At 43.2% G+C, this 72,089-nt stretch overlaps 1 protein-coding gene across 1 annotated transcript; it reads left to right on the plus strand.

The window, feature by feature from the left end:
• The first annotated feature begins 11,175 nt into the window (after positions 1–11,175).
• HAS2 (hyaluronan synthase 2) lies at positions 11,176–32,714 on the plus strand. Its single transcript, XM_080379485.1, has 4 exons — positions 11,176–12,132; positions 22,375–23,001; positions 27,566–27,667; positions 29,728–32,714. Exons 2-4 carry the CDS (start codon positions 22,375–22,377, stop codon positions 30,655–30,657), a joined length of 1,659 nt encoding a protein of 552 aa, XP_080235611.1. The 5' UTR covers positions 11,176–12,132; the 3' UTR covers positions 30,658–32,714.
• The last annotated feature ends 39,375 nt before the right edge of the window (positions 32,715–72,089 follow it).

Raw genomic sequence — 72,089 nt, forward strand, 5'->3', positions numbered from 1 at the left:
TCGCAGGGGTGTTGGACTAGATGATCTCTGAAGGTCCCTTCCAACCCAAACCATTCTATGATTCTGTGATTTCTTCAATGAAAGAAACAACTAACATCCCTGTTTTTTCCACTGTTACAAGGAATTGTAACTAAAGGATGGAGAGAAATTCCGTCTGTCCCAGGTCTCAAGAGAGGGAAAGCCTCAGTACCTCCAGGAGCTGGGGACATCAGAGGGTGAATCCAGGGAAAAGCCACTGTCTGTTGTTTCAGAGCACAGGGAGGAGGCAGGCTACAGGATCAAAGACCCTGCAGATGTGTCTGGAAGGGAAATGGGGAAAGAAATGTCTGTTAGCTGCGGAAAGCTAAGGGAGCTTGCATCAGGACACAAAGGGAATCGACAAACTTTTTCCTGTTCTCTTGAGAACAAAGATGTATGAGAAACTGTCCCCTAATTTAGTTCTACTTTTCCCATGATTTCCCTGCCTTCACTTGGGGTGGGTCTCCTTCCACCAAGGAGTACAACTTACACAGATTAAGAGAACCCCCGATCTTCAAAGGGCTGCAGCACATTGCCATAATGCCGTCATAGCATGGCTTAGCCCCATCTATATAGGCAAGATCAAACAGTATCCTGCAGAGTCAGGATGCTATTGCATTACAACATGATTCTTCCCCGTGACAGATTTGGCCAAAAGCCAGACAACAAAATGGGTCTGCTCAGAGTGAATGGACTTGGAGTCATAGACAACAGTTAGAGATTTATGCTGCTGCAGTTGCCTCAATCTCCAATGTACTCGCGTCAGAAATCAAATCAAGATGCTGTCCCCCAGTATTTCAGGCTTACTCAGCCATCTGCAAACCAATGGTATGAACTTTGTGCCTTCTATGTCATCACTGTAGCTAAACATCTTGCATTTTTCCTTCAAAAATGTGTTAATCAAGTAAATTACTCATTAATAATAATTAATATCCGTTAATACTATTCTGCAGAAAAATTGAGGGGGGAAATGCTTTGGGAATACCCCTATGTGAGCATATCAAGAAATCCTGTTGTGCTCTCACTTTCTAATGTAGCTGCCTATTCAATAGCCTGATAGAGAGTGACATAGATCTTTTTGGTGGGACTTTGCTGCCAAGATGTTTTACTGAAAGAGAATCAGCAGGAAGGAGCAACCTGAAGTACCAAGCAATGCCACAAAATGCAGACATTTTGCAAAGAGATTTTACCTGTCCTTCTTCATATATCTGTACCATTGATCTTGGCTCTGAGGTTATGAATGTATTTATTATTCCTTGCAATATGCAGGATGGATCCATCAGTACTGTGGATTGGAGAGGGAAAGGTGAGAGAAGTGAGCCTGTTAAGGCTTGGTGAATCTAGCAGGACTAGCAGAGGGACTGAGGCCCTTAATGTAGAGACATTAAAAGACCTTGTATCTGCTATAACCTGGAATTTGCCAAATGTATGCTGCATGCATGTAGGGTTGAATAAAACTGAGCTTATGCTGCGTATAAACCAGCCACCAGATCTGAGATGAGTCACAGCATGCGCTAAGCTCAAACCCAATGCAGAAAGGAAAAAAAAAAAAAGAAAAGAAAAGTGAAGGAATTTATACAAAGATATAGATTAGCATGGCCTGAATGAGTGCATTTTATTGGGTCAAATGATGGGTTGCAAAATCTTAAGCTGCTGCAATTTAAGTCCCAGCAATCATACGCCTAATATATTATGAAGTCTGTGTCTATCCTAGTAAATGAAATTAATTAGAGTCTGTCCACTGGTCCTGAAGGGTCTTGTTATGGCTTTTGTTCTCATGACCAGGCTGCAGCCTGCAACTCGTTCTGCCTGGTTTGGTATAGCAGACGCACCTGACATGCTGTCAGATGAGCATATTCAAAAGAAAAAAAACCAAAAACCCAAAAAACAAAACACCCCAAACAACGCTTTCTTGACCTCAGAAAGCTGAGATGTCCACAGGTGACATTAAATGTCATGGGAGGACAGAGCTGTCTCCAGTAAGTACTTGCAGACCAGAGACTTGTTAAGTGTCATGTCCAGCAGGAACCTGAGCTCCAGCTGGATGGCAGATGGAGGGTGGCACTTCTTACCACTAGTCACAGAACATGAGTGTTTGCAGAATCACTGTTTAAAGAACAGTATCAGAGTATTACGCTAAATTGTGTGTCTGCCTGCACAGACCAATGTGTGAGATGCCGAGGGTTACTCCAAAAGGTTAATAAAATCCATAGGGCAAGGTATATTTAACCTCCAGAAACACGCACGTGCCAGGAGCACTGGAGATATTTTAATAGCCAGATCACTGTTGTATCCTCCAGCCACCACGGGGAAAAGCTACTCACTAAAACACTGGAAGATGGGATGGGGGGGGGGGGGGGATGTCTCTTTAGGCGTGATGCTCCCTTAAAAGTCAGTTCACAACATAACACGACAGTTCTGAACCACCCTCTGTAGGAAGCTGCTGTCCTCCACTGGCTATGGAAGGACCTTGGAAAAACCATCCAGGCTTTGCACATACTCCCCCCCTGCCCTGACACGCTGTTACCAGCTCAGGGGGTGAGGGTCAGAGACACAGTGGCTGCCTGCAGCCTGCAGCAGGGACAGCGGGTGGCCAGGCTCACAGCTCTCCCTGCCAGATGCATGTGGAAGTTCATGCTTTTCGTGGCATTGTTCCCACATCGGTGTCTACTTGCAGGATTTCTTCTTTCCATGCCTGGCAATGGAAAGACTTTCCCCCATCATAGGCCAGACAGTCCCTATCACTTCAGACCGCAGTGGGCAGCAGCAGGAGAAGCTGAGCTCTGCGCTGGGACATGGTGACGCTGCCAAAGCTCTGTCGGTTCGCTGGGAGCTCTGAGGCGTCACCTACTCCTGTGGCTGTGGTCAGGAAAAAGACCCCCTCTTCGTCAAGGCTTCAGTCTGACAACAGGCATGAAAAAGCAGTGTTTTTGAAATCTGCCCTCATAACCAGAACTGGGAAAAAAAAAAAAAAATCAGTAAAAGATTAGGAGAGCCAGTTGAATCAGCAGGCTCTGCAGCCTGTCATTACTCACAGGTTTGCTTTGTTATCAGCACGTACGTTCAAACGCATGTTTGCAAAAGGCTTGTGGTACAGTTGCCCGGTTCAAATCATGGAGGAAAGCGAGAAAATTATTTGGCTTGTGTTTGCCTGTGATGAGGTCTTGCCTTCTTTGTGTGCAAGCTGCTGGGGATCATTAGTACTCTCTGATATTCATTATTTGTAAGCAGGCCTGCTCTCTTCAGGTTCATTTCCTGCTCCTCAATGCAACACTACTAGACATTTTCACACACTCCAGATGCATTGCGTAACATGGGGCAAAAATCTTCAGCAACTAAGTGACCCCCTGACCATCCAGTAACCCAAACAGCTCAGCTGTCGTACTCTGCAACCCAGCGCCCTACGCAGCCCACATGCCGAGAAAATCCATGAAGGCCAGAGAGCTCCACAAAGTAGGACTTGCACCCTTCCCACAGCCTAACAGTACATCCCAGGCAAGAAAAAATACGGGTGAACCCAGGCTCCTGGGGAAGCAATTCCATGTTAGTGTTATCACACAAGATGTTGCCATGGACCAGTGTGTTGGGTCCCATCTTGAGATGCACCCTTCCTTGGTAAGGTCTGCATGTCACAGACACATCACACAGCCGTGCTGCTCAGCAGCCAGCTGGGAGGTGCACAGCACCCTGCAAGTGTTCACTCCTGGTTTTTAGCTGCCTTTGATGGGAAATGTGTCACTAACTCGGAGCTACTGCTCTGATGTGGGACTTGCAGAGAAAAAAATAAGACATATGTGTGCCCTTCGATTTCTGGCAAATTTTCATACACCACGAGCAGAAAATGGACCTCCAAGTTGTATGAGTGCAGCTGCATCCCTTGGGGTCTCCTGGGGAAGCTGTACTCAGCTGTCTGCAGGATGTGACCCATCGCTCACTGAGCTGGTGATGGTAGGGAGGAGCTGTCAATGCAATAGTATTCACCTTCCTACCCCTGATCTGCCACATGAATCATGCTCTTGGGAGTGGACAAGAGACCGTGCAATTATTTTGGTCAGCTGGGGAAACTGGTTGGTAGGTACCAGCAACAGACAGAAGAACACCCTGAAAATTAATAAAAGGGGTGTCCTGAGCCCCCACCTAAATCTCATGCACTCTAGGAAAGTCTCACTCATTTTTTTATTTCAGTTAATGAAAATTTCATTTCAGTGAAAATGGAAATTCAATGAAAACTGAAATTTCATTTCAATACTTTTTTAAAAATTATAAATAAGCATGTTAGAGGGTTCAGATCCCTGTTTTTTTGTTTCCACATGGCAGCTGAGGGTGACTGCACTGCCTCAGCTAGCAGCACTATAGGGGGGACAACCACAGACAGCAGGCTGGCAGAGCCCAGGGCAATGCTGCAAGCAGGCTGTGACCAGCTGCACCACTTCAGCGCCCTGCCTAGGCAGCAGGACAATTAATGAAGGCAACTACTTCCAACCGGTTGTGGAGGCTTCTAAAAACCACTATGCTGGTGGGTGTAAAAACCATTGTTCTGTCCAGTTCCTCCATCTGAAGGCATCTGGGAACGTACGGGAGTATGTGCCCATCCTGTGAGCAGCCCATTGGAGGTGAGAGCCCCAGCATCCTCCCAGGTGGGGAACTGGTCCTCTTCAAGGATGGTCAGGCTCTCCAGACTGATCAGGATCAGCCCTGTCAGGAGCTTGGCAACAGTAAAATAGCGTGGCTGAACATGTGCCAACCTTGAACTGCCTGGCTCTGGTCAGTTTAGTTTACTAGCACAGTCATTATTTGTAGATCTGTCTTTCACTTGCGCGTGCTCTTTGTTTTGTGTGGTGTTACCTATGGATCCTACACAGAATATAATGATGCTGTTTAAAAATAACATCGAGTCATTCTAAACTGGGCCCTCACTACTGTCACATTAAACTATAGGCATGCGATTAAGTCATTTCTCTTAAATTAGACTTCACAAAAGAAACCTCTAACTGACCCGCTTTTACTTCTGCTCCATGCTGGTTACACATTAAAACTCATTACTTCAAACCGTCCTAAAGAGCATTTTTGCTGACAGTCACAGTCCATTCTGGCCAAGAGTTCTGGACACATCCAAATGTGCATGACTTGTTTCTAGTCTGAACCTGTGTGCTATTAACTTCTAACTGTTGCTTCGAGTTATGGCTTTCTCTGCTATATGAAAGAGAAATTGTTGGAAAGTTTCAATTTTGCAAGAGTGATTTCATTTTAAAGACCAGCGGTTTTCTCCAGATCCTGTAAAGCTTCACTTATAAATAACCTTGGATTTAAATGCCCAGAACACTGGCAGCCTCTAAAATGGTTCTGTATATAGTGAAAACAACCACAGAGCTTTAGGTCTGTCTGCACTCAGTCTTCATGAGCCTCAAACTGCCCACGACATTTATATTAAAATTTGCAAGTGGATTCTCAGATGCCATGAAACGGTAATTTAGGGCATGATTCCGCTCTCACTTACACCCATATCAGTTTCTGTAACTCTCCTGCTTCCACTGGAATCTGCTACATGTGGAAATAGGTGTGGAACACACCTGACATGTCAGTCCAGTTCTTAGTAGTTTCATGGAGTCTAGGGATGGAAGAAACTGCTAGATCACTTAGTCTGACATTCTCATTACGAAAACCCATTCAGTTATTCTTGTACTGGGTCCAATAAAATGCACTGAACTAAACTGTAGCTTCCAAAAAAGCATCCAGAGGATTTCAAAACATAGGAATCCACCACGCCCCTTCACCGTTCACACAACTGTTAAAGAAAGCTCGCTATCAAATGTGCCTCCTGGCTAGCTTGAATATGTCTACCTTCACTTTCAGCTTTTCACTGTTACGTGAAAAAGATCCTTATTATCTCTAGTTTTCTTACTGTGAAGACAGTGGTGCATTGCACACAGGTTACTTTTTGCTTTTCGTTTTGATAAGCTCTGTGCAGTAGCTGATCTGCAATAAAAGACCATGTGTAAATCCTTGCCTTGGAGAAGATGCGAGATGAGATAAAAGCCCTTCGGTATGGATGGGCTCAGCCACCTCAGCCGATCCGAGGGAGGGACTCGGTTCATACTTTCCTGACAGCAATGCTGCTGAGGGCACTGTTTAGGGTAGTCCTGCTGCCAGCTACCACTGGCTGCTCATTTCCAGCCGAGAGCATCCCTGTTCCCCTCACCTTGGACAGCCAGTTCATACACGTACATAGGAAATGGCTTTCATGCTTTACGGCTGTCTTCAGCACAGATCAACTTGCTGAAGGCACCAGTTAAGCACGGCAAACTCTGCTGGTCCAAGCGGTGGAGGCTGAAGTGTGTATGTGCATGGGTGGTATATATTCGGGGGGGGTGGGGGGGTGGGGCGGGGGGTGAGAAGATTGACACATTTAAGGGCAATGGGAGAGAAGAGGCTGGGAAAATGCACATGTAGCCATCCCCTCAGGAAAAAAAGCAAGTACTGGGTAGTTGTTGGAGAGTGGCTAACATACCATCAATTAACCCCTTGTTTGCTCTACAGTAACCAGTTTTTTTAACCATAGCCTATGTCAAACTTCCCCCAAAATATGTTCTGTCTGACCACTGACAAACAAACCCATTGCCTCATTAAAAAATGAGGTCAGGTTAGTTCATTAACATTATTCTCCTGCTGCTGGTGATCATCTGTGCCTGTGGACAGTGACAGCCAAGAAGTCCCTTTTCCCCATTACTTGTGATTATAAATCCCAATTATAAAACAGGATTGTTTGATAATGGTAACCATGTAGACATAACATAACATATAAACGTAGATGTGATATACTTCCCATGAAACACATCTACATCTGTTTTCTATAGCACTGCGTGGATTGGCATTAATCATATTCTCCTACTTTTAATTCCTTCCTGGTAGGCTTCAGCCTAGCTTCAGCAACCGACGTTATCCTGCTTGCCCTGACAGCATGATCACACAACATGAGCTACGGCTGTGAAGGAAGTAGCTGGGACATGAAAGACTCACCACTCCCATTATGTCATTTTCTAAAACAAAGTTTCAGTGTGATTTAAATGCTGCTATTGCTGCCCCTGTAATACAAGCAGGACACAAAGATTTGTGCCTCACCAGACTCCGTCTCTTGATCCCTGTTCAAACCTAAAGAGCATGGGATTAAGCCAAGGGGACACTGTGTATTTCCAGAGTAATATGCAGTTGTCAGTAGAGGAGCCGGCACAGCCTCCAAATTTAAACTGTTAAAAGGTGGGATTAAAAATAAAAAGAAAGAAAATAAAGTAAAAAGAAATACTAGTTAATTTGTAACATGCTAATTTGAAAAAGTTTATTTCTAACATTTGGTTACTAAAAGAAGGAAAAACCCAACCACCAACACCACCCGGAACCTCATTTCAGAAATTATCCTAGATACGAAGTCCCTTGTGCAGGGACATCTGTGTCCCTGAATCAAGACAAGGCAAACAAGTGCCCAGGGAGCCTGAGAGAGGCTGAGAGCAATGTCTCCCCAAGGCACAGCTTTGGGGGTAGCTGTATTCAAGGATGAACTTGGGACATCTGGGTTACATCTTAATCCCCTCTTGCCTCTGGCAGCACCAGGGAAGGTCTGATGTCAGGAAATGCTTTAGGACTCACACAGACACTGAGGATGTGGTTACAGGCACGATGGTAGCAGAGCTTGGTGATAGTTCCTTGCCTGGCTAAGTGACATGCATCCTGATATAAGCCTGGCTTACACTAGACATTTGGGTGGTAGGAAGGCTGGTGAGGGCAGGAGACTCAGTAACCATTTTGACACCCATCTGTCCTCTGTTTAGAGCAGACACTGCAGCTTGCCCCTTGCCTTATGAGAGAGACGTGCTGGGCCCCATAACAAGAGGTGGTGTAACACAGATTATTTGGACATGGTTGGAATATGGGAACAGTGCTGCCTAGGGAGGAAGGTCTGAAATGAAGGGATGCCTGAAAACCTTGATAGTCTTCATGCTTGCTAAGCCACGCTGTACTTTCAAGGACCATCATAAACCAGATTGCTGCCACAAGCAGTTGTCCTGTCTTCTCCCTGCCCAAATTAATTGTTCTTCCTTTTTTGTTGCTCCCTCTCCCCAAACAGCTATTTTCTAACCTAGGTTAGTTCTCCTGCCATGGGGAGAGGGACAGTGAGGAGACAGCAATCAGGAGCCGAAAGCAGGTGGAGGGTGAGAAAGCTGCTTTCCCTGCTACTGTGCGGTAAAAACAGCCACAAAACTCTGGCTTAAACTAGAGGCAGACTTGTTGTTTGAGGCAGATCAAGATGCTCGTCTCCATGGCACATCTTAAAGCCATTTTTTCCCTTGGCAGCGACTCAGCACACCTGAAAATCTGACCACTTCCCCAAGTGTCCTGGTTTCAGCTGGGATAGAGGTGGTTTTCTTCTCAGTAGCTGGTGCAGGGCTGTGTTTTGGATTTGGTGTGAGAACAGTGTTGATAACATGCTGATGTTTTTCATTGTTGCCGGGTAATGTTTATACCAAGTCAAAGACTTTTTGGTTTCTTGGGCCCTGCCAGCGAGATGGCTGTAGGGGTACTGGAAACTGGGAGGGGACACGGCCAGGACAGGTGACCCGAACTAGCCAAAGGGATATTCCATATCATATGACGTCATGCTGAGTATGTAAACTGGGGGAAGAAGAAGGAAGGGGGGGACATTTGGCACTATGGCATTTGTCTTCCCAAGTAACTGTTATGCGTGATGGAGCCCGGCTGTCCTGGCAATGGCTGAACACCTGCCTGCCCATGGGAAGCGGTGAATGAATTCCTTGCTTTGCCTTGTTTGTGTGCACAGTTTTGCTTTACCTATTAAATTGTTCTTATCTCAACCCTTGAGGTTTACATTCCTTCCTGATTCTCCCCATCCCTCCGGGTGAGGAGGAGTGAGCGAATGGCTGGTGGTGCTTGGTTGCTGCCTGGGGTTAAACTACGACAGTCCTTTTTGACGCCCAGTGTGGGTCTCGGGGCTCGAAGGGTTCGAGATAACAACAGATAATAACTGTTATTGCTGTTTAGCTATTAAAGGACAGGTTTCTGCGCTTACCATGGGGCTTGCTTGCCTCACTGTATATTGGAGTGTAGTGTTCATTAGTGGTTGCTTCTTGCTTTTGCTGCTTGCTGTACTGCTTATCATCTCACTGTGCTATGCCCAGGAACATTTTGATAAGAGTGATGGCGATGCGCCTGGGCTGGCAGATGGCCAGGGCATCGCTGCTGTTTCTGTGCTGCTGTACTGGACAGGCTGGAACTCCAGTGTGAACTCAAGTCAAAGTGACTGTGACCTGTGGATGAGTCCACATGGGAGCAGGACACCTCAAAGCCCCTGTGGCTGCGAACAAACCCATGCCCAAGCAAGTATATCTCAGAGCATCTGTGGCCATGGTCATGTCTGTGTCGCAGCAGGTATGACTCTGAAGGAATTGCGGCCCAAGGGCAAGTCAATGCTGGAGAAGGTACACCTTGAAGCACCGGTGGCTGTGCATGAGGTCATGCTGGGGTACCTCAAAGTGTGTGGTCATGGATAAGCCCACAACAGAGCAGGTACACACCTGGGGGGAATGCGGCCAGAGATAAGGCCATGCTGGAGCTGATTTACTTCTGAAGGGACTGTGGCTGTGGGTAAGGCCATGCTGGAGCAGGTCTATGGTCATGGCCCATGGATAAAGCCATGCTGGAACAGGTGCACTTTGAAATGACTGTAGCTGTGGGTGACTGTATGCCACAGCAGGTATACCCCTGGAGAGACTGTGGCTTGTAGCTGAGGCTCCACTTGGAGCAGGTACATCCCTAAGGGACTGCAGTCTGTGGATAAGTCCAAGCCAGAGCAGGGGCAAGAGGAGGAGTTAATCGTAATGTTAAAACCTACGGGCTGGTCTGAAGGGACAAGAGGTGGAGATTGTAATGGAAATACCTTTAAACGGTTGTAACCCATGATCTGAGTTTCATGTTATAGGAATGATATAGCAGCAACCACCTGAACCAGTGGACAGGCCTTACAAGAAGCAGCGCAAGTGCAGCAGTGACCTGACCTGAGCTGGCTTTGGTGCCCAGTAACTCCACACAACACACCTCTCCTCTCCTGAGTGACCACTATAAGAGATCGTGTTCATGGACTATATGAACTCAACAGACATTTTGTGAATATTTTATAGACATTTTTACAGGGGTGGTGCATAGACTAGGGGAACGATATCTGTGTATTACATCAAAGGATGGGAAGGGTGATGGTGGTTAATGAGGTACCCAAAGATACCGAGGTACCCAGTTCTAGGTAACCACCAACTTTAAACCATTTATTGCTCATGAGGAGCCCCCAGAGCGCTGCAGATTTTTCCTCCACCGGAAGGTAACGGCGAGGAGTCACCGCCGCGTTTCCCAACGGCGTCTGGACACGTCCCCTTTGTGGGCTCCACGCCTCCGAGCGGCGACCTTTGTGGTGCTTGAGAAAACAGCACGGAGGAATGAGAAGCTGATATCCCACCCCCTTCTCCCTTTGCATCCTCCCGCGGAGGGTCCCTGCCAGGGCACGGCGAGACCCCGCAGCGCCCAGCCCGGCTCCGCGCACCCGCCCGCGCATCCCGGCCCGGGGTGTTCCCGGGCTCTGCGCTGCTCCTCTCGCCTCAACAGTGCCACCTAGTGCCCTTTCTAGATCACTGCCAGTGGGAACGGGGGCTCGGGAGCGGGGAAATCCGCCTCGGAGGGCAGAGAGGAGTTACAAAGGGAAGGAGCCCGTCCTTGCCGCTGGCGAGCGGCAGGCGGTGAGGGTGTGCTGGTAACTGCTGGTGCCCCTACCTAGCTGTAAACCATCAATGGAGGGCAGGGTGAGCATTTGTTTGGGGTTTTTGTTTGTTGTGGTTTTTTTTTTTTGGTTTTTTTTTTTTGTTTTTTTTAACAACAGAACAAACGAACAAAAAACTAAAAAAAAAAAAAAACAAACCACAATTTCCCGGTTCTTCAATTGTCCGGTGTGTTTCGTGGCTCATTTTAACGCAAGTGGCATGGGCATTAATGCCAGTGGGAGCTTCCCCAGGTACTTACTACAGCAAACGTTTCCGAGAGTGAATGGGTAAAGCAGGATTGGAAACTGCAAAATTCATCCTCCATTCATAGAGGCAATTCCCTTATTAATAAAAACCAGCAGCAGCAAAAAGTGTCCCAGCCGAATAGTGGCTGTGGGAGGGATGAGTCCCACACCCCAAGCCTAGAGATTCAGGGAGTGGGGAAAGTGGGGGGTTCCCCCTAACTGCGGGGCACGAAGAGGAAATCAGGTGGTGGCAACATGTGCGTGTTGCATTTCTCTGCAAAACTTGCAACTTAGCTAATTGAATTCCTGCCTCTGAAATGGTCCTTGGCTGAGATCATTTCAATGGGCAGGGTTGGTTTCTTTTTTTTTTTTTTCTTCCCTCCTTACAGGAGTTCCCTCCCCTCCTTCTTGCCATCCTCCGCCTATTAAAACAACTCAAGTCTCACTTGTTAAAAGACCCCATAACGTGGAGGAGGCAGAAAAGCAGCAGCAGGAAAGAAAAAGACGTCTGGAAAATATTACCCGTTTGCTGCTGCTGCTGCTGCTGAGAAACCTCATTGAAACAGTTACTCGGCCAGCAAGGCATCACCAAAGAGACTTTATCTGATGCTGTACATCTCTCAAACTTTCAGACGCTGCCTTGCAACTTCACCAGGCTCCTGGCTAGCCAGGTTTGAAACAAGATCTTCAGCTTCGACAACAAGAAACTAATTCCTAATTTATTAATTCTAACTTTTTTTATTATTAATATTATTATCTGGAAGAAAAAAAAATCCCACATCTTTGAGCTAGAAACTGAAGCAGAGAAAGACAAATACACGATAATTGTGCAAACACGTGGGAGAAAATGAGTAGGACTGAATAGCCTTAAACAATTTTTTTTATTATTTTCATTTTTAATTATTTTTTATTTCTGAGCGTCTCAACAAGTCCCTGAAAAGTGCGATTTGATCTTTTACCTCAAACTTGGAAACTGTTCAGCGGGAGCAACGGTACGTGAGACCACACAGCTGGCTGGAGCCCCTTTATGACCAAAGGACAGAAGAACAAACAAGGTAGGTGATTTACGATTCCGCTTCTGTCACCTCCAGAGCAGAAGACCCTCTCCTCCCATGGCCATTGCTCGAGGGAGGAAAGCTGGGAGCGATTCCCCAGATACGAGCGGGGCTGGGGGAGGATCTTACCGGCTCTATGCTACACCTATTTCGGCAATGAATAGGACCTTCGTGAGGATGAATGAGGTTTTCAGCTTCAACCCCTCCTCCGTGTAATCCGTTTAAGATATCGCTGAGCTTTAAGATTTGGAAGGAAAAAAAAAAAGACAACCAAATAACAAAACCAAAAAAAAAAAAACCCAAACAAACCCACCACAACCAAAACCAACAGCAAACCTAACCTAAAATCACACTAAAACCGAGCAACAGGTTAGGCAGCCGCTCCGCTGAGACCTGCTCCCAGCGCGGGCTGGCTGCACCCCGGCCGCCCTCTGCATCCAGGGCCGGGAGCGGGGACGTGACAGGCGCGGAGGGCGGGACGGGGCTGCGGGGAGGCCGGCGAGGAGGCGGCGGGCGGGAGGAGGAGGAGGACGGGGTGGAGGAGGAGGAGAAGGGCTGGAGTCCCGCCTCGGCGGGGACAAACCAAACGCGCCCGAGCCGCCCTGCTGCCGCGCTGAGCGGGGCGGGCGGTTTCCCGGGGGAGGGGCGGGCGCGGCGGGGCGGGCTGCCCGCCAGCCCTCAGCGATTGCCCGCCCGAGCCCGAGCGCGGCCCCTCCCCGGCGGGCAGCCCCGGCGGGACCCGCGAGGTCCGGCCGAAGGAGGGTCACGCCGAGGGGGCGAGGGCAGCGCCGCGCAGCCGAGCCCCGCCGAGCCCCGCGCACAGTGGCCGCCTGGCGGAGCGCGCCCCGCCCTCCCGTGACGTGGCAGCGCGGGGGATCCCCCGGCGCCCCGCCCAGCCGCTGTGACGTCACAGGCACCGCCCCCATTGGCCGCGGCGCCGGGCCGGGGTTCCCCAGGAGGAGCAGCCCCGGCGGGCGGAGCGCGGAGCGGCGCGGAGCGGGGCCAGGGCTAGGGCGCAGCGCCGTGCCGTGCCGTGCCGTGCCGTGCCGCTCTGCCGGGCGCCGCCCGGGGGTCTCCCCCCAAGCTGCACCCCTCCGTGGGTGGGGGGCGGGTGCCGCAGGCCCTGCCGCTGCATCTGCTCGGGACTCAGCTCCGCCTGGGGCGCGGCCCAGACCCCAGACCCAGCTCCAGGAGCCCTGCCTGGGTCCGTAGCGGTGCCGGCGCGGAGGGGCGGCGAGGACCCTAACGGGGGGGGGATTTCCCCCGAGAGCCGCTCCCAGCGCACGGTGGGCGCTGCCTGCCCCCGCCTCGGGGCCCCGTCACTCCGCGCCCCGAGGCAGCCGCTCTCCCCTTCCCCACGGGCGCTGCCCCCGCCCCGCCCCACCCCAAAGAGCGCTCTCCCCCCCCCCCCCTTCCCCGCGGGTACTCCCCCCCCCGCCTCCCCGGGTGCTCCCCCCCGCCACGGGCGCTCCCCCGCGGGCACACGCACGGTTTCACTCCCGCACACGCTGCGGGGGGCGGGGGGGTCCCGGGGGCTCCCTTGGGGCCGGGCAGGTCATTTCATTCCAGGGTGATGAGACGTGGTCGCTTCCCTTGAAAACTGCTCAAAATCCAGCCCCCACCCGGGTGAGAGCAGTTTTGTCACTGGTCTCAATAAAGCCAGGATTTTATTTTATTTCATGCTCTTAAAATCTTTCTTACCCTACATGTAAGCACAAAAAAGCCTGGGAAAAGGTTTTCCCAGTAGGAAGAGCAGCTCTGCTGGTTTCAGTGGAGTTTCCCATGCTAGCAATGGACTTGGCCGTTCATATTTATGCTGGGGAAGCAAATTTGCTTCATTTTGTGAATATTGAGGTTTAGTGCATAAAGCAGCAAATTACTTCTCCATCCAGTGTAGTGGGACCTGGCTAAGTCAGACAAGATACGGTCTGTGCTTTATAAACAAATTACAAGATAATAAGCTATGAACACCAAATAAATATTTATTTGCTGGATTACGGCATGGGGTAGTCAGTTTTGTGCCAAAAGCGTCCATGGACTTCATAACTAGCAACTAGGAAACATTTCTAAACCAGATTTTTTTTTAACCGCAATGCAAAATATCTGAGTGCAAATATGGTTTACTTCGTGATTTTCTGATTTATTTCTTAAAGCTTTTATCTGGGGCTTTTGGGTTTGGTTGTTTGATTTGGTTCGGTTTGTTGATGGGTTGTTTTTTTTTTTCTTTCTTTCTTTCAATGAATTTAACAACTAGTGTATCACTGTCTACGTTAAGGACAAATCCAACCACCAGCTGTAGAATTCATTCCACGTTGGTTACTCAAACCTGTAAGAGACCTAATTTGGGCAGTTTAGTGGGAAACATACATTGAGCAGACGGGATATTCTTGATTTGCTGATCAAAGCCTGTGCATGCAGATACAGTTTGCCATCATTACTAATCCTGTTCTTTATTTTCAATCTAACCCCAAAGTTAATTTTAGTCTTATGTGAGCCCTTTCCAGAAGATCAATGGCATGACAAAATCTGGAAGTGATAAATAACCAAAAGCACCAGATATGGTAACTCTGCTGTAGTAAAGATGTACAGATGTAACATAACTTTCCAGTTTCCTCTCTGCAGGCTGTAAAATAGAAGAGGGAGTCTGGACAGCTATTTTATGCTTGTAATTAACGTGTACCTGGAATCATTTGTACTTCAAAGATGAATGATTTATTTTCCCAACAAAATAAGGCTAATAATGAATCTAAATATTGGCTGAAAAATTGTAACCCTTATTTACTGTTTGTGTATATGTACAGAGTGCTTGTGTATAAGGCCACATACGGTATGTGTCAGCCCATGTGCACGCACACTCACGCATGCACTCAAACACGCTCATGGCATTGAAGCAGCTGCTCTGTTGAAGCCAATGCTATTATTCTCACAAGTAAGGAGTGGGATTTTTAAGGCTTGTAAAAGATGGTACTCTGCCTTTGGTTGTACACAAAACAGCCCTGGGTAGCTGCATGCGCTTATGCCCACGTGTGTCAACTTTTATGTTGCCAGCCTCACTGATCTCAGGCATCCTGCTGAGTGAGAGTTGCACGTTCATTACAGACAAACCCCTACTGACTGTACCTTCAGATAAATGTAGGCAAGGAAAATAGGAGGTGGTGTGTTGGGTTTTGTTCGGGTATTTTTTTCAGGAAAAATAGTTATATGGGACCCACCGGTTCTCTAGTTCCATACTACACCAGAAAGAGTAACATTACAAGCAGGGGTAACCGCAGCCTTAGGAAGGATTTTGTAGACCTCCAAGAACCTCTTGCTTGGTTATGATTCCCATTTTACAGGTGAGGAAGCTGAGACAGAGAGAGGTGAATTCACTTACCTAAGGTCACCCAGCAGGTGTATGGCAACACTAGGAAGAAAAATCCAAATTGTCTGGGTCCTGGGCCACTCTTAGATTCCCTAATGTAAGAAATGCAGTGGTTAGGTAATGACCCATCTGACAATCTTCATAAAGGAGATTCATCTCTATAATAAATCTGTCAGATGTATGTGTACATTTTTATCATGAGTACCCCAGAAACAGCAGCTTTGCAAGGGAAGATTTTTTTTTACACATGCACTACAGAACTGCAAGATAAATTATCCAATTACTTCCCTTTTCAGCAAAATACTTAAGAGCACTCTTATCTTTAATGACATACTTACATGCTTTGCTGAATCTGAGGCCTCAGCACTAAGGTTCGGAGGACCATGACTAGTAGACATTCAAGAATTCAGCTTCTCTACAGGCATGTAAAAATGAGTCATTTTGAAAGGTTTTCAGTGCTCAGCACTTCTGGTTGCGACAGAGATTTGCAGACAAGTCTGATGTGCAGATCTCGTATGTGAGGTTGGTTTGTATTACCAATTTATTTTGAGTCAGGAGTGTGCCCTCGAAACCAATGCTACAAACACTTCCCTTCCAACGAAATTGTTTGGCTTTGTATCACAAAGTGATCGCTGGGCACACAAGCTGGATTCCTCTTGAATTAAACTAGTCACAAGGCGTACCCCTGGAACACACTTTTCGGATCCTAATGGGTTGTCAACCCATGGCATCTGACTAAACCTAGTTCAGAGTAAAATATGTATGGAGGGTGGAGTTGGGCCCTCAGCACCAGGTGTTCCTCTTTGCAGATCTGTTCCTGTAGTATTAGACTACTTGCTGATGTGGCGATAGCCCTCAATGTTCGGGGAGAGGCACAGCTCTTTTGAACCTTTAAAGGTGAAGGGGACTGTGGTGGGTTGACCTTGGCTGGATGCCCGGTGCCCACCAAGCCGGTCTATCACTCCCCTCCTTGAACCTTTAAAGGTGAAGGGGACTGTGGTGGGTTGACCTTGGCTGGATGCCTGGTGCCCTCCAAGCCAGTCTATCACTCCCCTCCTTAGGAGGACAGGAGGGAGAAAATAAGATGGGAAAAAAACTCGTAAGTCAAGATAAAGGCAGTTTAATAAAACAAAAGCAAAGGTCGTGTGCAGAAGCAAAGAAAAACAGAAGTTTTATTCTCTACTTCCCATCAGCAGGTGATGTCCAGCCACTGCCTGGGAAGCAGGGCTTCGGTATGTGTTGCAGTTGCTCCGGAAGACACACATTGTAATAACAAATGCCTCCTGCCCCCTCACCTTTCTCTTAGCTTTTATTGCTGAGCACATGCCATACGCCATAGGGTATGGACTATCCCTTTGGTCACTCTGGGTCAGCTCTCCTGGCTGTGTCCCCTCCCAAGCTCTTGTCCACCCCCAGCCTGCTGGTGAGGGGGGGATGTTGAAGGGACAGCCTTGATACTGTGAGAGCACTGCTCAGCAGTAGCCCAAACAGCGGTGTGTTCTCAGCACCTTCCTAGCTACAAATACAAAGCAAATAGCACTAGGAGGGCTGCTATGGGGAAAATTAACTCCATCTCCGCCAGAACCAATACAAGGATAAAATAAGCACACTTCTGACCAAACCCTTTCTGTTGTCTCCTGGAAAAATACTGACTTTTGCAGTGTAAGGTTTTTTAAAAATGTTTTCAGATGTTTGGAATTAATAAGTGCTAATTCTTTCAAACAACCTTCCAAATCATTAAGCTTTATGTATGAACTTCCTGTGTCTCCCCCTCTTGCTTTTTCATCTTCTGGGGAAAAGCTAACCAGAAGAACTACGTGGCAATATGTTTTGAGTGTCGTACATGAGAGATGACTTCTGAAACAGATGATGCAGTGAGCTGCATCCCATGTGTGACAAGCAAACCTAACTTGAGTTTGACCTCCTGTCAGTTACTGGTTCCATGTTCTGTATCAGCAAATGCTGGGGACCACCTGATTGCTTCCTTAGTCCTCATAGCACCTACACATGCAGTGGCTGGTGCAGAATAAGTGAACAGACTGCAGACAACATTGATGTGTTCAGACACCAATGCACATAGGTTTTCTGGTTACGTATTTACCCCTATTCTGTTTACTACTCTCTTGATGTATTAGTAACAAATTCAGCTTTTTTTCTCTTTGCCTCCTGACTTTGCAAAGGGATAAACTATCTCCAGATCTTTTTATTCTCAGGGATGCATGAAAGCTGATTAGTAAGCATATGGATGGACTGTGCTGTATGGATTTGAAGGAAGGAAAAGGCTGTACTTTACCATGGAAGTCAGCAGTGTTCTTTGCTAGGTAAAAACCCAGTCAAAAGCAGGACAGAAGAACCTGCTGAATTTCGGTCAAGTGTCTAGATCTTCTAAAAGTTAGATCTATGTACCTACATATTTTTCAGAATAGAAAGAACTCAAACATATTTTGCTATTATTCAGTCTGAGAAAGGAGTGTGATCTCTAGTGTTAAGAGTTAATACCCCAGTCATTATATGTACAGTGTAGGTATCAGTCAACTCTTTGTTAACCTGAATTTTTTAAGGAAAATAATGTTAGAAGACTACAACTTATAGTTATGACAACAGTTAATAGCAGTGTAAAGTAAGTTCTTCATCATAGGTGTGACCAAAAAAACCCAATAACAATCCTCTTTTTGTGGCTTTATCAGGATGACAAAAGAGACATAATGCCAGAGTTCAGTAGGTGAACTCTGATGTCAAGAACATGGAAGGGTTCATTTCCCAGCCATGTTTTTCCATAGGAGCCTCCAAAGAGAGGCACACATTGCCTCCTCCTGCACACTCGCTACAAGACACATGACTGCTTGGTGAGTCAAAATGTGTCACTGAATCAGCAACAGCCTACATAGCGTTAGGATTTAGCATATGGTTTTCCTATTTCATTTCTACTAGGTGGGCTGGTTAGCCCTGACCAGCTTCATCCATGGAAATAAACAGCTGGAAATTGCTCAGCAGCAGACTTTGGAGCCTCTCTACATACACTCATTTGGGGCTTACAGACCTTTTGCTGGAGGCTGTGTAAAGCTTGTGCTGGGTGCAGCGTTGTAGGGTTAGGTGAAGGTGCCCACAAAGGATTTAGTTTGCCCAAGCTGCAGAGTAGAATTAACAGTCCTGTCTGAGGCTTCCTGGGCAGTACATGGGGGACGGAGGCACCTCCAAAAGAGTCTGACATGGCCAGTGCAATCTTATTGCTCCTGGAAATGTCCTTCAGGGCTGATGCAAAGCAATGGACCATCTGACTTCTTTCAGTGTTAAAGAGCACTCACTCTTAAAACAAAAGAAAACAAAAAACAAAAGAAAACAAAACAAAACATTGTAGGTACTATCCTCCTCCTGCTGCTTTACAGAACTGGTTAAGAACCTTCCCAGAATGTGTAAGATTCAGATTTGACTCCAGACACAGTGAGGTAACCCACAGACTCAGCTTCTCACCAGGTGAGGAGCTGTGTTTTTCTCCTCACTTCCACACCTATTCCCATGTAGCAGCAGTTCCATTTGTACCTGCAACTACCTTTGTTGATCCAGGAATATGTACTGGCTGCATGTCTTCCACGTGTTGAGCACCTCGTCCCTAGCCTAGGTAGTGTTTTTTTCTTTTTTAAGTGCTGCAGTGCCTATTCCTCAGGAGAAACTTACTGGGTTAAATCGCTCAAGGAACTGAAGATCCATTAGGCTGAGACCTAAAGAAACTAAGCTATGCTGGTCATACAATGTGTGTATGGTACCCTCCACCCATTAGTCACCTGTTGAATAGGGTTGTAGTGATGACAACTTTGAATATAAGCAATTACATTTTGCTGAAAGAATATTGCTAGTGCTTAGATTACCAATGAAATGACTGAAAAATAGTCGTGGCTTTGAAAGTCAGGGTGGCTGTTTGTCCTTCACTGAGCAATTGATACCTCTTGGCTCAGCATGGCATTATTTTAGGCTTGCAACTGTTAAAACACAGTACTGTATGCTGGTTCTCCGATAATACTTGATTTTAGCTTTGTGTGAGAAGTTCAGGAATCTTCAGGAATAGATTTCAACTGATGCCTTATGAAGGATGTCCTTTTACATTTCACTCTGTTAGGCCAGGCTAGATACTCATACCAGCGCTGTCTGACCTTACCATCTCCTATGCAGCTATTCCCTACCCTTGGTGCTGGTATTTGACTCAGCAGTTCATTTTTTCGCCCCAGACTTGTACAAACATAATTTCCTTTTAACTTCTTGGCTTAATTATTGGAGAAGGGTGGAGAGTTTTTGGCTTCTTTGCCATTTTTTGGGCACGTTCAAGTCGATAAAGATCAGTTCTGCTGGGCAAGTTATCAATAGCTCACATGCTAAAGCTTGAGAATATTGAGCAACATTTTCCAGACTTTCCCTGAGATTCAGTCAGTTAAAAGACTATACATAAAAACCTCAATTGCACATACAAAGGAGAAAGTTTCTTTGATGAAAGCCAGGAATTTAGATCAAAACACAGTTTATTTTCCCAAGGTTGACAGTGAAAGGATAGGGAAAAAAATGCTGTTTTATTAAGACCAGAAATCCATTTCTTGATCTTAAAAGACTGGGTTGGTTTTTGTTGGTTTTTTTTTTGTTTTGTTTTGTTTTGTTTTGTTTTTTGGTTTTTTTTTTTGCGAGGGAGGGAAGCGGTGCTGTAATGACAAGATCAGAGAATTAATTTCTTTTTTTTTTCCTTTTTGTGCAAAAAACACTTCTTAGGAAAAGCAATAGCAAATTAGTATAAAAGCAGCCTGGTGTAGTACATAGTCAGTCAAGTGTAAATGCTCCAGATCTTAATCTAAATCCTGTGAGCTCTACTCATACAAGTGATCCGTTTATGTCAGCCATATAATTCTTAATGTAAGCAGACTTTAGCCCCTAGTCACTAATAGGAATTTTCTATTTCTGGCAAGAGAAGAGAAGTAGCGGACCCCAAATGGGAAAGCAGAGTACAACTGCACCATTAATCAAACATTTACCTTGATGATTGTGACCTTCAGCGTCCTTAAAGGATTAATAAACACACAGGCTATTTGACTTCAAGGTAATCTAGAGGGGATCCATTACTTAATCTGTTTTCTAAAGCGAGTCTATTTTGGGCACTGAGTTTTAATTCGCCTATAGCAGTGGTAAGCATAAGGTATCTTTTATTCGGCTCCTTTATGACTTCCATTGTGAGAGGCTTTCAGACAGGCCAGAGAGGGGACAGTCCCTTTTGCTGGGGGTGATTAGAGCACCTGTCGGAGCCCAGCCGTAAGTATTCAAGGACGTCCTAGAGATAGGGTCCGATTTCTTTAACAGTGTCTCCAAATACACATTCAAGAGGCTTCCTCCTGTCTTGAAATTTAAGACACTAAATAGCCAGTGGAAAAAAGCATAGTCTTTGTAACCTCAGACTTTATGCTCGCCTGGTTTATTTTTATTTTGTAAGTGATTCTGTGTTGACTTTTTTTTTTTTTTTTTTCCGAGTCTGTAACTTTTCGGACAGAAATATAATTGATGACAGCTATGCTGCTGCAACTTGGTAGTATTTTTTCAAGAAAGAGTTAAAGATATATATGATGTAAGAAAGTGCTGTTCCAACTTCAGCTTTGGCCAACAGATGGTGAAATAAACATCAGCAGCAGATGAGCAAGATGATAGCAGCAGGAAAAATATGAATAATAGTTAGAAAACACAAATATTGAGTCCATTACCCTAAGAGGCCCTAATTCAGCAAAACATCCAAGCAGGAGTTTCAGATTCATTGACTTGCAACACACTTGGTGGGTTAGCCTTAAACAGACATTACCTGGTTTATGTCTTTAACGTCAAATGCATCTGTTGGCATAAAACATTGCCATTAACTTTCCTGTAATTCTGAGAAAGCTGATGCATCAAACGGTTGATGTGACTGTCAACAAAAAGCAGTTAGGTAGCAATATATTCTGCCTGTCTGCCTGCTTAGATCATTTGTCTGAAGAATACCAGAGCAACCTCCATGCCAGCCAGCTCCTGCATACCCAGAGCTTAGGTTGGACGATTTTACGGCCAGGTAACCTAAATATGCAGGAATGCTCAGAATCAGCTGATGTTCTAATGAATTTCTGAGTCCAGGGTGGAGTCTTGGCTCTGTTAAATTAATACGTACTTTTGCCACAGACTTAATCTCAGTCAGGCTTTAGCCCTATACACACATGCTCACACGTCCATATATATCTGTGTACACAAATGTATGAATAATACATTTTTGCAATGGTATTGAGAAGACCTTTTAAAGCAGATGTCTGACTATATAAATATAAATTATAAATATAGTCAGACATCTGTTTAAAACATTATAAATACATTCAGACATCTGCTTTAAGAATGTCTTTCTAATATTTTTGCAAACATAATTTAAGCGACAGAAGTGATTCAGGGTGGGATGCAGTCATGACATGGATGGGGGATGAGGAGAGGCTGCCCAGACATTCAGCTGTTTCACTCACCCATCACCATATGAAGCGAGTGGTGGCCCGAAAGCCCCTTCCCCAACCCCCGCAGGGTAATATGACAGAGCGTCTCATTCAGCAAGCCCAGGATGCCAAAATCTGATCCTGACATAGACAGCACCTTCTGTGAGGATATTACAAATAGTAGAAAACACCCCGGGTACATTAAGTGTGTTTGAATCTTACTCTACATGGAGAAAGCACTGCAAAGAGATCTTAGGTTGAGCAAGGTGGTGCAGTAAGCCCATGATACAGCCAGAAGCACAGGGTGTAATCTGTTCGTGCTGAGCTCTGTGTTGTAGCCATGTGCACCCCTTACGAGTTCTTACATCAGCAAGTGGTGGCTCTGCTAATGGTTTCCATACTTCTTTGCAGATGTATTGTGAAAGGTTTATATGTATCCTGAGAATACTTGGAACCACACTCTTTGGGGTGTCCCTCCTGCTGGGAATCACCGCTGCTTACATTGTGGGCTACCAGTTCATCCAAACAGACAACTACTACTTCTCCTTTGGACTCTATGGTGCTATCCTGGCATCACATCTCATCATCCAAAGCCTGTTTGCCTTTCTAGAGCACAGGAAAATGAAGCGGTCACTAGAGACTCCAATCAAGCTGAACAAAACAGTTGCCCTTTGTATTGCTGCCTATCAAGAGGATCCTGACTACTTAAGAAAATGTTTACTTTCTGTGAAACGATTGACCTACCCTGGAATTAAAGTTGTTATGGTCATTGATGGGAACTCGGAAGATGACGTTTACATGATGGACATTTTTACTGAAATCATGGGTAGGGACAAATCTGCCACTTATATCTGGAATAATAACTTCCACGACAAAGGTCCGGGTGAGACGGAGGAGTCCCACAGAGAGAGCATGCAACATGTATCTCAGCTGGTCCTGTCCAACAAAAGTGTTTGCATCATGCAGAAATGGGGTGGAAAAAGAGAAGTAATGTACACAGCATTCAAAGCACTGGGGAGAAGCGTGGATTATGTACAGGTAGGTATTAGAGCGCTAGGTCAGTGCCAATTCAAACACACTTTGAAAGAAAGCAGCTTTTGTATATTTTGTGCAGCATGTTAGAGGCCATCCTAGTCCCTGATGAACACAGTGCTCCTTTCAGTCTGTTTGGAAACAGCTTGACCGTTAAAAGTGTATTTTGCTACCTTTTAAAATGGTCAGTCTATCTGTGAATATGTTAAATCTGTGCACCAGCTACTGGAGAAAACTGAAATCCTTCCCCAGACTTCAGTACTGCCCCTTCATCCAAATGGTTTTGCTCCAGACAAAGCCAGTGGCCTCCTGAAGACCCCATCTCTGCTCCTGTAGGTCAAGGTCTCAGGTAAGGTTTGATTTTGTGAGGTTGTTAGCAGCCCCGTATGCAAGCAGACAGACAGGTATTTGCTGGCACTAGGGAATATCTCGGAGCAGTGGTGGAGTCTGTAAAAAAGACAGGGATATTTTAAAGCCTTCAAAGGCCACGTGGAGTATCCAATAAAAGGGTCAATGTGCAGCCTTGAAAGAGAGGTTTCTTCAGCTAAAGCCTGAAGGAGCTTTTCCTTCATCACTTACAGCTGCATTACCTCACTCACCGCGACTTGGCCTTTAAAGCCCTTATGACACTATTCACTTAAGAATGAATTAGGCTGGGTCCTCTTTCCCTGTTTCCAAAGCAGCAGAGACACATTTCTTTCCAGCTGTCTTGGAGCCTGTGAAAGATTTCCTATGTTTTTGCCGTACACATGGAAGTACTCCTCTCTCCTGCAAACAGCCCTGCCGACGATGGGAAGGGGAAGAGGTTGTGCATGGAGGATGGTGGGTGGGACCAGAGTCTCTGGCTGGACACTGAGGATCCTTCCTTGTCGATCAAGGCCAGCAAGGCTTGACTGATACCACTGAACACGAGATGACCTTCCTAATTAAGCACTCTCTGCCCTTCCCACCTTCCCTCTCAGAGCGTCCAATGGTCTCCTCCGGTGGAGCAGCAGCTCCCCGTGAGATGCTGTCTGCTCTCAGGGCAGCTGCATGGCTGAGCCATATGTGTTTCTGAGGTCCGTGCCCAGCCTTTGTGCGTCTGTGTGCATGCATGCTCCTCACAGCCCAGCATCCATGGGCACAGAGTCCAAGGGACACGGAGAGGCTGCCAGTAGCTGGGCTGAGAGCTGCGAGTCTTCCACATATGGGAGTGGCAGAAACTGAGGAGTGCCAGGAACCACTCTGTTACTGGAGCTGGGAGAGTAAGTCAGAGATTTAAACCCCATCCCCTACCACTTCCAAAACTGAAACTGATTTATTATCTGAAAACAATGGGCTTAAGCTCTTCATTGTCTGCACTTTGATTCTGTGCTGTGAGGGACTACGATGGGATAAAAATGCTGGTTTTCTTTATTAGCATGGTTTTATAATCACTTCACACAGAAGGATCAGATTGCAGAGAAAGAAGGCAGAGAGGAAACAGATTCATTGCAAGTTTCCTCCCTCAGTCCAGCTCTTGCATTTGTTCAGGGAACCTGAAAAAAGTGTTTCTATTTCAACAGTCATAGCATAAACTGAGAAAATGGAAGAGAGGTTTCTGGTCTTTCAGTCAATTAACACTCCTGACCTGGCTCAGAAGTCCTAAGGGATGTGTCAGGGGCTGTAATGCTGCTGCAAGCAGCCACCAAAGGCTGCAGTAATGATTGATGCCAGAGTCACATCTCTGGTCACATCTATATTAGAAATGCAGCACCTTGGTGACCCCGGCTACTACAAAGTTGTGATGCAATGCAGCTAAAATGCAGCTCTGTTTTACAAATGATTGAAGGTTGAGATACCTGAAACGGTTCTTTGGGGCTACCCAGAGTAAATTACTTTAAACAGGCCTGATATTTTACGGGCTGAACAACATACATAGATGATCAAGCACTTTAAAAAGTGGACCAGTCAGCAACATTGCCCACCAGTCAGCACCATTGCCCACCCTTGAAACTGTAGGCCTTATGTTTTTTAAAGACACCTCGGGGTTGTGGACAGGCGATCATAAGCATTCAGACCGAAGCAGATATCAGGCTGTTGTTCATTGATGGCATCTCATTAAACACTTGAAACTGCTGTGAGGGCTTATATCCATCCTGGAAGAGGTTTGGAGGGTGTAAGCAATCTGGTTAAACTGGCAGGTATCGTATGTGCAGAGATGGTCAGGGCGGCCAGGGTGCAATTCAACTTGGCTTGGTGGAGGTACCTGTGTGGACAGTCCAGTGCAGCCTGAACTTCTCAGAGCAGCTTGGATAAACTGCCACTGGTTATAATGAGTAGCTGAACAGCTCGCTTAAGGTTGCATCCCTTTCATGCAACCCTGTGAACCAAGACAGTAATTTCTAGGTCATTCAGCCCTTCTGTTGAAAGCAAATTGACTTTTGGGCTGTGCTAGGCCACCCCAGCTGGGCAGACCTCAGTGTGTTTTATTTGGGTCCCTAAGTGACTGCCTTTCTCTGGCCATGTCCTCTTTTCACCTGCAAAAACCTCATCCAGATGGAAAATGCTGGCTTGTTTGCCTCAGAAACCCAGACATGTCCACTGTGCTGGCATGCCCAGGACACGTGCTGGTAATTTGTAAATAAATCCAGTGTTTTCAGGATTCCTCATGTCACAATAGTGATTGTTGCTTATGGGCCGTTCTTTCTGCTATAGATAAATGCATCTGATGGGGTGGGGGCCACTCAGCCACAGAAGTGACAGGCACTGGAGGGAAAGCAGAGGGGCTGGGGAAGGAACTGATCCCAACCCACCACTCATGATCACAAGAAACAGGATGAGTATCACTGCCTGAGCCCTGGGTACTCAGCAAACTATAGATTCCCTTTGCAAAACACTCAGCAACAGGTCTGTCCAGGAAGCCCCAGATAAAAACATACGCATCCTGTCCCCTTGTCAGCAGAATTGTTTTGCTCCCTTTCTATCACCGAATGCTGTTGCTGGTGATAGACACTTAAGCTGGAGGTCCACCTTGGCCAGGTTCCAAGGATGCTCCTTGGGATAAGTCCTTTGAGGAAAGGAGCTGGATGCATTAAGTTAGTGGGTACTGGAGATGCTTGTAGCTTTTCTTCTGACAGAAATATAAGAGCTTTCATCACCTTTCTCCTCTCGCCCCCCTCTGAATGAGCATGGGAGGGAACATATTGGCAGACTCTCAGCTGCATCCCAAGCTATGCAGCCCAGCTATCCTGGGTAACCTCCCTGCTCGAGTCTGGTCTGCAGCAGAGCCCTGAAATGCTCTCCTCCCCTTTCACAGACCAGACATGAAGGTTTCCACTCCCCTGGAGTGAGGGAGCTTTGGCTGAATTGAAAGGATGGATGGAAGGACACCAAAATTAGGATATGCAATATGAAGTCTCACCAGAATCTGACTTAATATGTTGTTCATGCAGAGCTACTGACTTTTGCCCCTACCTTCCCCATCTGAAATCAGAGGAATGCAACATGGGAATGAACTGGAAGCAGTATGAGACTTTGTAGGGCAGGATTCAGTCAACCAGAAGGGTGTTTCTAGGACAGCCTCCTCTGCTCTAGCTTCTGGGCATTTGCAAAATGAGTTTATACACAATGGGGACAGCACTTTCAGCAGCAGCAGCTGCAACAAGGAGACACCCGCTTGTTTTAAACAGGCTGCAGCCCACGTCATTCTCCTCCCAGCAAACGAAAGCAAAGCCAGCTGTCTCAGACTGGACAGCCTGTCTAATCCCTCCTCCTACTCTCCAGGGGAAAGCCAATTCCTAATGTACACAGCGTTTAGTTGACTAGGAGTGTCTGTGTGGCTGAAACGCCTTGTGTGTGTCATCTATTTCTGCCCCAGTCTCGTGGAGTGCTGCACTTCAGGACTCACTCCTTCTGGCCTTACATATTTTATCTAAGGATGCCAGAGGAAAATAGCAAATAATTTCTATATATCAAATGTCAAATCCCTGCACTACTAATAACACACCATGCATCTAAAAGTAAAAATGTGTTTGTTCTGGAATCCAAAATACATATCTCACATGAATTGCTAAAGCCTTCTGTGAGTGAAATAACTATTAGGTTTCTTCCCAGACTCTTAGCTGACTTTTCCTGTTTTATAATCAGTATCTGGAATTTAACTCCTCGCTCCTTCCCTCATATGGCAGTGGGAAACATTTGACCAGGGTGCTCCAACCATGCAGCCGACACAGGGGAACCCTATGTCAGGGCTCAGCAGGAATCTGCCACGCACCCACAAACATTGTCCTGCTCTCTAGTGCCCCAGCTCTGAGAGCATATCTTACTTGAAGAAGCCAGCCCAGTGTGCCAGTAAAACTAATAGCACTGACACAGAAGAGAGGTTTGTTTGTGTGCACAGCTCTGAAAAGCACAGTTTCATTCAGCACCACTGCTTGCTGCCTGACACAAATGGCCTTTAACAGAAGTATCAATGCAGACTCCAAAGTGAGGTTTAATCGCATTTAGGAGAACATGCGTTTAGAATCACCACAGTCACTTGCATGATCTTTATTTTCTCCTCTAGTGTACTCCTTAATCCATTTTTGTTCTTCTTTTGTCTTACTTGTAGGTCTGTGATTCAGATACAATGCTTGATCCAGCCTCATCAGTGGAGATGGTAAAGGTTTTAGAAGAAGATCCGATGGTTGGAGGAGTTGGAGGTGATGTGCAGGTGAGTGCGACTATTTTCAGATTAACAGAGGGTTTTTGCACTGCACCAGATTTCCCTGCCTGGAACAGTGTTGCATATACTGTGATACCACAATAGAGGCATTTGTGATACCTTAACCTTCCTGTGTGTTGAACAGAAACTTATTCTTGGATGTGAACACTGTATGATTTTAACACCTATAGAAAGCAAGCAAATATTATTTTTCCCCATATACCTGAAAAGTGGCATTGTCAGGACTGTTGTGGCATCTTTGAGGCTCTGGGTATAACTGCTTGTCAGGGTACCAAAGAAAAGCTATAGGGAAGAAGGGAATTGAGAACAGGTCTCTCAAAGTCAAGTCTAGCACCCCAAGCACTTTAATTTTGTTCCTACTGGCAGACGAGATTTTTAGGAATAAAAACCTTTTTGAAATGCAGCACACTATGCACTCTGTGTATTGTTGGGTTTCCTCTGCTTCTCTGTCAGGCATAACAACAGAAAGCCCCCAAGTCAGCCCAGGTCCTCTTCTGTCAGGATTTCCAGCATCGCCAAGTTTGGCTGACAACTACAGTGGAAGCCTGTGCGTTCCTTTTGACACAAGTGCTTCTGCTACAATTTATAAAGAAAAAATGCATATGAAAATTTCAGTTCACCTTAGGATTGGTCCTCTGTACTCACTTGATCTTTTATGTGAGACAGAGGCAAAAGGGCCATCTATATGGACAACCACTTACTGATGAACACCCCAGTAGTCAGAAGTATTTCAGGCATGTGGCTCTTAACTGCAGAAATTAAGATTCCCACAGAAGCCTGAATGTCTCTGTGGCTGTGAACTGACCACGAACCAGGTGTCACACTCACCCTACACATGTGAGATGCCGAGCATGTGTGAGTACAACTGGAGGGGGACAGTATGGGTTCAGCTATGGCAGTGAAGGTTCATAAGCATCTGCAGAGAGATGTGGGAAGGACATGTGTCCTCTGGGAGGAATGAAAGCTCTGGGACTTTTTTTCCCCCCGATTCACTTTCCAGCATACCTAAACACATTTGAGCCAGGCTTAAGCTTATCCCTGAGCCCTGCTGCTTCTGAAATGTTTTGGAATTAAACTGAAGCAGAAACCGAGTTGGCCCTTGGCCTTCAAACCTGACAGGAATTAGGGCCATCAGAGCAAAAGACTGTTTTTTTCTAGTTGCAGGAAAATGCTTTCTAATTGTAAAGGCCACAGATTGCCCTGGCAATCCTCACACTGAGAAGATGCAGGTGCAGACCTGGCACAGCCACCCTGCTACACATTTCCTTGCCACATTCCCCAGCACAAGGTGTGTGCTTAGAACCTGGATGTGATGGCATGGACTCGGGCATCTGCACATGCTCATACCTCCACTGAGTGTGCAGACTCCTAGACTATGTCTATGTTGTATTTTAAGTGTAGGACTGAGCTTCAGGTGAGCTTTTGGGCATAGAGAAGGGAGAGACTGAGACGTTTATGCAGGCCAAGGCAAGACTCTACTGGAGTATCACAACATTCCTTGGGGCAACATAACAGGGCTGGTACTGCAGAGACAGATCAGAACAGGTTGTTCCTCAGAGGGTCTAACGTCAGATGTGGGGACATAGTCCAGGGCCAAAAATCTATGGCCAGCCTTATGATACCAAAAGTATAGGCCAAAGACCATGTACTCAGCCTTTCTCATGCTCCAACATAGCTTTAGCGGGACTGGAAGAAGTCATGTGAGCCCTGGAGGTGTGTGTGTGGGGGGGGGGGGGGCAGAGCAGGTCCTTAACTGGGGGTGAAGGGAAGAATGATCCAGAAAAGAAGTTTCTTGGTGGATAATAGGAGGTTGCAGGGAAGAAGAGAACATTTTGCTGGAACAGGCTTTTGAAGGCTTCATCTCGCCCCTCCTGTCAATGTCCTGGACTGTACAGGTAACTCCTGGATTTGCCATGAGTTGGACACAGGAGTGAGGTTCCCCCTGTGTTTCAGCTAATGGTACTCTAGTCTCTGCAAATTATTGATGCAATGTGCATATTTTCTGTCTCAAGAGCTCATCTAAAATGGAAACTTTTTTAATTTTGCAGATTTTGAACAAATACGATTCCTGGATCTCCTTTCTGAGCAGCGTGAGATACTGGATGGCATTTAACATAGAAAGAGCCTGTCAGTCTTATTTCGGCTGTGTACAGTGCATCAGCGGACCTCTGGGAATGTACAGAAACTCTTTACTCCATGAATTTGTGGAAGATTGGTACAACCAAGAATTTATGGGCTCCCAGTGCAGCTTTGGAGATGACAGGCATCTAACTAACAGAGTGCTAAGTCTGGGCTATGCAACAAAATACACAGCTCGATCCAAGTGCCTTACCGAAACACCGGTAGAGTATCTCAGGTGGCTGAATCAGCAGACCCGCTGGAGTAAATCGTACTTTAGAGAGTGGCTTTATAATGCAATGTGGTTCCACAAGCACCATTTGTGGATGACCTATGAAGCTGTAATCACTGGATTCTTTCCTTTCTTCCTTATCGCCACAGTCATTCAGCTCTTCTACAGGGGAAAAATCTGGAACATCCTCCTCTTCTTGTTGACAGTTCAGTTAGTGGGCCTGATAAAGTCTTCCTTTGCCAGCTTCCTTAGGGGCAACATTGTCATGGTTTTCATGTCGCTCTACTCGGTGTTGTACATGTCAAGTTTACTGCCAGCAAAGATGTTTGCAATTGCCACGATAAACAAAGCAGGGTGGGGCACGTCAGGAAGAAAAACCATTGTAGTTAATTTTATAGGACTCATTCCAGTCTCCATTTGGTTTACAATCCTCCTAGGTGGTGTGATTTTCACTATCTACAAGGAATCAAAAAAGCCATTTTCTGAGTCAAAACAGACAGTTCTCATCATCGGCACAATACTCTATGCATGTTACTGGGTAATGCTTTTGACTTTGTACTTGGTTCTTATCACCAAATGTGGCAGGCGGAAGAAAGAGCCACACTATGACATGGTGCTAGACGTATGATGTTTCCATGGGAAGTTACCCAGAGAGTTTGTAAAGCAACCCAACGACCTTGTAGTATCTGTGGCATCAGACGAATGTTGCCAAGGGAAATGGATCATTGCTGCTGGGAATAGGACATTGATATTCCTCTGGGTTCATTTTCATCCTGCCAAAGTAAGAAAAAAAAAAACAATAACAAATTTATTTTTTTTTCCAAGGGGGGGAAGACCAAACCACACAGTTTCGACCTGTTCGCAAGAAAATGGGAGAAATTCTATGTTTATGCACTTTTTTATTGTGCATACGCCTGACAGTGTTACATTCTATATACCTCACTGGTCATGCTTATGTGTGTGGACAGGAAGGAAAGGAGTCTGGAGACTCAAGAAAAGGATCTTACAACCCCTTGCAACCTAATTTATGAACTTCTCTTTTTTTATAGTTCTGTTTATAGGAAGGGTCTTTTGTGTTAGGCTGCCAAATGTAATGCCAAAGGTAAATTTTAAGAGGCCATTGGCTGAGCTGTATTTTTATATTATTGTATTATTTGTGTGTGTGTATTTTTAAGCCAACTTTTTTTTTTTAAATTACATATTTCATATTTTACTATCTGCCAAAAAAAGCTGCCTCCCCAACATTTTGTTCTTTAGCCTTTTTTAATACATTTGGGGGAAAAAAATCATACTTTCTCCTCCCAAATTTGTGCTGAATTCATATTGTTCACAACAGAAAGAATTAAAAGTCTTTCTGCATTTTTGCAATTGATGAATGGTTATTTCTGTGAAAAAGCATTTAAATGTGCTCTTTGAAGACATTTATTAGGAAAGGCCCAACATTGTCAGTTTTTGAATACAAGCATATTTGTGCGTAAACAAGGCCAAAGGGGTAGATAATGTGCAATTTGGGGTTTTGTTTTGGATAACATTGTAAAAGGGAAATTTTCTTCTCTGCTGAGAGCATAATATCTCTGGCATGCACAATAGCCACAAGGCAAGACAGGCCTCCCTGCCATTGGAATAGACATTGCCATAGGAAAACTCCCACTGGTTTTATATGGGACCTGAGGAGTCAAAAATGTCTGATCTGGAGAAATATTGGACACCAAAAACTACTATTGACTTCACTGATGGTCATAGTTGTTCATAATCTGCTAGTACCGAGAAGATAGTTCAGATTGCTGAGTTTAAAAAAGAAAAATAGATGGAAGGAAAACTTGTCAACACTTCAAAATGTAGGGTGTCTTACTGCAAAGCTTCTGCAGTGCCCTTCATACAGTTTACAGAAAATACAGATATCAGCTTCTCTGACATCCAGTGTAATACAGACCCCAGTACTGAGCCCAGTAATTTGTGTTTGACTAAAGCATATCTACCAGAAAAGAAGCCAATTTTTTATCAGAAAACATCAAGCCTTAGCAAATCAGTCACTTCTTTGGTGCCTAACAATCAGTCTTGGACATTTACTTTGGACCATGGTTTTGAGAAATAATATTCAGGACTAAATTCTGCAGTCCTTCACCAGCCAAAGGAATGTGGCATTGAGCCCTAATATACTTTATAAAGAGCAACAGAAAGCCAGCTGCATACAGATACATGCCCTTTTTAGATTCTGGTATTAAAAGCACTGTGGTAAAGCAGAAATCAGCATATGATGCTTAAAGAACTTAGAAGCATTTTCAGCTTCTCTTTTTTATGCAGACATTAATAGACTCTGCTGTAGAATGAACTGCACACACACTACCTTATTTGTCTGATTATCTTGAGGTACATGATTGCTTGAAAGTTATACTAATATTATGTTAATGATTGGAGAGTTGATTCATGTTGATTACAAAATAGAACAGTATTAAAAACAGCAAAAGAAACAGTAAAAATGAAAAAAAAACTTGACTATGCCTTTTAACTATTTATGATGTAAGTTAAAGCTTGGGTTAACATTCAAATGTCAAATAAATCCTCTCATTCTATAAAAAGATTGAATTAATTGCCTGTATTTATTCTAGCAATTATTCAATGTACTTCCAATATAGGTTGTATAGTATAATTGTTACTTTCATAAATAAAATATTTTTGATAAGATTATGACTAATTCATGGTATTTCTGATGAGCACTTCTGCTTTGAAGCCATCAGTCTGCATGGTTTGAAGGTCATTTTTATCATGTCACCAACCTGATTTCCAAGTAGGAATGTGCCATGGTGCAGCGGAGCACCTGGAGAGCGCATGCCTGGAGGACCCAGGGACTGGTCCCTGGGTTGAAAATGGCAGCACGATATATGGATGACACTCAGAGTCTCTGCCTGCCTCTGCCAACAGCTGCTAGATGATTTCAGTCCAAACACTTCCTTTTTTCCTCAGCTTCCTGGTTTGTAAAAGAGGAATAGCAATCCAACATCCTTCTGGGAAGCACTTTGAAGTTTATGGCCAAAGTACTTTAGATGAGAGCTGATAGTTTCCAGCCCTCCCATCCAGTGGAAGTTACTACCCTCCATAGCTGAGGAAGCAGAGGAGAACATGTGCGTGGCCTTCTGCTGCTCCTTGATCATGTTATTTTTCAAGCCCACTTTGCCCTGACACAGCTGAAGTGCGTGTATTTGTATTCTGTCGCTGAAGGTTACGGGCAGCAGCCACTGGCACAGGGATGGCATGAGCAGGGGTGCAAAGCGAAGTCTCACGTCTCTCAGACCATGACAGGCTTGTCACAGGACAATCACTTAGGAGACTGCTTCTCAGCACTCAGTACTTGTTAGCCTATGTCTGGATACTGTGCCCTGTTTTGAGTTCCCCAGTACAAGGCAGTCATTGCTAAACTGGGCAAGTTCAGCACAGGGCCAGTGTGATGGTTTGGGCTGGAGCAGAAGGGCTGAGAGAGCTGGGGATGGTTAGGCTGGAGAAGGGATGGCTTTGGCTGGAGGACACCTAAGGTCACCTCCAATACCTACAGGGAGGCCATCATGGAGATGGAGGCAGAGTCTTTACAGTGCTGCTTGGTGGGAAGATGAAAGACTCCAAGTTTAAGTTAAAAGGGGAAAGGTTTTGCCTGGGTGTAAATAGGGACTTCTTCCCCACGAGGAGAGTCAGGCATTGAAGCAGGTTGTCAGGAGAGACAGTGCAGCTTCCATCCTGGGAGGGGTTCAAGACTAGACTAGATAAAATCCTGAGATGCTTGGTCTGACCTCAGAGATGCCCTGCTTGTAAGGAGGAGGTTGGGCTAGAGACATCCAAGACCCCTTCCAACACGAGTTCTCCTATCATCCTTTCTAAAGCAGGTGCTGACAGTCCGCTTCCTAATGACAGCTCCCACCCACACGGAAGCTCATTCCCATCTCTGTTCCCCACACATCCGTCCTGACCCCAGGCACAAATAGCTCATCAGCAGCTGGTGCTGAGTACTCCAAAATCACAGCCCTTCCTGTGACTCTGTCATTGTCCTCACCATTTTTACGGCAGTGTAAAAGATGGTTTCAGAAGAAAACTAGACTACAAAACGGTTCTTAATGAAAGTGTTCTTAGACAAATTCTTCAATAACATTTCCTGGTTTTCATTATTAGCAAATCTAATAGTGAGATCTCTGTCAAAAGAAGAAAACATGTTAAAAGAAAAAGCCATGCTTTGTTTTGAGCTTTTAAAAACCAGATTCAGCTACCTCTGATAGACAGATGGTGCTGAACACTGTAAGAAACTCCCACAAACTAAAAATTCTGCATAAAAGTTAAAAACCAGTCTTTAAAAAAAAAAAATTCAATGGATTGGAAGTATCTCAGGTTAGAACACATTTCTAGAGTAGGGTAACTTGGGCTCGAGAGCATCTGTTTGCAGACATCAGTTGTAAAGCAAAGCCTGCAGGAATCAGAGGTGCAGCAGGGAGGAAGGAGCCCTCCTGTTCCCTCTGCTAACAAGCTTCGGTTTGGCCAAGAGTCAGGTTTCTTTCAATGGGAAATGCATGAATATTTAGCAGAACTTTTCTAGGAGGTGGAAAAAAACCTGTCAGACGCATACTGCCAAACATGTCCCGATGCATAAGCTGTTGTGAATCTGTCTGTTAACAATTTTGGTCTGAATTTTATTCTCAGCAAGAGATGAAGAGATGGTGAAGAGGAGGCAGAATATACTGAAAGTTGTTGATGTTTGATACTACCGAGGCTTTGTTGGAAATGCTGCTTTTCTCCTGAGTTAACACAATTAACTTAAATATAATGCAATTTTTTTTCCCAGCTTTCACTTGGCCTAAGTTTGCTGCTTCAGTTTTGTATTTGATGGGTAGATGGCTGGATGAGGGCCCCAAATTGTTACTGCTTCTTCCAGCTATGGTATTTCACATAATAAAGTATTCTGTCTCTCCCAAAGAAATCCAACTTGAATCCTAGAATAACCCTAAAATGTCTATAAGTTGCCATGACTGCCTAGAGGAAAATGGCCTTGTAGCTACGTTTGCAACAAATAAATGAGAGACCCAGGCCACGTGCCTGAGTTTTGGTACATAATAATATTCTGTAATATTAAAGTGTAAGCATGGTCTGTGGCATGTTTTTTCTGTAGGCCAGATACTGCTGCTCCAGGCAACATTGGACACAGGTAGGAGAGATGCATGGAGCGGGAACCAGCCTGCTTTGGGAGACTGGAGAGCTCAAGTGTGATATCTGTTATCAGTTGGTCTCAGGAGAGAACAGTCCCTGCCTTTTTATTTTTTTTTTTCTTTTTAACTAGATTAAATATAAGCTATCAGTACCCCACTGAGGATAAAAATGCAGGTCAGTTCACCCCTTACTGGACATCATGCATGTGGGATCTTATGTTCAAGACATCAATAGTTCTGCAGCTGTTGAAAACACCTTTCTTTCTTTTTCTTCCTTTCTTTCTTTCTTTCTTTCTTTCTTTCTTTCTTTCTTTCCTTCTTTCTTTCTTTCCTTCTTTCTTTCTTTCTTTCTTTCCTTCTTTTTTTTTTCCTTTCAATTAAGTATCTCCACATGTTTTCTAATTCCTTTGGTTATGTCCGAGAAGCAAAAGCCAACACTGTCCACAAATAAAAAACTACTGTAGTCACAGCACTTAGGGTCTAGGACCCATGGCATTCATACTCCCATTGCTTCTTTCACAGCATCCCTGCTGGGCTGCCTTTCTCCTGGCAGCAATCTACTTTGATTTGCACCAGGCTTGACACACACACCCTGTTTTGACACACACAAGGTTTAGTGAGATCAGAAAGCATGAAGGGCTTGCTCATGATCAGTGCTGCTTTATACTATCCAAGAGAGTGATGTCTGGAATTTAACATTATCAGTCACATTATTAAAGGTCAGAGAACCCACAGAAAATCATGCACAAGAGTGACAGCTAGCAAGTGAATCACAGGAAACTAGATTTTTTAAGTTTCGCTGTCCATATAATTATTTATTTTACAGTTTTTAGGATGGTAGCCATCGCTTTTAACTATGCCTTAACCCTATGGCACTTTGGGGACACATAAAACACTGTAGCCATGAAGAACTGAGCTGAATGTGGCTAAAAATAAATTAAATGGGCAACTTTGTGGCCTATATCTGCTCCTCAAAAACACTGTTACATTTTCGATACTGATTCTCTTTAATGAATGTAGCTTATAGGCTGAACCTACCCAGTAAGTTGATGCTGCGGATGACCAGTGATTTCTGTCTGCCCTCATTCTTCATTGCCTTCCACCAAAATTGCACAGCATCTTGCCAGCATGAGCTGGTGCTGGCCTGGTTTCTGCCAGCATCTATGCTACCTGGATAACCATGACAGCACTGTCAGACGTAGAAGATATTAGAAGATATCTATTTGAAGATACCTCAGCATCAAAAGAGAAAGTCTGTGAAGACCGTAGAGAGAGCTTCTCCAAGGAAGAAGAGCCACTTGACAACAGAGGTAAAAAAGCAGCATTTCATAGTATGCAAAATAGCTATTTGGGGAGCTAAAGCTACGTCCATCCCTAAAGCAACAGACTTCCTTCCCTACAAGTGCCTGTTTCTCTTTGTTGACAATGCAGGGAGGCTCAGGTCATCAACCCACAGTGTAATTCAGGTTGGATGGACCTCAGGAGATCATCAAGGCCACCCCCCTGCTCAAAACAGGGACAGCTATGAAATGAAAACAACCTGAGAGAAGCCAGAGTCACGGTATAAGCACAGCCTTTCCTAAACATTGACTTTTGTAGATGCTCACACTTGGTCAGGCAAGTCCTACCCCAGCTGTTTCCAGGCAAGGAACAGCCAGCTTGCTTCAGAGGGTGAGCCCAGCACCCCGTGTATAAACCCTACACTTTGGCAGTGGTGGACCAACAACCTGGTGTTGGAGCAAGGGTCCTCGCAAGAGTCTTAGCTGCTGCTGTGCCATTTCTCCCAGTCATCAACTCAACATCCTTCACATAAAACTTCTTTCCTCAGTTCCACACCATACATGGGTTCATATATACATATCAATATCTATATCTATATTCCTTCCTAGGTCTTAGGACTGTAATAGTCCCTTTCTCATAGCAAGACAAAATCCTGGCAGATAGGACAATTTCACATGTATTGAATCTGCGTGCTGCGGCAATGCTGCAGACAGACGTTCTCTTTCCTTGTTATTTTTATAAACAGCTCTGTGTATACTTGATCTTGTCTTTTTTAAAACGACCACCAAGGAGACTTGCTGGCAACTTTTCCTGGAGATAGGGGGAGGAAGGGAAGTGGGTGGTTAATGCTCTGACCTGCCATCTGGCTGAGCACGTCATGTAAGGATATTAAATGTTCGGGTGCAAAATTTGTGATGCTTCATTCCAGCCAAGAGAAAGTTCAAATAAAACCACCTAAAAGGGGTATCCATGTAGCTCATACCATGGATATGTCCCAGAAGTTTAATGTAAACCAGGCATCAGATTGGAATTGAATCATAGTTGTTTTTTAAAAATGATCCATTTGACTCACTGTGGAGTTCTCTATGGACACTTTTATCCATTAAACCTCTCTCAAAGATAAAAGCTAAACAGATACAAGCCAGGTTTACATTAATGTAAAAACATGCACTGTGAAAGCCTTGTCTCCACAAGAAAGTTCGTCTGATGTAACCAAAATCTTTGTGATTTTACTTATTGTAGTATAAGTGTTATTTGATTCATTTTGATTTATGTTTCTTAGGAAATTATGCCCATAATTGTAAAATTGGAACTCCTGTTTACTAGCTTGAACAAAGAAGAAAGCTGCACTTAAATTGTGATAATAAATTGTTTTAATCAAACTGGCAGAGAAACATGACACTTTTATGTCGATCTATGCCAGATACATTTTAGTTCAGTCTTGCATGATTTACCTTAAGATAAGCCACGATGTGAATTTACAGCACTTCAAGCAGTCCATAAGGGCTGCCCTGGGCGAATCCTTGCTCTGCAGTAAGTGTGAGGTAGCTTAGCCTGCAGCATCAGAGTCATTAGTTGCATTGCATTTGCCACAGGCTGAGAGTGGACACATGGACAGATAATGTGTGATGACTAAGGCAATGTGAATTCATGCCCTAGGCTGCTCAAAGAAGCTTTTAAATGTATCTGTACCTTAAACTGGTCAGGACTGCCTTGTAGGTAAACCAGGGGCATGTGCACACAAAGACAACCCGGACAGTTGAAATGAATTACCAAAGATTTCAGGCTGGTTATTTAAACTGTGGGAAGCCTCCATTAAGAATGTGTTTTCAGAACAAAACCAACTCTGCTTTGATTTAGTAATCCCCCCTGGTTTTTGAGGTAGGACTGCAATACAGTTTACCTCTCGCACACTAAAAGTCTGGATGTGCTCACAAGATCGCAAGCATACTGTAAGAAGAAGCTGCCCTCCTGCAGGCACTGGAAGAAGATGCTGAGCACATACCATCTGCTGCAGAGCAAATTAAATGAGGATAGTTGTAGCTGTGCCTCTAGACACGCACCATCTTTGCCTCACACAGGACTTTGCACAAGCCAGAGCCAAGATACCTGCCTCAGGCTACCAGCACCCATTCTGCTTGGGATGTTCTTACTGAACAAGAAGCAGGCTGCTGGCTGAATGACTACGTATGCCCCTGTGAAGCAACTCCAGTGCCTGACAGAAGCATAGGTTGCATATATGATGTACCCAAGCAGTAAAACAGAACACGTTGTATGTGCAGCAAACCCGTATTTGCCAGGAAGCACAGGATTCAGGTGTGCAAGTGAGACATCTGGTCTTGGCAGCAGTGGAGGGAGAAAAAGAGGTTTCATCACTAAAAGAAGCATAAGTAAGCTGTAAATGTGCTGCCTCACTGTGAGGCACATCCTTTTGTGGTCAGATGAGCTTTGCTCTGGCTGCTTTGCCTGGAGGCATTGGCACATCAGCCTGTCACCCCAGGGGAAAATGTATATGAACCTGTAGTGCATTACCCTGGGTGCAACTGCCACAGTGCATGCTCTTGCCTCTTGGCCCACTGGAAACGGTTTACTCCTCTTTTGCTGCTTTACACATGCTGCAACATGAAAGCATGCTCACAAGCAGCTGCCAGATCCATTAATTACAATTTTGTATAATTATTACTCTTTAATTCTAGCAATTAATTAATTGATGGTCATTTGGCCAAACTCAGTTCTAGGGCTAAAACACATGATGCAATCGGCAGGATAGCAGTGTTCCTTGCAAGTGTGAATAAAATACTTCCATGGGGAATTAATCACCTGCATACCCCGGGCAGAGCGCGCTCCCCAGGCAGCATGAAAGATCTCACACATGTATGTATACCTGTTGGGTAGCCTGTGTTGGCCACAGCTGCCAGCTTTGCACCTCTCTTACTTTGTCACTGATCTGATTGCTCCTTATGTTCTTAATTAAATTAAAGGAGTGTGAGGTTCTGGCCAAATTAATCATGGCTGGAAATCAACATTCATATTTCCCTTGCAGCTTTGAAGTCTGTCTAATCTGTCCTGTTATCACTATAATATCTGAGATTTGATGAGGGCTTTGTAAGTACATAGATTAGACAGATTGCAAAGTTAATGGGGACATATGGGTGTTGTTTCTCAGCCATTATTCTTTCTGTAATTGTGGTGGAAAGAATCTGTCAGCAGAAATGCACTCTTCAGTAATACATGGCTGCGGCCTGTTGGTAAACGTTGGGGAGAGTGCCGGTCTGCGAGAGCACATTCTGCACACATAATCGATCACTCCATACCTTTTGTTTATTATATTTTTTAAACACCGAACCAGTGATGGAGTCATTTGGAAATATATCTGGCATTGACTTCAGCTTCCCAAGCAAGGTATGCAGTTTTCTGATTAACCTGGTGTTGAAACAAAACAAAAGGCTTATTATCTGTATAGGTTTCTGCTTGTGACTTTTGGATGATCCACTATGTGCTAATAAGCAAAGCTCAGGGAAACTCGGCATCACCACACGGGACACCTGCATTCTTTTGTTTTCCAGCTACTTCCTCAAATCTAATTTGTTGCTTCTCTGTTTAAATTAGCACAGCCAGGCAGGTATAAAACTAAAGTCTTAACCACCCATAGCAATTACATGATATGTTTCATAAGATTAGGCAGGAAGCACTCCATAAATTCCAGTAGTTAACACTTGCTTTAATTGAATTGCCCCCAAAGTTTGAATGGAGCCGGTATTCCTCTGCACTGAATAGTTGTGCTTCCCAAAACATGGCTGCATAACAACAAACAGATGTTTTCCAAGGCAGATAAGGCCACATTTCTAGTAATGGTAAAGTGATGCCTCTGTTTTATACATTTGTCAAGTACTTCTTGCATCTAAAATAACTGGAAAAATCTTCCAAATTGGCTCAGCTACATCGAATCCATTGGCATAAGCAGAAATCTGAAAAGATCTAGCAGTTATCTGGAGCTTAATGCATTAAATCATTATTAAATTATTTTATCATTTTTAAATTATTAAATCATTTGATCTTGATTTGTCCTCTTGTCCACAGGAAGGAATGGATCATTCCTTAGATCCATTTAGGCTGCAAAACATACGTTGCTATAGGACTGTATCATAGCAGAGCTGCACTTACTTGTTTGAATGAGGTAAAGTACTAAAATAACTTGCCTAGGATAATACTGGGTTGTAGAAGACTAGCATCTAGACTGTCTTCACATGCCAGATACTTCAGATTGATTTAGCAGTTGATGAGGTATGCAAGATGCTCCCACTGTTATATCTGCTATGCAGCTATAGGAGATTTTATGCTTTGCATCCTCACCTGCTTCAGCACCAGATCAGCCAGATTAATGCAAATCATGTTCATCAATGGTAACTTCAGATAAAATACTTGAGTAGTGATTTTCAGGCAAATCACACTCTCAGTCCCTTGTATGACACCAGTTGCGGAGGTAACAACAGCAGCCAACAGCCAGGAATATTTACTTCTTCGAGAGTTACAGCTACATCAGCAAGACACTGTCTGTCTTTGCCCTGATACATGTAGATTGTAATCCATCTGGCATCGTCCTTTCCTGCTGCTGCCAAACTTCTGAAAGGGAGGGGCTGCATATTTTAAAGCCTTGTCTGCACATGTCAGTTTATTTAGTATATGCTAAGTCATTTATTTTAATCAATTAGATCAATGAAACTCCTGGGAGTTTACTCAGGCACACCTGTTTTGGTTTTTTCTTTTAAACCTATGTTATTTGGAATCAAAGCCAAAAAAATCCATTCTTCTGCCACAGTAAGTCTATCCAAGAGTAGAAAAGCCCTCCCCCATGGATTATCCTATAATATTATTGTTGTTGACAAAAAGTATAAAAAATTCAGACAAGCCACAACTCATTACAAACAGGAACATACAAACTCAAATGCTAGAAGGAGCAGTCTTACATTACTTACATAGGAGCAGAATACTCTAGAAAAGCAGTTTGTAACCCACGACTCTGAGAGCCCTCAAAAACTAGTTGTAGTCAGAGGAAATAAGTTAAAGATAAGACCAGCAGACAGAGCCAAGCTTGTAACTTCTGAAGTTTTGCTTGTAACTTCCACCCATGAGCTAACTACAGGTTGTAGAGCACTGAAGAGGTTTTTTTTCCATCTCTAATGACTATAATTTCACTATTGAATTCCTTCTTCTTAAATTCACCCCTAATTATGCTTGAGTATTTAACAGAAACACAAGAAACTCCCCATTTAAGAAACTGAAGCCCTGCAAAATGCATTCCTATTTAATACACTTCTGGTAAGAATTAGAATCCTCAGAAGTTGTTATCCACTTAAAGATCTGAATATGTTCCGGCAACTCTGTAAATACAGGTTCTGTGCATATAAATGCTTAGTGAAATCAGATTTCCTCCAAAGGAATTCTAAGATTTTAGGAACATTTTATAACGCTGGGTGAAATGTTTCAAAGATGAGTCAACAAACATCCATGCTGAATGATGGCCAGTTTGGATTCAAATTCTCTGGCACCATTACCATGTCCTAGAGTTTGAATAAAATTTAAACCACCATTTGACTGATCCTCAAATGTCACAGATATAAAATGGATTCCAGACAGGCCTTGATTTTGTCCCAGCTGAGACACCCACTTTGAAATGCAACCTCTTTTTTCAACCAGCTGTCATGTATTGTTGTCTATATATTTTTACCAATCTTATACCTTATAATGGTTCACCAGACCCATTTGTTTGGATTGTAGGTCTGCAGTTTGCTCAAGACATTGTCCTGTCCGCAGTTTGCTCAAGACACTGTCCTGTGAAATGTCTTGAAAGTTGCATCAAAATGAGAAATAGCATGTCTACAGCTTCCCCTTCTTCCTCTCTCACATAAAAGTAGACTGTCAAATAGTTTGAAAGAATTTGTTCTCAGTAAAGACATATTAGCTAATTTTATCACTTACTATTTTCTGGCTTCCTTGTTTTTCTCCTGCCTCCCTTTTTATGATGTTCTTTGCCAGTGTCTAATCCACTGGAGCATCCCATGTCCCAGAGAGTCCCTAGTGGTCCACAGAAAGTTTGGGGTTAGCTCAGTAAATGCTCAAGGCCATGCTAACTTGCATACATAGCTCTTTCAGCACAGTCTTTCCTTTTGGGCCAGACTGTGGACATTGGGTAGGAAGCAACAGAAGGTACATGAGCTGGGGTACCTCCATTCCTATCAACCATGTCCTCTCCTTCTTCCCCTGAGATTTGACTAGTATGTGAGCAATAGTCCAGAGCCATCCTCCGCATTCAGGCAAATGCAAGCACCACAACTGTGTCCAAAAAGATGAAGGTGGATAATGATTTTGAGGTTTTCTCCATCTGTTCTCACACATCCCAACCAATCTTAACCTTTCCCTCCACATTTACTGTGGCAATCGAATGTTTAATTTCACCTCTTCTCCCTGACAAGACTATTTTTATTTCAGCTCTTTGAGCTACCAGGGCTAAAAGCAGGTAGTTTCTACAGCATGGTTTGGGGTGAATCAGAGCACTTCACACCCACTGTCTGAATATATTGTGCAGCAATGAGAAACTGAGTCTGTGCTGTTGTTAAACCTTGAATCAGTTCTATCCGTAAGCTAGAAGATGATTCCCTTCATCTTCTTTCTTAGACCAACATGGGACTCAATGAATTCAAGATGTGTGTACTCTAAGTCAGCAGGGACACTAGGATAATGGGAATTACCTAATTGACACATACCACCACCCACACACTTCATAAAACCCAGTCTCAAATTGACTAGTATTACATTCAGAAGCAGGCTTTTCCCAGTGTAACTACATGTAAAACTACTAAAAGTTTCTGGCCCAGTGTTACACAGGTATGGGTCTAGTCTTGTGAGGTACTAAGCCTGTACACCCACTAGCAGAGGAGGCATCGAACTAATCTACAGGTCTAAATTCAATGTGTATTTTGCCTGAGGAAAGACTAATTATTATTTTTTATATTACTTCTTTTAATAAAAACTCTTTGAAGTGCTTATTACCCTTCTGCTGCAACTTTTCCTATTAGTATAGGCAGAACGTACTGCTCTGTGATATTTCTATCTTATCTATTTACTGTTTTCTACCAAGTGGCTTACTATGAGCAATTCATTCCTTCATTTGCTCTTTTACCTTCCTGTATCAACATTTGAGCTCAGGGTGGAAACTTCCACTTCTCTGCTGGAAGAGATCAGACAGTTGACAGAATTTTTGCCAAGGTACGCAGATTTTCTACAGGGGCTTTTTCTGTCTATTTGGCTATTTGTAGCCTGCTTGGTCCTCTTACACCTTCAGTCAAGATACGATCGGTACTTGCAGAAAGGGTGCATTTTTTTTGATTTGGTGTTGAGACCAGATTTTACAAAACCCCACAAATTCTGTTAGCTGAGCTGCATGCTGGAGTGCAATGTATTTCAGCAAATGTCTTTTATGCACTTCATTAAGTGTAAAAGTAACAAGCATCTCAGTGTTCTTCATAATGAAAGGATTCTTTGAGAGTTAAATACTCCTTAGATGTTTTTAATCAAGCTTAATATGCGTGAAATTTGTGGGAACGACATCCATATAGTAACAGCAACAACAGGTACAGCCAGAAATACTGACTTGCATAACATACCCATAACATGCCATCAGTTTTCTTTATTTTTGACCTACTCAGAAGACCTTGTTGATCAGTTTTGCTCTCATGGCCACTCAGTTGGAGTTCTCCCTGTTGTCTTTCAGCAAGTATATCCACAGGTGGCTTTTTGACAGCTATTTAGGGAGAAGGTGTAACATACCACCTGCTTTCCTTATGCAATTTAACTCACTGTGGTACCCTGTCTATGCTTTCACAGCTGGCAAAATCGGTAAGACCATTTCACAGCTGGACAATGCAATGTTAGGCACCTGGAATTAGTCTGGGGGGGCTAACTTGTCAGTTAGATAATCAAATTTTAGCACAAACTTCCAGCTATTGGTATCTGGAAACACAGACACAGAGCAAGCAGGACAGGTTTATATATTTGTTTCAACTTCACTTAAAACAATAGGCTTGAGGTGTTATTTGCCCTGTTCATTTCAAAGGATTGTTAACTAGATGCCCAGTGCTGATAAATGTCATCACACTTTGTCCTTTTCACAGTATGTTCCAGATCAAAACCCTGGACCGCTGCACATGTACCCTTCTTGTGTCACCTGCTTACAAACCAATTACATGCTGGACACATTTTAGCCACGGTAGAGCCAGGAAAACTCATCTTAAGCTGCCTGTCCCAGGTGAACTAGCTTCAACTTTAACTTGGAAGCACTCAAAGAGCATGGCAAAGGTGAGGAAAGGAAGAGATGAGGAGTCCTAGGAAACTCCAGCAAAGAGGAATAAGAGCAGGAGTGTCCAGCAGTCTTTTCCAGTGACACCACCCAGGCAGAGTATTCACCTCTCAATGGGCTGCACTCAGCTGTGCAGCAGAATGAGTATTATACAGTAAAGCAAATTATATTTACAGCCCATTCAATGCTACAGCTGCTCTTGTAAATCTGGCTGCAGACATAATGCGCTGACAAATGTATTCCAAAGACCATACAACAACATAGCTTGAAATGAATCATGATTGCCATGTAAGTCAAATGCAAAGTCCATTTTAATGTTCTGAACTGTGTTTCCCCCCCCCCCCCCCTTTTTTTTTTTTTTCTTATCTCTTCCCATTCCATCTGTACTTTGGACTCCCTTCCCGACTTGCTAGAGCAGTCGCCCAGACGCACGGCCATCTTCTGTTGTTCACTCACTCAGTATCAGTGAGCTATTTTTGGATAACTTCTTCCTTGGTGATAGACAGTTTAAAATGAGGGAACTTTGTGGTAGAAATTGTTGGTTAGTTTAAAAATATGTAAGTACATATATGCCTATATATTTTTATGTTTGCATAGAATTTGTATATATGTTTTAATGTAAGAAGAAGAGTAGGTATAGCTTTTCCAGCCATAAATCAATAATGATCTGAACATCAACAGCTTTTAAAACTTGAAATGAACTAAATCCTGCAACTTTCAGTTTTTCTGGTCATGCCCTATCTCATACATCCCAGTGATTTCCCCTCTCTCCCATCACTGTGTTCTCTCTCCTGACAGTTCCAGACCTCTCCACTCCCTCTCTCACCACACAGGTGCTCTAGTAAAGCTCATTTGATTTCACACACCTGGTAAACTTTTGCTTAGATTTTAAAAACAAAAGAAAGAAAAAAAAAAGTTCAGTAAGCTGTTTTCACTCCCAAATTCCCTAAATGCAAGGAGCAGGAGAAACATATGTTCTTAATAAAACCACACAGTCCTGAGGGACGAGGCCTGGACAACCTTTAGCTCTCAGCAAGATGGATCTGCTCTTTTTTACCTGCTCCACTGTAAAAGAGAAGTTGGAAGGGAATTGCACTGCAGCAGTGCAAAAGCAACGTGAAGCAGCAATGCCCCACTGTATTCTTTCCCCCTGATTTCCAACCCATTTGAGCAAAATCTAACCATCAAGCCTCACTGAGTCAGAGCCCTTCTCTTTTGTTCCTCAGCTCCAGTTTGAATGATCCCAGATTTTCCCCAGATCTTCAAACACATCCCCTGCCACTCCCCAGCCTGAACAGAAAAAGGAAAGCTGGCAACTTCAAGAGCACCAGCCACTCCTCCCTGCTCAGAGGCCGCTGCACATCTCCACTTTGATGTGGCTGACCTCCTCTGAACTGGAGAAGACTGTTGCTTCTCAACTCAGATTTCCCCCTGAGGCAATGAATTATCCTGACAACTGACTACTGACAACCGACACCTCCCCAAAGGGCTCCGTCCTACTCTGGGAACCGACACATCAAGGGGAAGCCTCGATGTATATCCCAGCCTGAAAGTGGGGCACTTGGTGCTTAATGAATGTTTCTATTTAGCAGAGAGAGAAACACAGGCTGGAGGGTTTGAGCTGGAATCTGAAAGAGTTTCGATGTGAGGGCTCAGCTGTCTCAAGACAAAACAGAATCCAATTGTGAAATCAGAAACATTCCCAAATTTCCCCAATTTCTAAGTGGACACTGAGATAATTTTGATGTGTAGCTCCATGGATCATTCGTTTGTGCCTCCCTTTACTTTCTTTTTTTTGTGCTATTCTTCCCATGCACATCTCCTCCACTTCCCACTTTCAAGAAATAAGAGTTTATGAAATGATTATTCTTCTTTACCAGGCTCAGTCAGCTAAAATTTTACAAAAATGACAAGTGTTGAAAACAAAAACTAGTCTTAGTTGTTTCTAAGTTGACTTTTTTAAAAAGTATTTTTGTCCTGGGGAATAAAAAAATCAAACTGCATAAGGAAAACCTGAAATGTCAAATTATTTTTAAGGTTTTACGTGCTAAATCCACTCACATCCTGTCCCAGCTGCAAACTTGCACATGCGCAACACAGTAACACCTTCAAAAGACCATTCATAGTGTGTGATTTAGGGCTGGTCCGTTCTGTGGACTAGGGTTTCAGGTTAAGAGTAATTTTTTTGTTGTTGTTCTGGTATATTTTACTGGGAAACATGCGACTGAAGAAACTCACCTGGATTATTAAGTTTAGCCCACACTCATAAGTAAGTCCATATAGTGCAGGTGGCTTGACAGATCAATCAATCCACCACAGCCATAAAATACTACCCTTGGAAAGAAAAGGTGAATTAGAAGGCATCACTAGTGCCCCAGACTAGTTTGGTTAAAAACACAAGATATCCCTTAGACGTTGAGCACCAATACATAGAACCAAAATGCCTCCCTTTCTGCCATTGGGGCCTGGGACATAGCTCCTTCTAGCCCCAGGTTTAGTGGTGAGCATGTGAATTAGACCAGAACACCTGAGGGTACAAATATTTTGGAGTGCCATTAGGAACAGCCTATATACCAGGTGTACTGTGAATAATTCATCTGCCTCAGAATTCATCTGTCTCAGACATTTTGTCATCAACAAATGCAAAGAAGCATTAAATAGGACGCATCAGAAGCTAGATTCTCAGTTTGTATAAATCAGCCTTGTTCAGCAGATTAATGCTGATTTACACCAATTAAACACATACTCAGTTTGGAATTGCATTCTACACAATAGTCACATAAATTCAGAAGACTTACTATATTTTTAACAATATTTTTTTTTTTATTTTTTTTTCCCAGCAAACCAAAATGATCTTGAGCTCTACTTTCAAGAAAAAATACAAATTCTTCTACATGTCTCAGCTTTGAGTGTCCCTTTCTTCAGTGTCACTGATGGGCAGCAAGTGATTGCAGCTGATGGTATCTGCTAGCCAGAGGATACGAATGTGCTAATCTTACTTCCAACATAAACAACAGTTGGGGCAACTTTTTGCAATGTAAATGGTTGCTGAGTGCATTTTATGACACACCTTGTGCCTTCACAAGCACTGGTCATTGTTTGCTTTTCTTCAAAATGAAGTCAAAGTATTTCACAGCCTTGTTTGGCACCAAAATAAATTAGGTCCCTTTGTGTACGATCTAGGTGCAAGTATGCACGTAGGCATTTGTGCTCAGTTTTTAAAGGGGATGCGGTTTTCAAGAATTCAGAAGACCTTGACTGCATGTAAGGACTTACATGGTTTTCTTAACACTGAAGAGAATTAAATATTAAGAACAACTATGTAGGGCTTTTTTTTTTTTTTTTCTCCAATTTTCAAGAAATGCACTAATATTGTATATGCAGGCTTTTCTTTGTGGCAAGGACAAATGGACATTTACCCTGGTTGGTTACTGTTAGCTTGAAAACCGAACTTTTTTCGTTCAGATAAATTTGAGACTATCAAGCCGCCCAAAACAACCCCAAAACCTTCAAGTCAGAAAAATTGGATTTGAGTCTTTTTGTTTGTTTATCCATCGTAATTTTAAAAGACATTAAAAAACTGCCATTAACTGAAGTGAACTTCACATTTCCAGTCACTGAACTCACTTGGAGATGAAAGGCTCCTCCTGGCCACTACTCAGCACTTTCCCTCCATGCTGCCCTGTCCCACCACGGAGGTTATTAACTTTTTACAAGCACAGCTTACATCCTCCCTTTGATGGATGGTGCTAAGCTTGTATTTAGATTACAGGATTTCCCAGCAAAGCTGTTTTGTTATTGAGGGGGAGGGAATTTGAACACGAGATGGTTTTTCATACCAGCCACTCCATTTTCCCCATAAAAATTTGCATGGGGAATCTGCTTCGAGGAGTTTCGCACCATACCAGCCCGAGGCCTTAATGCAAGGCCATGGGTGTCCCAAGCACAGGGTGCAGCGGTGGGGTTTGGACTCGTGCTCCCCTGCTTTTTGTGTCCAACTGTGAGTTGCAAGGGGGCTTTTCCCCAGAGCTTTCAACACTGATCTCCCGCAATTCCCACTGAGATGTGGGAAACCTGGGGTGGCCTGTGGGAAGACTAAGGGAGAACAGAGTCCAGGAAGGGCACAGAGAGAGAGGAAAGAAAGTACTCTTTTGCCTCTCTGAAATCCTTGTCCTCTTTCAAAGGGGGGTGGGTGGGGGTGGGGGAAGAAAGAAAAAAAAAGTGAGAGAAGGTGGAAAGGGAGGCTGGAGGGGAAGAAATTTCCCCGCCACCTCATTACCTTCAGCTCACTGTAAACTCCGAGCTGTGGCCAGCCTGGCTCCCGCCCTTCTCTCCCCTCTGGCCTCTGCACCTAAATTTCTCACAACCTTCTTCCCAGCTGGAAATGTAAATCAAGACACAGAAAAGAAAAACCAAAAAAAAAACCCCAACCAACAACCAACCACAAACAAAACCAAACCTAAGTAAGAATGCCCCATTCTCCTTTACGTAGGAACAAATGTTGTTGGTCTTCACTGTCTCTTAACTTCTGTGATTTCTAGGCTGAATTTTCATGACTCATGAACTTACTTTTTGGCTAAAGAACTTACTGGCTTTTTTTTTTTCTCCTTAGTGGAAAAAAGCTGACAGGAGTTGTTTCTTTACACCCTTCCCTGTCCTGAGTGAGTAAACACCAGAGACAAACAGGCTGTTCTGTCATCTTGCTCCTCTCCAGAATACCAGCAGTTTTATCACTTTGTTAAAAAAAAAAAAAAGTAGTTTAAACTGCTACCAACTGCATTTCTAGCTAAAGACATGTAAGTCCTCACTCTTAAAATTAAATAGAAGTGTTTACGCATGAATAATACAACAGTTTATGAGCACTGTGGTATGATGCACGGATACAATAAAGCTCTTGTGCTGCCGGAGCCCTCAGCTCCGAGTGTGTCTCCTGGCCCAGGAAAGCAATGGCCCTTTCTAACAGCCGCCCATCAGTATTTTTAAACCTCCTCTCCTAAAATAACACGTCGATGTTTGCCTACCTGAACTTACAGGAAGGCTGAATGAAAATTTGTGGGCACACCACTGTAAATGGATTTTGTAATGGTTTTTATGATGTCATGAGGCTATTTATCATGCTGTGAGGAGAACGCAAGTGAGAATTGCACTTCTCCCTGCAGCCCCCTCGCCTTTGAAAGGATTTTTGAACTGTTTAACACCTCTGAAAGTGGGGTGGACAGCACGCTACCCCTCCTGAGGTGAAGGTGAGCATGTTGAATCCATTCCATCAGCTGGCGATATATCCTGAAATGAACCATAAAAAAATCACACCACACAGACAATTTTAATTCCTTCCCTGTCAGTAATGCCACTGCATTTGTTTAGCAGCCAGGCATGGAACTGTGGTGATAGCTGATATTTTATCTTGTGCAGGCTACTGGTAAATATCCACTTATTTTGTATCAAGGTATTTGAGAGAGAAGGAAGAGTAAGCAAGCTCTCAGGTCTGAAGATGTTTTGCACTGAGACCACTACATCTGCAAGTTACAGATCTCTTAAACTTTCTTCAGTTATGAACACATAAAGTATTAGAACACTACATGGTTAGTTAATGTTAGTGTAACAACACTTTTCATGTAGAAAAATGTCAATCCCTCCCACCTCAGTCTTTGTTTAACAAATAATTCAGAGAACAAACCTTGGGTGTAGGAGTTTTCTCAGTTTACCATAGTTGTTTAAAATTCTGGTCTCACCCTAGCCTCCTTCTGTAGTCGGAGGACAGTCATCTACCTTCTGGGAGCTACATGTCCATTAAAAAATAGATGCCTGGTTTTACATTGACACTGAAACACAGGTGCACTCTTTTCCGGTAGGGTCCTAGGGTGCCCCAGAGCAAGACATAATCATGTGAGTGATTTTCATTATAGGCCATAAACCACATTTATGTATATGTGCATTTTGCAGCACAAAGTGCACCCAGCCCTTTGCATCACAATTTCCAGCGCGGTGTCTTTACCGCACTACCTCATGGCTTTTGGTTGCAGCACTAGGGTGGGTGGCAAGTGTTTGTGGGTGGTGGGGAGGCATTTCAGTCTGCCAAGCCCTCTGATACAGGTCTGGGGGACCTATTGGAGGGAAGGTGATGCTGTTACATACTGTCAGTGGGCAGCAGCCCCTGGAGCAAACCCTCCTACAGCTGTAGTTGGGTTATGTCTCAAGGGAAACCAGTCCCTTCATGTTGGGAAAGGTCCTGAGTGAGAACTAATGCACAAGCACTGTGGGTGATGTGGGGAGAGAAGCTGGGACAAGGGAGGGAGCAAGGGAACTAAAATAACTAGGAAGTCTGTCTGGAAACTGTTGTTGCAGCAGTGCCAACATCTTTGTAACTTAAATCTGATTTCTCCTTTGGTCTCTGGCAGCCTGTGTAATGCAGTGGAAAGCATGAACCTGAGTGTGTCTCCTAGCTAGCGTGTGCTTAAATAACTTGCAGAACTCAAGAATAGGTGTGGGGACAAGGACATCTTCTTGGACAATGGTATTTGTGAAATGTTAAGATAAGAACATCTTAGTCTTTGGGGCTGCAGCAGGGCTGGAGTTTTGTGGCAGGGTGTCAAAACCTGTTCCTGGTATTGTTTTGGTTTCCTTCTGAGCTTGCAAAGTCACCCCACTTCCTTCAGTACTGCAAGCCATCCAGATGGATAGGGGTGATAAGTGGTGAGAAATTGCTTTGCAATTTAGCCACATATGGAAAACATGCTCTGATAAATGTATTCATTTGTCTTCTTGAAGGTGGATGTAGAGATTTTCTAATCTGAGGCATATTTCCAAGTCTCTAGTTCAATTTCTCAGTATAGATCTATGTCTTTATTCCATCAGAGGTAAATTTAAGAATATATTTGTTTTGCAGTCAGGAAAAATATTTTTTATCCCTGCTTGTGTCACATTTCTGCATGATCGTTACCCAGCAGACATGGTAAGAGAGTGATTTTTTTGTTGTCTTTTTCCAGTCAGGACTTTATAACAATGGCAGACTGAGAAGTGAAGACCAATTCCTGACCACTTAGACAGGATGAACCACATCTATGCTCCAACATACACATCCAGACCACCTCACTGCAGCCAGCTGGCACTGAATCACTTATTACTCTTCACTACTGTAGGAACCAGGAACAGAGTGGAAATCTCCACAGTCTGAAATGATCTTTTAACTTTTGAAGGATTACAGTATTTAAATGGATCTGGATGTGGCCTATAGCTCTGATTCTATAGTTAATCCCTACATAGAGAGCCATTAAACACTAGTTTAACTTTGGATAGAGATGCAAATTATTTAAACCTTAGTGTCCTTAAACGGGTGTTTAGAAAGAGCATATTATAATCTGATGTCACAAAAGTACAATGGGTGGCAGCCTAGTTCATAGGCAAAATGAATAGGAGGAAAAACTTTTGTGCTACCAACAGAGTCACCGGTTGTAAAGCAATTGTAAAGCACTGAGACTCAGATATAAGCTGCTTGATTTCTCTAGTATCCGACAAAATGCCCATGCAGTGAGCGTTTTCATATAAAATGAACAATCTGCTGCTCTTTTATTGAATCGCTGCATTAAAAAAAAATAGAAAATCTTTTGGGAAGCAAAGTTGTTTTCTCTACCAACCCAAACTTGGACGTAAATTTCAGAGCATCAGAGAAATGTTGATGCTGTCTTGCTTGTGAGGCATTAGTGAGGGTACAAGTGTTGCCCAGGCATAATTGTGCTGGAAACTCATGTTGTTGCTTCATTCTTTGTTAATTCAGGAGATGTTGGTTCTTACAAAGTAAGGAGAGGGAGTCATCATCTTGTTGAAAGCTGAATAGGCTTTTCTGAGCACTCTTGAGTGGCCACACTAGTTTACAGCTCAGTGCCACACACAGTGCATACATACAAAATCTGGCCACAGGCCTTACAAAACTAAGTAGTGGGAATATCTGCCCATGGGCTGTAGGATCCCTATTTCACAGGTACAAACCTTCTGGTCTGAGGATAGTTTGGGGCATTTTATGGGGTCTTATACAATGAAACAAAGGATAATTGATGTGTTTCAGGAAACAAATATACTGAAGAGCATTCAGGATAAAATTATTGGTCTCCAGCATTATCAGTCTTAATGTTGGTAGTTTCTAGAACGGATCTAGTTTAAATACGCAAAATGAGAGACTGTAAATCAACTTTATGATATTTATGAATTTTCCTTGGGAGGTTGATGAAGTCTGTATCTTTCTTGCTTCATTTTGTCTTCTCTTGGTTACCCTTAATTCTCCAGATGCAGTTGACACCCTAGTTAATTGGAGTACTTCAGATTCCTGCCGTGAATATACTAACTTACCTAACTATACTACTTACTTAACTTCTAATTGCAGAGCTGGCTGCATTTATCTAATTTCAGGGGTTTAGGTTTGAGGGTTATTAGAAATATGGTCCACACATGCAACATTTTGCCTCAAGATGTCTGAGGTTACATTAATTAATCAAGCATTCATCAGATAGGAAGCATTAATCATTTGTCTCTGCACATGGCTGGGATTATTCCAAAACCTCCTTCCTTTTCCCTGTCAATATAAATAAAACAAAGAGAGAAGAGGAAAGTTTAACATATGGTCAGAGATAGAGAGCATGGCCTTTTCTCCAGGAGCATACATCAAAGATGCAGAGATAGAACGTACTCATCAACAACGCTTTTAGGCCAATATACAATCAAGCATATGAGTCAGTCAAAAGCAATGTGGCTTCTAACCTTCATAAACAATTTTTAAAGATAATGCAATAAATTTATATTTTCCTAGGTCTGCTCCCCCATTGAATATTCTGTTATAAAATATTCCCTTTGTAGCAATTCCTTTTGCCTTTATCTCCAAGACACTAGGAATAGCTGTGGATGTGAAAACCCGAAAATCTCTATTCTTGAACAGGGTCCAGGAATGAAACTCCAAAAGCCATACGATTAACCAAGGAACCAAGTGTCTTGTCAAATCAGTCTCCTGAGGGTTCGCATTCATGATGTTGGTGATATAAAGGAACTGATAACGTTATGATATTCTTGATGTGCATCGCCTGTTCATATCAGACACAGATGAAGTTTTCCAGAAGAAACACAGCAATCTAAGGATAAGATTGGCAGTTTCTAGAAAGATGAAGCTGAATTCCAGTTGCATGAAACATTTTTCACCTAAAACTAATAGTCATACTCTCTTCTCAGCTACATGAGAGAGAAGCCCAGGTTACTACAGCTAAACCAGTGAAATTGCTTCAAACTGTTAGTGTTGTAGGTGTACTTGATTCCCAGGAGAGTGGGGGAAGCCCTCTTATTTAATTCCCCTTTCTTCTCTTGATATTCTCAATTTCCAGTTAATTCTTAGTTTACTCTTTCAAACTATAGGCAGTAATTAATGTTTTACATGCTTTAGGGAGTTTATGGTACAAAGAATCTAAACTATAATCTGATCTTCTTTTCTTGAATCTGAATGACACCAGCAGTGTGAGTTTGCTTTCCATTGTACCCTTTTGAAGAGCTAGGCTATCTTGAAATTGTCTTGGTCTCCGGAATTGCATGGTCAAAGGTAGTCATAGGCCAGAAAGATCAGTCAAGCCCCAGTGGGGATGTGCAATGTATGTAAACTGTGATATGTCAGTTCTATAGCTTTCTTGCAGTAAGTAAAATCTCATTATCAAGCTTCTGTCACAGGAATGTACAGAAAGAAGAATAACGGAAATGTGTTGGGGACAAAAGATTTTTCTCCTGCTTTCTGTGGGAGTAGAAGGAATGAGAAGATTAAATATTAGATAATTAAAAGGAGCAATGGGCTTTGAAGGAACAGAGAGTCCTATGATCAAAAGGCTACGTCATATCCAAAGCTAAAGAGTTTTTCTGTTTATACTTTTTAAGTTAAGCCACTTGGATTTGCTTTTGTAAATGATGCCCTATGTCTCTGAAGGATAAAACCATGTGGGAAAAGCCTAACTGCCTCAGTTTTTTGTCCTCGTATGGAATTGCTGCACCTTTGTGCAAGAAAGCCAACCTTCCCTCATGCCTGTAACATAATCATTGGGCCACACTCTTGGTTTCAGCTGTCCCTGCAGGCATCCATATCAGCAGTCAGTTTACTTTTGCCAATGAAAAAAGAGGGTGATTCCATTAGTCAAGACCCAAAATCCACACTGAAGTGACAGCTTGCCAAACTGCACAGATGCTAGTGAATGTATGCATAGTTTCAGTATTGCTTCAGAAAAACATCATGTAGCTCATTACCTATCTTTCCCACAAGAGAAACAGCATCGAAAAATAGAAAACAAACATGTCTTTAAATGGAACTACTAAATTTTTTTGTTATTTGTAAGTAGAAAGCCAGATCATGTTGGCAGCAGCTTGGATTTTTCTTCATTTGATTTACGTATCTACAGGTGAAGGAAAGTGTTTATCACCTCTCATAAGAAATTTTGAGCATTCAGCATAAAATAGAAATCTCCATTTAAATCTTTTGTGCTTAGTGAATTCTTTTCAGTATGACACAGTGAGAGAGAGAGGAAAAATTAGATAGTATTGGTTTGGAACAAAAAATAATTGCCATTTTTTTTAGCAAGTAATTTTGGAAACAACCCCAGTTTTGCAGAAATCTCTGTCCTGCCTCATCCTGTTTTAAAGAGTTCCCTTTCTGTGCAGATCCTGGCAGAAGTCAGCTTGTTAATTCCAAATTAGCCAGATAATGGTTTTTATGGAACTGCTAGAACATTTGACTCCATTAATTGGCCAAGAACATGTTTACGCTTAACCAAATAGCCTGCTTAGAAAATTGCCAAGGAATAACCTATGCATAGAAACAACTTTTGCAAGAGACCCAGCATTTTCTGCCTCACTTTCAGGAAACTTCATGTAAAGGCAGTGCCTACACGTGTGGGCCTGCACGCATGCTTAAGATCTAGGGGATCACACCAACAGATGGAGTTGCTTTAAGGAAGAAGTGAGATGCCTAAGTCTAAACCTACAATCCACAAAACCTTGCCTAGCCCTGCAAGGGATAAAAAGGGCCACAACCATTGGCCTTTTCCCCAGTAAAGTTGACTAGGTGTTTCCACGGCTTGACAGCCTGGTCTGCTCCCATCTCTCCAGAGCTGAAGCATTTTGGTGCCTTTTTCATTCTTGCAGCCCTTTGGGACTTGCAAACTGGATGCTCCTCCACCCCCGTCCCCGGGGGGTCCAGTCTAGTAGGTGTTTTCTGGAAGAGCTGGATGTGTATTGGCAGCACTGATTTCTGCATGAAGCACAGCAGGCCCTTGGAGAAAGTCCTGCATCTGGAAGGGAAGCAGAACTGTTGCTTTCATCTAACAATTTAGAGGTGTAAAGCATTTCCCCAGGAAGCTGAAGCTTGAGACTTTTCTCCTCAAAGGCAGCCTCAGCTCAGATCTGCAACCACGCACAGCAGCACAGGGAAGAAACACCCTCCTGGCATTCTGTCAAAACTGGTGTGGCCCAGAAGGCCAGGGTCAAGGGGGGTAGGAAGAGAGTAAGCCACAAATGGGTGATGTTGCCCTTGTGCCTAGGAAGCGTGGGCTTCAGGCTCCCTTCCTGTACTGCACACTAAAGTTCTCAAAGAATTTTAATACTTTAAAATTAGAACCCCAGTGAGGGAGGATACCCCCAGCATCTAACTCCTGTCTTTCTTCTCTCTCAACTACTCATCAACACCATTCTTTTTAGACAGGAGACTCAAGCTAAGCACTTCTCAGTTTGCTGGTCACTTGCTAGGATTTGAGTTAGCAAATTGTAAAAAAAATCTTGGAAATAATTCATTTTCTCATGAGCTCTAAGGAAGGAAAAAAAAGAACAGAGGCAGGCAAACTTAGATCTTCTTGTCTTTAAATTGAGATACCTATAAATATTTTTTTAATTAAAACTTTATTATAACAATGTGTGCGCTTGAACATCTGAAAGAGTGAAGTGACTAAATTCCATCTTTCCATATGAAGGATAGAAAGGAATTATTTTATGTATAAAAGAAAGCAAAAATGTGTATTCACAAATTGTTTTTCATCCTAAGTGCTTCAGTTGATGGTTTCTAAATGACTGATTGTACTTGCAAACAGATTTCCTCCCATTACAATTAAAAGAGATTAGTTATTAAAATTTGGCTTATATTAATATAAAGTACCTCTGTGGTGTTTTCTACAGTAAATTGAATATACTTTTGATGTTGTATGTAGAGTTGGAAGACTGTTTCAACCTGCCCATTTCCCTAATAGACTGAGAAAGACATTAAAACATCAGTATCGGTCATAAAGGTAGGGAAAAAGCAACAGGCAGTAGTTGAAGGCTCTATACAAAATTTGTTTTCTGATCAACATCTCTTTAAGCAATGGAAGAATTATATAAAAGCCAATCAGACTTCAAAAATGAACCAGAGTGCATCTGTATGAAGATTTTCAAGAGCAGATAGAATTTCTGGCAGCCTAGCTTAGATGGAAAGTTAATTTAATAGAAGAATAGGATGGTTTAGGTTGGAAAAGACCCTTAGAAATCATCAAGTACAAACACTAACATAGCACTGCCAAGTCCACCATTGAACAATGTCCCTAAGTGTCACATCTACACATCTTTCAAAGACCTCCAGGGACAGTGACTCCACCACCTCCCTGAGCAACCTGTTCCAATGCTTCACCACCCTTTCAGTTAAGAAATTTTTCCTAATATCCAATCTAAATGCAACTTGAGGCCATTTCCTCTCATCCCATCACTTGTTCCCTGGGAGAAGAGACCAACCTCCCCCCTGCCTACAGCCCCTCTCAGGTAGTAGGGAGCGACAAGGTCCCCCCTTGAGCCTCCTTTTCTCCAGGCTGAACACCCCCAGTTCCCTCAGCTGCTCCTTATCAGACTTGTGCTCCAGCCCCTTCCCCAGCCCTGTTGCTCTTTGTTGATTCCTTTGCAGTTTTGGAAATGCTTTCCTACTTTCCACCCATCTATTTCAGTTAAATAGCCAGTTTGACTAGAAGAAATAAAAGGAAAAGTAATCTTTTCCTATATTATCTCATTCTGTAGCCAGAAGCAGTTAGAGCAGTGCTTTTCTCACAGAAAGGTATTTTTACTTCACAGAGAAATGAGTTTGAGATTATGAGGAAAAGTGTGACTGCAAAATCCCAAAGGACCCTACTGCATGTGGGTTTCTTTTGAAGGAGGAAGCTCATAAATCATTTGTTCATATTCTATAAATACATTTATATGTGTGGATTTAATTATCTATTTTTTAAGACTTAGATTGACTACTATAGTTCTCAATCCTACAATACTCAGCTTAGCCTAGAGAACTATTTTTAAAATTAATATTTAGAAAATGAATAATCTGGATTTTCATCTCTAAAGCATAATTTATACATGGAAGTTACAGGTTATTTGTGGAAAATATTGTAATATTCAGAAACTGAAGTAACATTATAGAAGCACTGATTACAAAATAATCTTTTCCTTGGAACAAGAAGATCTTAACTGTTTGACGAAAACTTAAATAATAGTCTGCAGAGAGGAAAACAAAGGGAAAAGAAGTGTATGGAGGTCAGTCTGGGTGACATCCATTATCACATTGATCTAAGTCCCATTAGTCATCTCAGTCTGGGGTTTTTTTTTTACTTATGTCACCACTTTGAATGCTTGAGTTCATTGTGGGAAAGGAAAGGGAATAGTAAAAGACAAGGGAAGGGAAGAAGGAAAAGAAAGGAAGGTAGGGGACTTCAGAAATACACACTGTCTTGGGAAGATGGCAAGATGGAGGAAAGGACACAGGATGGAAACAAACTGTTCACAGTTCATGGGCCCTCAAAGGCACAATTCTTAACTGAGCGGGTATGCTGTTGCGTTGTTGGTTGCTCTCAAGGATCCTGAGCTTACACAGCATCTTTGGCTGGTTTTTAAATGCAATTTTTATACTTTTAATGTGATAGCTAAGTGATCCCCATTTCTTATTCCCAGTTTTCCCCCATTCTCCCCACAGAAAGGAACAGCCCATTCCCAAGCTGGACAAAGAAAGGATGACTTCACTGAAAGATTTTTTAAGTGTCCATGAAGAGAAGGTATCTGCTTTGCAGGACAGCTCAGAGAAATGGACAAGAAAAACGGAAGAAAGCACAGTGATGTGGCACTGGTATGCTGTCACTGGAACCCATGATGACGTGGAGAAGAAGTGACCCACCAGAATCATCTGCAGATCTGCAGTGGTGCGCAAACTGGAACAAAAAGAATTGGGGGCAAGAGGTAGGTGAGTTTTAAATCTCTTTGCCAGGGACCGTGTTTGTACCCTTGTCTTCATCCATAAATCTATTAAGAAAAAAAAATATCTTTAAATCATGCCCCACAAAATCACAACCAGTCTATGGGGTGCTGTAGGCAAACCAAATTTTGCCACTCCAGTGTGGGTGGTAGGAGAGTCCTGGAACTGGGGGAGCCCTAGAAAGCAAGTCCTGCTGTTCCTCCTGCTTTGGTCATATTCCTGGGCAGGAGGACACAACCATGGGACATGGTACTGCCATAAGCCATCCCAAGAAGAACAGAGGCCTCCTTGGGCTTCCCACTCCAGTTTCAAATGAGAGAGTGTGTTTGGTAAGTGGAGATTGATCACAATACTGATATGAAACAATGCTTTTGGTTTTAACCTTTCCTCTCCTGAATTTGCTTCACCCATCTGTGGCATTTCATCATTAATCAGCAGCAAGAACCTTTTGCAGTGAAAAGCTACCTTCTTCCTACACCTTCTTGCAACATTAAGCAACTGTGGTAATAAGAATAACAATAATAATAAATAGTGATAATAATAGGCCTATATGGGAAGGGCTAAACTTCTGCCAGCAAGTCACTCTTCCAGAACAACCTCACTGTTCAGAATTGAGGTGGCCTGAGCACTCTTTTGGTTTGCATGAAAGGGGAAACGAAGCAACTTCTGTAGAGGTGAGACTTGAACACAATTAAAACCACAACTCTAGGGCAGCTGGGCCAATGTGGCAAAGCTGGAGCAAAGTGTGCACAGTGTATTAACTGTGTTTCCCTATAGAAAAGCAGCAGAGTATGAGTATGGATTTGCAGTGATCATAGAGCCATAAGAAGCAGCTGCAGGGGGTACCCTGGCCAAAAGGATGGGCAGAGCTTTACTTCTGCCTTCTCTGAAGTGGTGTTTTGGAGATTTCTGCATAAGGAATTACTGACACTTCTCAATACCCCTGGGGGAAACAGGTTCCTGTTCCCACTCATGGGAGGTAAACTAGATGACAGCAAAAAATGACACCTTATTCATGATACCAAAGTTTCCTCCTAAAGAGGAAAAAACTGAGTCCTGAAAGGTCCTGAGTATTAATCAGATGTTCATGACACAACGAAAGGAAAGGCTCTGAGGGAGTCATAAGAGTTAATGGATAAATTTGTGAATGCTTTGAGACCTTTCTGTGATGCTCAAGGGGAAGTGCAGAACACTTGCTCTGGATGCATTTGCAACTCCCTAAATAGAGACCACAGTGCCAGGGCTTGAATTTCACACATTAATCTGCAGGGACCTTCAAGCCAGACACATAGCTCTGAGGCAGCAAGGAAAATAGTTCTTTGCTGGTTTTCAAATCTATCTGATTAGGTGGATTTCTACCATATGAGCAATCTTACAGTGAAAGAACAGTTGTTTCTTTAGAAAACAGCAACAAGCACAGTTTAGAGAAACTGTTAGGAAAAAGGTAGTGTCTGTCTGCGATCGCCAAGTAGACTAAATCTGTGCTGATTTGTGTTCTGTTTCCCACAGTGGAAGAGTGGGAAAGTGATCTTCCCTTGCTCTTGGGATAGAAATGGTATTGGATGAATCAGCCTCTTACAAGAGCTTTTTGGACAGAAAGCAGGAAAATCTTCATATGATTTGAATTTTGTTAACTCGCAAGTGTTATTGTTTTACGTCGTTGGCAAACCTAGTATCATTAACAATAGGATCTGCCAAATGCTACTACTTTAAGGGATTTATGACTGTTGAAGCTATACATAAATAGTTTATAGCTTCATACCTGTTAGCAGGACTCATCCTGCCTGGCAGTAGAGAGCTTTCCTATGGGTGCAGAGTATCATCAGCTTCCACACCAGCCAAGCCAGGCTACGGCTTTCAGCACTTTTCAGGAGTGACTCTTACATTTCTGTCCTTTCCAGCAGAACCCTGGGGTATTGAAAAGAGCCAATAAACAAAACAAAACAAAAGCCAATAAGAAAAAAGCCCAGTATTTGCTGAAAATGCTGAGCAATGTTTGCACCAAGTCTGTTAATGCGCCCCTGAAATTTCCTGCATGTCCTGCTGTGCAAATGCCTAAAGACAATGGCTTTATTTCTCCAAATATTAGGGAATATTTTATTTGGCTTTACTCCATACGCATCATCATTCCTCACACCCTGCGTTTCAGAGCAGGGTTTGAAAAGGACATGCCGGGGGAACATTTCACTTTCCTACTCTAAGTTTGGAGTTTGTACCAGATCCTAAGGGTCAGGTGATCTAGCAGCTGTGAACACTGTACATAACGCTGCTTACCAATCATTAGCTGTTGTGAGCATCCTTATTCTTACCTTCTGGGGCTGTGTGAGAGGGTTGTGTGAAGTTGTTTTTCCCAGGCTGTGGGCAGGCTTTGGGCTTATGACGCAGAATTTCAACCGATGAATCGAAATCACAGCATCAGGCAGGGCTGAGAGCTGCTGCACTCAGTAAGCTGTGATCCACCCCAAGTGCAGGCCCTCTCCACTATCAAGAGATTGAATGGACAGACCTCTTTTATGGGCAGCAAACAAAGTTGTTCCAGTGCTAACTAGGGAAACCAACCTGTTGCCATGCAGCTTGTGCCATGCAAGCTGCTGCTGTCATAAGTCTTATTTTAAATTTGTCATTCTTGGCTATCAGCAAAAGGGGTGCAGCACACCGAGCAGAATAAACTCTCTGACTGTGAGTTCTGGGTAAAGCTGATCCAGTATGTATTAAAATATGTAAAAGGTACCATAGCCAGCCAGTCAAATCAAAGGCCTGTCTAGCCAAGTATCCTGTCTCTGACAGTGATTACTAGCAGATACTCAAACAAAAGTATGAGAATTAAGGCATATAGAGAGCTTTTACTGCCTTCCAGCCTCCAAAAATCAACAGCTTGGAGATTTCCTGAGACTGAAATTACATCCAGAGCATAGTATCAAATAGTCAACAAAGCACTCATCCTCTGTTAACGTTTCAATCCCTTTTAGGATTTATTTATTTAATTTGTTTGGCCACAGTGTAACTACAGGCCACACAAAAAAGTTCTCCTTTTTTGCCTATTTTAAACTGTGCCTGACAATTTTATTGGGTGCCCCTAAGATTTTACGTTCTGAGAGACTGTAAACGATCAGTCCCTGCTCGTTTTCCCTGCACCACCCTGGTTTTACAGAACTATGCCATATTCTGCCTCCATTTACTGATTTTCCAAACTGAGAAACCCTATAATTTAATCAGCAGAACAGAGAAACACACTAAAGAGGAAAAGACATTTGTGGTAGGACTAGTTGTGGAGGAGGAGGAGGTTCTGGAGGCAGGTCTTGTTCTGGACATCTTCTCACCCACTCTGTAGACCTGTGAAGTTGGAGAACAGATACTGTGTCCTGGCAGCAAGTGAGCATCAGGCTCTGGTGTCGGAGGAAGAAAAGCCAAGGACCATTCCCTCTCTGAGACTTTGACGTTCCTCCCCAGGGCCACCAAGATATGGAGGTGGATGTCAACTGTCACCATCTGCCACGTGGCTTTTAAAGGCAGGCAGAAAAGAAAGGGATAAAGCATTGTCTTCTCTGATGGGTACAACTGTCTGTGTTGAGGGTCTGAAGGAAGTTAGGCAGCTGGGTGGCAGAAGGCAGGGGAGAATTTTCTGGGTGATTTCATGGGGAAGCCTTACAAACCACCTGACCAGAAAGACCAGATGGATGACGCTTTTTATGAGCAAAGAGGACAATCATCTTATATTCAGTATTTGGTGTCAGTGGAGTCATTTGAACTGCTGGGCAGGAAAGGAAGTCGATTACAGGCTCTGTGCAAATTCGGAGAGGGGGCTGGGAAAACCGTTGTGACGCAGAAAGAGAAAGTTAGTTAATGGGAGTAAAGACTACCTTTGGTCTGATTGTAAGGCATAGAGAAAATGAAAGATGAGCCAGGTCATGGAATTCCTGAACAGAGAGAGTTCACAACGCTTAAAAAAATTAGGAGGGAGAAGATCAGATAGAAAATACCTAGTTTCAGGAAGGAAGCCCAGTAAAATCTGCGAGTCCGTGGCTGAAATTTTACAAGGCAGCAGTCAGAGCAAAAGTGGATGGGGAAAGCAGTAAGGTAGAAGGCTCCTGCCTGCAAGTTGGCAGTTGTTCCCTGGAACAATAGTAATAATACGAGCACAAATTGTTCCAAAGCAGAGAAAGGATAAGAAAGCAAGGAAGAGATCAGTTTCACTGACATTTAGCTTTACTGACCTTAACAGATTTTATTACTGCTATAGATAAAATCAGGCCTTTATAGGAAAACCTCTTTTCCTTCTTTCTCTCAGCTCAGGTCTGGTTCTGAGTTATAAACTCATAAACTTGCAACTTCAGCTTCAGTCCCTTTCATGAACAGTTGTGTTAAAATATAGGCCTTTAAGGCCATTAAACCCAAGTGTATGTGGAGGAGGTAAGAAAACAGCAAGACCAGAGATAAAAGTCTGTGCAGGTTTATGTAATGTTATTATGACTTTGCAGGAAAAGAAGGTGCAAAAGGAACAGATGTCCAAATGCAATTGTTTAAAAACTTGTATGCAAGATGATGAGATGGCTCTTCCTCACCACGTGCATGGGACAGGTCATGGGAGGAGTGATGCCAGACTTGCATGTGCACATGAAAAAAACAGGGAAACTTGTGAGCCGCGGTCTGAGGCAGCCAGCCTAGTGCCCCTTCCTTGTGCTGTCAGAGCTGCCTCCAGAACAAGCAGAGCTGGGGCGTAACGCCCCAGGTCTGCTGTCTGGGAACAGCCTGTTCTGCAGTGTTGCACTAAAAACCTGGACTGCAACACTATCTATCACTGATAATTTTGCAGACTACTCGTGGAAATGACTCCCTTGTTCACAGATTTCAAACAAAACCCATCATCAATGTGATCTGGCAGCCAGAGCACTTGTTTTCATTAGTTGAGATGTTAGTCATGGAACCACCAAGATGACTGCCAGACAAATATATAAACATACTCAGGACATTCAGGGCTAGTAAATTTTGCACTTTGTAGGACTACTCTTTCCATGATTCTTTGTTATGTCTTGATATATCTAACGTGGTTTCAACAGCAACCTCCTTATGACAAATTGCATCATTGTTTTTCCATGGAAGATACTGCTTAAATAGCTGCTTGCCTTAACTTCAGGATATTACCTGTTAATAATTGAGTGCTTTAATTTGACAAGCAAGAACAAATAATATCCTAGCCTGAAGAAAGCATTATAAAAAGGAACTGCAGCCTTGTGATCTCTAGCCCTAAGTCCTGTAAGTTTGGGTAGGATGACTTGATAACAGAAGGACAGCAAGGGCTGCTTTCTTACTCAGAAGCTTTCTCATTGTTCCCTCACCCTGTCCCATGTCTGTGAGCACACCCCCATGAACAAAACAATATCTTTTCATTCAGTGTCACTTGCTGAGCTGATATTGGAAATGGTGTAACTGAAAGTCCCAGCCTAGGCATTTCTGTTCTCCATGCTGTTGTAGGTTCCCATGCACATCTGCATGAGAAATTAAGATCTGTAGAGAAATGCTAAAAATTTCGAGATATTGTATATAAATAAGTAAGGTTTGTAAAATGCCTGTTCTCCTGGTACATGTAACTTGTGATCTCTATGCTTGATTTTCCAGAAAATGTTTTCTTAGCATCAGCCTTAAGGTCATGGTGCCTGAGACCACTGGAAGCTGCAATGCAGTAAGTTATTATATTCGCAGAGTTTGTGTTCTCTTTCCTTTAGCCATTTTCTCTGCTAAAACCTACCAAAACTACCTTCCCTACAATTTCTATACCAAAATATTTGACTCTGCTTCACTGTAGCAAGAAGAAAATAGAAGGCCTGGTCCCTTCCCTTGTTGCTGTCCTCTCTCATCTACAGTTACTTAGCAAACGTCTCTTGGCAAAGAGCGTTGTAGCTTTGCCCTGCTCTGCTTCCCCAGGGAGAGGAGAGCAAGAGCTGGGCAGGAGCTGCCTGAGCCAGTGTAATGTGTTAGCCTGTGGTCCCCATCTTTGTCAAAATGGCATGTCCAGCCAAGATAAAGAAAAACTTGCAGATGGTGCAAGGACAGGATGGAAACAGTAATACTTACGTGATGTAAAAAAATAAACTAAAAACTCATTTTTGTTTCATGTTTGAAAGGGACTGAGATGTGGAAAGCAGGAGAACTCAGACAAGCCCCCAGAACAACTACCAGCTCTATTGGAAGAGTTTTCATCTGGATCTCGTCAGCTCAGGTAAGCAATCTAACTCCTGTCCACCTAAAGCAGCAGTGCCCTTCTTGCCTGCTATGAGTACTTACAAAATGTGGAAAAGTCTTCCTGTGGCTCATCTGCTTTTACCCACCTAGAAAGAGACTCCCAAAGTTTAGGCCTGTTTTAGAGACATCCTCCCTGTATCCCTGGAGCCACTTGTGAGGTGGCTGCTTGTTCTCCTTTCTCTCATCCATTTTTGCTCACTGTCTCACCCACAAATGTCAGCATTTCCTGCAGTTTTGAGAAGTTTTATTTCTCAGCTAAGAAATGTTCCACTCACAAATTCTGGTCAGCACTACCCAGGATTAGGTTTTCATTTATGTTACCTGCTTCAGGGCTGTATGGGTGAACACTGTGTAAGGACCTGGTTTACAAAAAAAATACACAAACCTGCTCAAATAAAACAAGACTCACTCAGTGAAGTCTGTGCTATTTTAAGTTCAAGGTCTAAATTCACTGTCAGATGAATATGACAGGAGTCAGGAGAAATGTCCTTGATGAAAGAGCCCTATCCTCTGCTCAGGATGCAGCTAATCCCCCCATCCACGGATTTTCTCATCAGCAAGCAGAGCCATTTGCTCTGTAGCATGATACCTCTGAGGTTCTCCACGGATGTTAAAAAAAAAAAAAAAAAAAGTCTTAGAAGTTGTCTAAAATAAATTGCACTCCTACTGAGTCCAAACAGAGGTACCTAGTGGAGGAAGACAGAGAAGATCCAAAGTTAATGTCATAGCTTTGAAGAGCAGGAGATCTGACTCAGTTTTGTGGCCACTAAATGTTTGCAGGATGCACCTAAAGAGTGATTCAGATCTGGATGGTTCTGGTGTCCTCAGGCTGTGGAATTGGGGTGGACACGGCAGGATGCTGATATTCCCTAAGGGGACGTGGCACCCATAGCAATGCATTGCTCCACTGACTTGTCCTAACACCCCCACACCCTCAGAACTGAGTAACAAGCAATTGGCCATGCCAATACAGAGCTCATCAACCTCCAGAAGGCTTTGTTGGCTCCCATACTGGGAAACCAGCTGAGCATGAAGTTGAGACAAATTCCTGATCTAAGCTGTTGAGAATTAAGAAATGACAGAGTAGTTTCCTGGATCAACCACATTTGCCTGCTTTTGGGTTTTTGTCCTTATAGCAAAATGAGAAGAACCAGTAAGCATTTTTAATTTGACATGTTCTTCCTATCTCCTCAGTTCACTATTATTAACTGTAGAGCAGTCACAAAAAAAAGAAATTAACTAAGTAAGATGCAGTCAGAAATGAGCTGATCATATCATTTAGGACAAGCAAACCCAGTATCCAGCAAAGCACTCACATATTTTTCCACTGCCTAATTTCTTGTGCCCACTTGTTCACAAAGCTGTTTCCTTCTGACTGTAGGCAAAGTCTCTCACAAAAGGCAGAATCAAAGAAGAAAAATAAACATAATCTCAGGCTGTTAGCAGAACAATTTACAATTTACTCATGTTCCTTTCTCAAATATTCTCCTTGTTTATTGTAAAGTTGTCTGGAGGCAAAAAATCTGTAGAGACAAACATTTCTCAAAGGTTAGATTAAATCTGTCAATAAATGAACTGGAGGGAAATCAGGGGTCTGTCTGTGCCCTCAGTTGTTGGGTGTAAAGCTATTCTGAAGTATTCAATTAACTGTTAAAAACACGTTCAGCAAACTTCAGTCTCCATCATTGCCCATACTCTTCAGCTTTGAGATCCTGATTTAAGGCTGTGCAAAGTTCCCACTACAGAAGAGCCAAGACATCTTGTCTTACTAAGCCAGGAGCGTCTTAACTTTGAATTGTGGTTTTAGAGGTGGACCTTCAGCATAAGGCTGTCTCTGTAGGGTCTCCCTCCCGAACCCTGACAGGCCTGTCCTCTAAGTTCACTCACCTCATTTCTCTGCCAATAATATGATAAGAACAATAAATAATAAGGCTAAAAGAGGCACCTCAGTTTGCTGAATGTGCATTTTATCATTTAAATTAAAAGCTTAACTTGTAGTCGCAAATGGCTTAAATATTTAGCCAAAGTAATACTTCAAAAATTACTTCTTCCTTAAACCTATGAGGTAATTCATAAGATATTGTCATTTGGGAACCAGAATAAATATTATAGAAGGCAAAAGATGTCAAATCTTGTAGGCAATGGAATAACCTAAAATTAATTCCAGTAATTAATTTTGATAGAACGATCTCTAACATGTCTCTTTGGAGTGATAAACAACCTGACTTCAAAACAGACTCAAAATCCAATATTCAATACATTTATGAGTAACCCCATGGTAAACTGACAGCCAGTTTATTTCAGTCCTGGAGTCTGCCTCAGCATTGCTGTTTGTCGTAAACTTTTCTGTTCTTTCTTAGCAGGATGACTGGAAAATTGCCAGTTACAGAAACCTCTGGCAGTTGTGAAGTGCAGCTGTGGCTATCTGCTTAAGTTTCTATAAAATTAATTTGCATCAGGCAATCTCCAACATATACCGAGGGAAGTACACTCAGGTACGTATTTTAAAAGTGCTATGGTGATCTGGTTCCAGCATTGCTTTCCTGCACTGTATTAATCATTTTCATACATTTTTATTGCCATGACAAATAATACAAAACCAATAATTGTGGTTTTTAACTACTTCAGAGTACACGTGCTCTCCTTGATGATATAATAGAAAAGAGAAACAAAGAAAACAACTCTGATGTAATTTTTGTGCGGAGTCAAAGCTTGTAAGTCAAAATGAATAACTGGCATGTATCAGCTCTTTCAGGCATATGAATCCAACTTGTTTCAGCTCATAGTGATATGAATCCCCCTCACTCAGTATACACAAATAAAACATAAAAATAAGATCTTTTTCTAATTTTAAAAATGGTGCATGCAGTGGAGTCTTTGGAGCTTGCAAATATTCAGGGGAAAGGAAGAAATAGAAAAAAAAAATCCTTGTCAGCCTCCTAATCTTCTGCCAATCTTTAGCTCATAGTACAAGTATGAAAATTAGCTGGAGAAAAAAATGTTCACTTTCACCTGTACATTTTCTGTAACTGATTTAAACATAATTTAAAACGTCACTGTTTGACCAGGTCTATATTTCTACTAGCATAGAGTTGTAGCTAAAATTGCAATTTTTTCTGTGTCATACTCATACCAGCCAAAACCGTAACACAAGCACAAACTATATCAGCACTAAAGTGTCTTTGCCAGTACGGTCAGCTCTCTGTTACCCCGGCTAATAGGAAGCTGGAAATAGCTCCTTATACAAGGAATGTCTATCCCTGCACCCGCCTCTGGCTGGACTCATGTTCATTGGACCTGTGATTGTGCTTCTGGCAAGTTTTAACTACTGGGTGCAAAACTGCATGTGTGTACCTGTCCTGCAACCAGGGCCAGGAGATGCCCGGTCACAGCACAACCATGTCCGTCTGGTGTTAAAGCTGCACCAAGAAATCCCACGCTTCACTCAAGCTGGCCGTGCACATGGCTGCTCACATGCTTTTGCATCAAGGGCATGGATCAGACTAGTCAATTAAAAATTTTCTTTACAAGAAGTTGGCTAATTTACCCGGGGAACTGTTGTGACTTGCACCGACACAAGGAAGGTGTGCTGATGCAGCCAGAGCAGTGTGAAGACAGCAGTAAATTATTTGAAGTCCTGAGTAAGGTCTTTGTTTATTTTGTCTGGATATGTTTCATTGATCTGATTCACCTGTGAGTGTTTGATCCATCCTGTCTTCATCTGGTATGGCTTTGATCTAGTCTATACTGCTTGTCTTGCCCCCCATCCCTGTATAAAAAGTTTGAAAGAGTTCGCTCTGAACACAAGGTTACTGAATTACAGCTATTGAGAGAAGGGGGAATGTTAAGTGCTTGGTAGTTCACTTTGGCTTCCCCTCTTGCTGTTAGTCAATTGGTCTTTCTATCCATCTCAGCAATCTTTAGCTACAAATACAGAACGGTTGCTTTATTCTCTGTGACTTTTTTCAGACTTGGTAGATTACCTTGATTCACAACATCTGTTTTACATGTGACTGAAACATTGCTCAAAGGCAGAGAAGGGAAGCACGCTGATGCAGGCTAGTTTGATGAGGTAGTGTTTCTGTCAAGATGTTCTTTACAAAAAAGATGAGTATTTTTTGTTCTAAGGAAATATTTTGATGACCTATGGTATCACAGAGGGAGCTCAGGGAAACTATTAATACATATTTTTAATAGACAGCAGCTTTCCAGGACCTGCATCTGTTCAAACATACAATTTAGTCTATAGTCATAGGCTAACACAGACTACTGTGCACCAACAGAGGGTGGAAGTCCTCAGTGAGATACGTCTACTGAATTTGTTTTCCAATGTCAGGGATAACACGTGAGCTATGATATTCACAGGTGCAGAAGTTGGAATCACCAGGATGTAAGGTAACTAACTTCCTCACTTTCTGACAAATTTACTTCATACTAGTAGGGAATTAATTCAGTTGCCAAAAAAAGAAGTGCCAGAAGGTATTTTTTATGGCTTTCAGCTGCTTCTCCAGGAAGGCACATTTTTTTGCATTGGGTCTGCCATCTTTATACTGGACACATTACAACATTTCACGTGGCGCTAGGTGTATAGGCATATGAAGTTATCCTTAGATATTAATCTAGTCCTATAGAAACCCAAAAGTTTAGCACTGAAATGGCAATTTCCTAAAGGAAAAAAAAAAAGTCTAGTGATTGCAATACTGAGCTTAGCAACACTGCAAATTTAGTCACCCCTTTAAAGATTTTTTTCCACGCAACTTTGGGAACGTAATGAAACCACACAGATTTCAAGGTTGTTTGCACAAAATTCTCTGTGTAATTACTGGAAAGAAGCAAGACACCTTCAGAGACTGACAAAGATCTTACATGTAGATAACCCATGTAGCCTTCTGAATGGTACAGTCATTAATTTCTTAATGTAAATGCCATTGTAAAAGGAGTAAAATTAGGTGGAAAGAACTAGGCTCTGGTCATGCATTGTAACCCACAACCATGATCTGGGAACTTGACTCCCTACCATGAGGAGACATAGTCTATAAAAGCCAGAAAACTGTGTAAAAACCTCTTTGAGCAAGCCAAGGGAAATGCAAGACATGCAGAGGTCATTTGCATACCGTCATGGGAGCATCATACGCAGCCTCATGCTCTTCTCTGGAGTTACACCTGTCTAAAGGTCTAAGGAGGTTTCAGCTGTAATCACCACCTTTTATCTGAGGGGTCCAAACAGCTGGTTATATGCTGAAGTTTATCACGGGCTTCAAGATGACATACTAAGGGAGAAGAAGTAAACAGACTAAAATATCTGATGAAAGTTAGCACCCACAGTCAAGAGGGTAGAGTAACTATGAGGAGAGAGACCTTGAGAGATCTCCCAGGCCTTGCTTGAAGAGAATAATTGTTATTGCTGTGGTTTGTTTTGTTGCAACAGGAAAAGTTAAGCAAAGGAATATCAGGAGATATAATCTATTAATTAATTCAGGTGTATACAAAGGGACCACATCCTTTTAGAAATAGCATATTCTGCATTCCAAGTGTATGTCAATAACTTTTTTTTTTTTTTCATGAAAAGCTAACCAGCACTGAAATTTTAATTAGGAAAAACGGACATTGAGAACACATAAATTATCAGTGACACTCACCACCAATGTGTCAATATATTTGTGGTGTCCCAAAAGGCTTTCCTTTATTCCCCTCCTGTAGGTACAGCTACAAGTAGGGGTGAAATCCAGTACGTTTCCTGTTCTTAGGCTGAGCTCTGTGAGTTCAGTAGCTCAAACCAAGTTCAGACACCAGCTGCACCTCCTTTTTGAGAATTTGTGTGAAAACCAGGGACAAAGCAGACCAAAATATTGTTTAACTTAACCACAGGATGAAACTATGTAGAGAAAACAGCATGTTAAAAAACCCAGCATGCATTCTACATCCCTTTATGGTTGTCCCAGCTCTCTCAGACACCCAGTTACATGACCAAAAGGAGTGTTGTTCCCACAAACAAGTTTACAACCTCTCTTGTAGGAGTTCCCTTTTTAAGATGCTGCACTTCTTTTGATCTCTGTCAGGCATAGGCTTTCTCCTGTCTTGCCACTGTCTGTTAAAGTTCTCAGGCACTTTGCAAAGAAGCAGTCTGGTTTCAGCTGTTCTGTTTTGTCCCTATATATCTTTTCTCCCCTTTATAGCTTCTATGGGACTGAGATAAAAAATTAATTCTGAAAGTCCTACAGTAACCAGGTGGGCCTCCAGTATTCATATATCATCACAAAGGAACAGCTCCCCAGTCTTTTAAGAGCTAACATGAGATCTTTTCCTACAGAATGCATCTATTTGAGATATAATGTTATCTTTGTGGATTTCTCATGCAAACATGATCAGAAGAGACCATAAGCTCATCCTTTACAGGGCACCATCCAACGACCTTCTGAGAGAGGGGCGCCAACAGAAGACAAAGATGGGCTCTGTGTCTGTGCACAGCAGACGCAGTAGCACTATAGACAACAACATTTCAGCAGATGATAAAGTGCTGTGACGCAAACTTCTTCACTTCATTAAATGAACATTTTCTTTCTGCTTGGGTTTGAGTCTGTGTGTGTTCTATTCAATAATGTCTAAGGTCCCCAAACCCATTTCAGAGATAATTAAGATAAATATTGTTTCACTTAATTGATAAACCGTGGCATTTAATTTAAACAGTCTTAAATTCAACTAGCACATAAAACCAGCTAAAAGAACTATTGTAA

This window comes from Falco punctatus (genome assembly GCF_963210335.1).
Source record: "Falco punctatus genome assembly, chromosome: 3".
Classification (NCBI taxonomy): Eukaryota; Metazoa; Chordata; class Aves; order Falconiformes; family Falconidae; genus Falco; species Falco punctatus.

Excerpts from the sequence above, each read along its gene's own strand:
- HAS2 (XM_080379485.1), top strand. The coding sequence starts at position 22,375 with ATGTATTGTGAAAGGTTTATATGTATCCTGAGAATACTTGGAACCACA. Across the intron at positions 23,002-27,565 it reads GAAGCGTGGATTATGTACAG|GTCTGTGATTCAGATACAAT; the intron begins GTAGGTATTAGA and ends TCTTACTTGTAG. Across the intron at positions 27,668-29,727 it reads GAGTTGGAGGTGATGTGCAG|ATTTTGAACAAATACGATTC; the intron begins GTGAGTGCGACT and ends TTAATTTTGCAG.